Source organism: Poecilia reticulata, linkage group LG5, assembly GCF_000633615.1.
Source record: "Poecilia reticulata strain Guanapo linkage group LG5, Guppy_female_1.0+MT, whole genome shotgun sequence".
NCBI classification, from domain to species: domain Eukaryota; kingdom Metazoa; phylum Chordata; class Actinopteri; order Cyprinodontiformes; family Poeciliidae; genus Poecilia; species Poecilia reticulata.
The window spans coordinates 23,618,178-23,683,491 of record NC_024335.1 but is presented as its reverse complement, the minus strand read 5'-3'; the positions used below and the strand labels follow the sequence as shown (position 1 = coordinate 23,683,491).

Below are 65,314 nucleotides of genomic sequence, written 5' to 3'. Positions count from 1 at the left end.
CAAGATATGTATCACGTTTTAACAAGATAACTATCACGTTTTAACAAGATATGTATCACGTTTTAACAAGATAACTATCACGTTTTAACAAGATATGTATCACGTTTTAACAAGATAGTATCACGTTATAACGTGATATGTATCACGTTTTAACAAGATAGTATCACGTTATAACGTGATATGTATCACGTTTTAACAAGATACGTATCACGTTATAACGTGATAGCGCTCGAATTTTTTTTTTCCTGCGTGATAGCAATGCGCTTCCGTAAAACCACACTTAAGACTCAAGCTCTACTCATCTCCTCTTGACCACTGCCCAAACGCTCTGGCTCTGGTCGCTATGGTAACGTTTACATATCCCTTCAAAATAAGATACAGATGCGCCACAAAAACAAACATTTTACTTTCGTGAAAACTTTAACTCACGATAATGACTAACGGGAGCCCTGAGCTTGTCTCTCTGCAACGAGACGGTCCGATCTGGGAGTGATGGGAGACGATAACACCCGAAGTGTTGCTTATATCCACAGCCTGCTTGGTCTGTGGCGAAGCAGCTTGGAGCTTCATTGCCTCATTAGCAGCCGGTCGCCTCACGTTACACAGAGCGGCTTGTAATGTGGGAGTCACCTACCGGTCCGGGATAAATCCATTCTCCTGTCTCTTCTCTGGGCCCTTTCCCCTTCGCAAAGAAGGGGAAAAGGCCCAAAGACATCTGATCTGTTTCTTACTCATTTTGCTGCTTGTGGCCTCAGTGTTGGCGCGCAAGTAACCGAGAGAATCCGGTTAAAGGATTTTCAAAATAAAAGATACTTCAGACTCAAATAATACATAAAACGGAAATATTTCACTATTTCTTGCGCGGCCCGGTACCAACACTCATATAATGTATGAGTATATATGACTTATATTATGGTAAAAACTGTGAGCTTTGTTGAAGTAATTAAAGACACAAGTTCAAATCCATGCTGAGTGGAGCTCCTTCAATCAGTRCTCCTCCGCAGCACTGATTGGCTAAGCAATGTAACGTGATCCTCTGCAGCAACTGATGGCAAAGCGGGGCGTCATCACGACTTTACACAAGTGTGTCTTTACCTCCGCGGCAGAGYCTCCGCCGAACCCCTGAGACCGATTCATCGGACCCCTGGGGTTCGATCGAACCCAGGTTAAGAACCACTGCTCTAGAGTAATGATGATTGAATCACATGGACAGCAGGCTAAGATACCTCAAGTTCACTTCTGGGTGACATTTCACATTTTTGAAGTACGACATGTCGTTTAATTTAACACTTCAAACAAACAAAGAAACAAACACAAAACGTAATACTTAAGTGAAAACTAAAAGGGTGTGCTAAGTTATTTTTGTTTATTTTTTATTGGTTTGTATATTAAAATAACAATTATTTGTATTTATTTGTAAGGAGAGAAGGATATTTTGTTTATTTTTTCCTCTTCTGAAGTTTTTTTTTCCGTTTCGAAACATGACTTCACTAAATTAGATGAATCCTGACAGTTACTCTAATTTGGGTTTTATTCTTAGGCATTTAGTGAAATTGGACTCTTTTCCTTCAGGTTTTGATCGGAAATCTAATAAATGCAAGCAGAGCTGCTAAATGCAAACAATTAATAATAATAATAATAATAATAATAATAATAAGACATGATTGGAAGAAAATGTAATTTGGAGTTTTAGTGGACCATTTATAAAACTGACATTAATAACACGTCCTCTCCATCTGCAGCGATTCCTCTGGAACATGTTCAGATTGTGATTCTGCTTCGCTTTGCTCTTGCTGGTAAAGACATCACTTTAAAGTCAGCAGAAACTGGTTTAACATTTTAATATATTCTTTTTTTATCTGTGTATATAAATCAGCTCCAGCATGAGTGATGGTTCCTGATATGTTGCTGTCAGAACGATAGATGATCCGAGTTGTCCAGCCTAAACTTGGCCCGCAGCTGTTTACTCACTGAAATTTCCCCAGATTCCCTGAGTTATGTGATGATTTTGTTTTCCATACACGGAGCAGAAATGCAGAACGCCATGACTCTTCGTCATGGACGAAATCTCTAAAACAACCAAATGATCCCAAATTGCTGACAAAAAAAAAAAAAAACCTTCCTCAGAGTAATGTACTCTTTAACTTTTCTCTAAATTGTCCTTACTTAGTTTTGTTGGGAGTACAATAGAATAGTCATTAAAATGTATCAAATTGACACAATGAAAAAAGGGAAATAATAATGATTACACTCAGTTAAATAAATATTTTTAATTAAACTGCCACAGATTTTTCCGTTTCTGTTCTGGTGATGTGTGTTTAACTGTTTTCCAAAACTGAAAAGTATGATTTTGGAGTTGGACATTATGATTGATATTCTTGTAGAGAATCTTTCAATAATAGGAAACATTTGCCAGTCTATTTACTTTTAGAGATTACACACTGATGCCCGTGTGAAAGTATTAATATCCCTTAAAGTTATTAGTTTGTCACTCTACAAAACCACAGAACATAATATATTTGACTGAGATTAAAGGATTACTGTTTTCACAGTTTTTACAACAACAAATCTGAGAAGCAGGCTGAGCAACTTGAGTGTATACTTTGTAGGATCATGTATTTATCTATCTATAGATATACAACACCCTCTAACAAACAGTGTTCAGAATATAGATGACGAGATTAGATATACATAAAAGTTTACTTTTAAAGTTGCTCCTGTGCTTTTGGTCCAGCAGAACAGCACAGGCTGTCAGGCCTGCGTGACTCATTTCTAAACACGGTGCGCATCGGACGACTTGTTGCAAATTAACACATAAATCATTAACAATCAAAGTTGCATGGACGATACAGTAGCAAGAAACACAGCCGACATTTTAAATGTAGCTCCAACTGTGCGCTGTCAATAAAAGTTCAGCGGCATCCCTTCCACCAATTACACTCCATGTGATCGCAGGTCTGAGAGCCCTGGCTGCCGACATCTAATGAAAGATAAGAGCCAGTGCAGTCTCATTTAACCATACTGATACCCATGAACACAGAGACACGCCACTACGTCCCTCTCTGCACAGCTATTTCTGTCTGCCGGCCTCCATGCCCAACCAGCTCCCTCTCTCTCCACGGTCAAGAATAGACGTCTAATTGGCCTGGCACCCAATCACATGAACTCTGATCTCATCCCCCCTCCTCCCACCGCTTCCTCGGCTCCTGGGCAACTGGAAAGAGGAATGGCACGTCACACTATGGAGTCACGCTTCCTGTACTTCTCTTACACCGACTGATTGAGACAGAGAGAGATGTAGCATAGCTGGGAGTTTTTTCCCTGCACCTTTCATAGGGAGTATCTCTGCATCACCTTCCCTCCTGCAATCTTTACTTGGCAGCTGCCTCGCTTGGGTTTGTTTATGTTGCTTGCTGATATGGAATCCAAAGACTGAAAGCAACAACTGCAAAGCCTAATTTAGGCTGTCTGGATTTTATTTAGGAGGAAGATTAGATTTTATTATCAACCCCTGGTTCAAATCAGAGCTTTGAGATGAATTTGAGGGCCAGCTCATGTTATTTGGATGAAGGTAATGTTGTCAAAGCGTCTCACTTTAGTTCTGCCAGAGTTTCTTTAGTGAAGGTTGGTTTTAGTCCCATCCGTGCTGCTTTATAATTAATGGGAAGTTAGAAAAAACTATTTATATACCATTTATGTTTGTCTCATGCCATGTAAGACAAAAACATTTAGAAGAAGAAGAAACTATTTTCAGATGAGACCAAAATTGCAAACATGCAAAGTGTGTCAGGTGAAAAGCTGAGACTCACCCTGAGCACACCATGCTGACTTTGAAACAAGGTGGAGGCCGAATTATGCTGTGGAGATGCTTTTTTTTTCTGCAAATAAGTTGATCAAAACCGGTGGAGAGATGAATGGAAATAAATATAACTCTATGCTGGAAGAGCTTCAGATGGTTCTTGTTTTAGATCGGTCCAGAACAAAGATCAAGATCAAGACCAAACCCTAAGTGAGAATCTGTGGTCGGACTTGAAGATTCACGTTCAGAGACACTCTCCATCCAGTCTGGAATAGGCACAATAAGAGGAATAGGCACAAGTCAGTGTTTATATGTACAAACAAACCATCCGCAGCTGTAACTGGAGAGAAAAACTATCCTAACAAATATTTACTCATGGAGGCTGAATGTGAACAGCCGCCACAATTTCACAATTGTTTCATAAATTGAAAACTATATAATTTTCCTTCCAGTTCACAATTATGGACTACTCGGTGTTGTTCACAAATCTCATGAAAACCCAAAGACATAGATCAAGGGTTCATGAATGTAACGCAACAAATGTGGACATGAAGACACGTCTGACATAAAGCTAAGTAATTAGTAGTTCAAACCTAACTGGAGCCATGTGGGTGTGTTTGTTTGTGCTTTTTTTTCCTGTTGTGGAAGTTAGTACCACTGTGCAAACCCGTCCCAGTTAACCCGACAACTCCGTGTGAAATATGACACAACTCTGGTTCTACTTTAAGGCATTCCTTTTCTCTCAGTGGTGGTAACATGGTGTTTGTGTGAGTGTACAGTTGTATGTGTGTGTGTGTGTGTGTGTGTGTGTGTGTGTGTGTGTGCGTGCGTGCGTGCGTGCGTGCAGGGTGGGGGCTAAGGCCACCATTTCTACCAGGGCACATGCAGCAGCTGTCCTTTGGCATGTCAGCGGGGAGCGTCAGAGACTTGCTACAGAAAAGGTTCAGAACTGAGCCGAGAACTGCTGTGTGCAGTTTCCGAAAAGGTTCTCATCGCTCCTGTCTTTGACCAAACCTGGGACCTGCGCAGCCTCGACCATGGCGGATCAGTACCAGTACAACACCAACGAGGAGAAGATTGTGAAGGACAGCCACACCAAGGAGATCGATCTGATTAACAGAGACCCCAAGCAAATCAATGAGGACGTGGTGAAGGTTTGTGCAGAAAGGGGAGAGAGAAGAAACTGTCATGAGAAAAGGCTATAGGGATCAAACTCAGAGTCTCTAATTGCATGTTTGCAGATTTAGATAAAATTGCAAATAGTAGGTGCTGAGAGTAGAACCAGGCATTGTATTAGCAGAGAAATCCTGAAATAGACCAGGAGCTATTCCTGTTGCTTGAGCAGAGCAAAGATTTATTTTGGGGATGGGCTGGAAGGAGTTGGGAACTGATACACACTGTCGCTCTGATTTTCTGCCACTGTTTATTATTTATTTGTTGCTATGGAAATATCACAAAATATATATGTTGCTGATATTATTAAATAAGTAATCATAAGTATATTTTGTTGGGTGGGTGTAAATGAGGCTGTCAAACAAGCGTTTGGTGACTCCATGACTCACTTTGGAAACATTTACCAACCGGTTTGTGCCAGATTTTAGAAAGCTGAGCACTGCAGCCTTGAAGACAGGACTCATTTATAAGATACTGATCTTATGTTGTAGATCAAATTAACAATTTGAAATTTACAAAAACTATTGTAAAAAATATTCCTACACAACGGTATTAAAATTTACTGGACGGTGCAGCTATATCTAAATAGAGCATGTAGATGTTTCTGCTGTGCAATGTTATCTCTGTTTTTTTTTTTATAGATATAAATTAACGTTTAAAATGATCCAAACTTTAGAGAAACTAGATAATAGAGTTGAGTATTTATTTATTTTTTAATCCAGTGATTTATTCATTCGGAGTTAGATCCCTACATGCTGTTCCCTTTGGAAATCGTCTTATAACTTCCTGTACCTTTCCCATGGAATAATTTGAAGAGCGAGATAAAGCTTCAGATGTGCCGTGTGTGTGTCCGCCTGCAAAAGTTTGATTACTGACGATAGCTGACAGCAGTTCGATGCCGAGCCTCAGCTGAGAATGTAATGGCCTACTTTTTTCCCCCAGGAGGACCAGGTGGCTCGTAATGCAATCCAACAACAGATTGGAGCATTGTGGAGCCACTCTCTTATGAATTTTGCATGAGGCCAGCTTTGATTTAGCAAAAATGAGGCGGAATAAAGCTCTTTGACTTGAACTGGGTGCAGCATTAAAAGCCGACCCACCACTTTGTCTGCGCGTGAAGTGTGTGCAGGTTATTCGCTTCTCTGAGTGTGAGTGCTGCACTCTGGGCTTTTCAAAGGGTCAACTTTACACTCCATGTGAATTTGCAGGAACTGTTTAACGGTGCTCATGGGTATGCTTGGGAGAAAGGCTGTAGAAGTTGTGCTCTCTCAAGGATCTGTGCTAATGACTCCTGTTCAAACTGTCTCGTTAGGTGGAGTTTGAGGACGTAATCGCAGAGCCCGATGGCACGCACAGCCTGGACGGAGTGTGGAGGCTCAGCTACACCACTTTCACCGTGTCCAAATACTGGTGCTACCGCGTCCTGTCTGCTGTCTTTGGCATCCCAGTCGCTCTGCTCTGGGGCTTCCTGTTTGCCTGCATCTCCTTCTGCCACATCTGGGCCGTGGTTCCCTGCATCAAGAGCTGTCTGATTGAGTCGCAGTGCGTCAGCCGCATTTACTCACTCTGCATCCAGACCTTCTGTGATCCTTTCTTTGAAGCTCTGGGCAAGATTTTCAGCAGCGTCCGCGTGGCACTGCGCAAAGAAGTCTAAGAACTCACTCTGCAGTTTGAAATATGACCAGAGAAAGTGTGGTATGTGTGTGTGTGTGTTTTTTTTTTTACCGCGAAAAAATAATCCATCCCTGGCATCTTGCTTTGCAACCGACTCGTCCTCGTCTCACTGTATAGCATGCTGTTCTCCGCCCTCCGAAGTCTGAGCCAGAGATCTAAAGCCTGACATGCCCAGTGTGCATTTAGCCAGCAGAAGTGCTGTGACAGCTGCAGCAGGCAGCCTGGCTCTCTGACAGCTCTGGCAGGTCTAGGTTGACCCAAGCAGAAGAAGGTCCACTGTCATAAGGGGAAGCTCGGTATTCACACCTACAGTGGTTTTAGAAGTTTACACACACACACACTCAAAAACACACAATTTTGTGATGCAAAAAATGAGTTCACGAAGAATCATTTAAAGAATGTTTTTGCTTCTAATGTGGTATATGTCCTGTTAGATCCAGATGAAGAACAAACAAATCTGTTAGGAGAAGAAATGTAAGAAAAATATATCAGAAATGAAGTTCAGGTTTTCTAGGACTTACATGACATTTGTTCATGTATATCCTTTAACAAAAGCCAGAGAGATTACAATTATATTTGCCGAAAGAAAAAGCATCAAAGCTCAAAAACAATAATGACCAACAACAGTGATACTAAATGAACAGTCCCCCCCAGAGAAGATGGAGTCCTGAAAGATCTCAAAACAGCATCAGTCACTTACTCGTCAGGAGTGTGCACCTCTTTACCGTTTGACAGATTTGTTATTTTCAGTTGAACGGGACACATGACATGTCATGAGCATGAAAAATTTGGAAATTATTTATTGCAGATTGATTGTTTTACATGACAAATCCTGACGTTTTTGCACAGAGACGTGTCCATTCTCAAGAGGCACTATTTATGTATCCACCAGAGAAAGCAAGAATTCACAAAGATGCACAAAAAATACATAAGATAGATTGTTTTATTTGTGCATTTAATTTGGTTCCTTTCAAAAGTTTTTGCATTGTTTTGTTACTGATTTCCGTCATGCTGTTCACTATATACCTCAAAGAAATGAAATGAATTTTAAACAACTACTTTGTCCTGTATTTTGGGATTGTTTGTATGTGCTTTATACATGCTTTGTTGTCTGTGTAATTTATAAGGACCCTTTATAATGCAGTACAGAAAAATGATTTTTAAAAAAAATAGAAATAGATTTCCAAGTCTGTTATGTACATCAAGATATGACATCTCTTATAACAGTTTGTGCTAGTTTGGAATAACAAACTCACAGTTAAGTAGAGGTTAGTGCATGCAGTAATTTAATGCATTTGCAAAAAGCTTTAGAAATCATCCCGCAACAAAGTGTTTTTGGAATCTTCTGTCATCCTGGAAGCGCTGACCAGAGAACTGAGACCCACTAGAGGATGCTGTTGTGTGTTTTTCATGCGTTCTTTCATTAGACCATTTCTTAATGGTTCACTGCCACCACACCCTGCTTTGTTCATAACATTGCTGTTTTTCACTCTGCTCACTGCGTTCTGGTCTTTTATTTATTTATTTTTTTCCCTGCAAACCTTTCATGCAATATTTAATTTATTTGCTCTTTGAAGAAAAAAAAAGAGTGTTTGGGATCCAACAAGGTTGGAAAATGTCTGTAGAGATGAGATTCAATTTCTAACGAAGGTTCAAACACTTTCAATCAGCTGAAAAGCCACATTAACAACATAATGGTACATTTTCTTTAATAATAGCGACATATGCAAGTAATCCTTCATGCATGAATTTACATCCTCACTCAGGTAATTTGTGTCTTTAGGCATGAAAAAAATAGCTTTCTTTTTCTTTAATCAGTGTTTCTACATGTACATCCAGGTATTTAGACTAAAATATGTATTTGGCAAGTCAATTAATAATGTCAAAATGTGTGAAAACTATTAAAAACTAATTGTTGTTGTTAAACTTATCCAGTTACATGTTTAACCATCTTCTAACACTGTTCAGCTCAGTGAAAAACTCTTCCTGTGCTCTCTACATATTGTAGTCGCATGCTTCTAAGCTCTTCATTTTCAATTTTGAGACCTTAGTTTCTTTTTTTCAGCTAGTCCAGATAATTTAAAAAATATATTTCCTGTGCCCCAAAACAAAAAAGAAAAAAAGAAAAGAAATGGAAATTCTAACTTTTATTGTTTCATCACAAGTGGAGAACATAAAAACAAGGTTTCTACTTTTAATCGGGTCCATTTTGAGTTTCTGAATAAGTGATATTTCCCTTGCTTTTGTCCTAAAGCTGCACCAGGTTGCAAATACAATCTTCTTCAGCATTATCCAGACTTTTTAGCATTCTCAGCTCCCCTCCACTTCCTTGGCTTAGCCACTGAGCCTTTCCAGTCTCAAGGGCCGTCGTCCTGAATGTTTCAGACGGGCTTCGGATACAACTCATCCGATTTAAATAGCTGATATATATCCTGAGTTTGTTACCAATTCTAGGTGAGTGGCTGGTAATACCTCCACACTCACTTCACTTTGACATTAGCTTCACCATCTTCCCTAGAGAGCTCTCGTTCGTGTCCTGCACAGAACAGACAAAAGCACTAAATGTATGCACCACACAATTCAACTAATCTGCAAAGATGTTGTTTCGGAGAAAACAAGTTACTGATGTTGAAGTATTTTTAAGAATAATAGTCACAGTAACTGTAAAAAATGATTAAGTAAAGACATGCATGATGTCTACTTGAATAAGCAGATGATAAATTGCAATTTCCTCCTAATTCAAAACCAAAATTTCAATAACAATTATATTAATCCTTAGCTTGATACTGACACCTGTATTATTTACTCATGCTATAGAAACTCTGGTCAGATTTATTCAGGTGCACAATATTGTTTACTGTCTGTCGACCATGTTGGTCTGAAGACGGGTTTATGCTCTTGCACTGGTTGACCAGTAAGTGGTGTGGAATGACACAGTGGGGTTGTCCAGTGGAGTGGAATAGAAACACCGTGGCTGGATGAGCGTGAAAAATATACTCTGAATTATATTTATCATTTATTAACATTTTTAAAAGGAAAACTTGAAACTCAAAAGTAAGTAACTTAAACAAAAACAAACTAAGACAAATTGGGATTTATGGAAGAGGGATGTATTAAATCCTCCTGGAATAAATTATATGAACATCCAGTCTGATGACCTTTAGAAAGAAAGTCATATGGACAAATTTGGTAAAAACAACAGAAAATCTTTCTTATCTTCCACACTCATGTTAACAAAACTGAAAACGATCCATAAAATATTGTCTCAAAGTCCTTACATAGTTTAAGGTATTTGGAAAGGAGGATTGTAAAAACGTCTTAGAAAAGTTGGCAGGCTGCATAATTCTCCTCATACAGGTTGTGATACATGGCAAATATAAGAAGAAACTGCTAAATGGTTATAGTGGTCAATTATATCTGCAAAGTAAGTCGTCTCAATATCTAAGACAGTTTATGGAGACACGTACTGTTGGATTTTATACTTTTACAAAAGAGGGAACTCAGTAATCAGCTGAAGACAGAAAAATAAACCTGAAATAGAAAAATAAACCTGAAATAAATAGCGAAAAATTTAAAATTATTATTTATCTGGTGAAATTTCTATGCTGAGAGATGTTTATCTTTCAGCAGGTCTTGCTGTTTGTAATTCCCCTCTTATTAAGAGAATGGCCATCGTTGCACGGTTAGGTATTCACACAACCACGATCTTCAATGTATTTCAATCGGAATTTTATGTGATAGATCAACGCAAAGTGAACCGGAAGGAAGATCATACATAACTTCTCCAAATAAAATTCAGAAATTGTGGCACACATACAGTATGTGTTCAGGAGTCAAAACGGTGGACCTCCAGGGGTTAAGTTACATGAGACATCCTCTAAGGATGCTTATAACTTCCTATTTTAACAGTTTAAACACCAAATATATGTTGACATCCCAATAATCACAATAAAAAAAAAACCCTACCGTATATGATGACATTCATATCAGGCTGATATTCTCCCAGCTGAAGTACATCAGCTGGACACAAACAATAACATAATCAAAACCTGTTGTTACTTTCATTTTCTTTTATTGTTTTTCAACCATTTGTCCAACGTTTAGCAGAGACAGGCATGGCATAATAAACTTAACAAAACCTTGAAGTAACAGTTTATATCTGTGCAAATATTTAACAAGCTGAACAACAGGATACGTATCGTATTTATAACAGAGGAATAAATTCATAATAGCAACACAGACAAACTGGACCCATTAGCTTTGCTGGTGACAAAACCGTAACAATTTACAGCGCATCAACATTCGTCAGATAGTCTTTTTTATTCAGTTTGTGTGCACAATAAACACTAAGATACGCTTTGTACATTTAGATCAAGTATATAGCAATAAAAAAAAAAAACATATAAAAAGTTTCATTCAGTCACTCTTTTTAGTCCGTGATTATCTCATTGAAATTCATGAAAAGAGATTCTGTTGATTAATGTTTTCAGATTCACAGTTAAATAATAAATTTATGCAGAAATGAAAGGACTGTGTGGGTTGTCTTCCCCCTTCTGGGCTTTAACAGGAAGTCTTGCAGAGAGAGGCATTTTGAAAAAAAAAATCGAACCGCTGGAAAATTTATGGGGAGCAGCATGTAGTGAGAGGCTGAGTGGGCAGCTTGGGAGACCGGGGGGAAAAAAAAGGAGGCCAGGGACTTACGTGGTGGATGTCTGTGTGATGCTCCTCTGACTGCTGGTGCTCTTAATGGCAAAGGTTGACGAGTTGCTCTTGTGGCTGGAGTCAAAGTCATGCTCACAGCGGCACTGGGATGACTTAAGGTAGCGAGCGGAACAACACAGAAAGTTCTGCCTCAAGTCGTGGAAGAGATGCCCAGCGAAGCACATATAGATCCAGGGGTTGCAGCAGCTGTTGAGGCTTGCAAGCAGCATGGAGATAATGAAGGGCATGGCTGCAAACGGGGAGACAAGAGAAACGTTACTGCCGTTTGACGGAATGAGAAAGACAAACTGAGTCTGGGTTTTTCTCTAAGACGTTTTGGAGGTGCTGGTGGAAACATCCACCGTCGACACTTGGTTTTGTGTTAGCAAAAAAAAAAAAGATTTACAGAATGCGTTTTTTGTTGTTGTTGTTTAGCACTGACATTTAGAACAGACCATTTCAGGAACAAACAGCCATAATTCAACTTCCCAACTATACGTGTACTTCCTTGCCACACATTTACCTCAAAGGAGCCTTTTTAAAAGCTGATATTTAAACAATTAACTTCATTTCAATCAGCTAGTTTAGTAATGAAGAAAGCATTTTAGATATCAGGTCAATTGATTATAAACGAGTTTGCATCTCTCCTGTGTTTGCAGCTAATAATGTAATAGAAGGTAGATTTTATTTTAGCTTATTAAGACATGACTTTTTAAAAAATACATTTAAAAAGGGGTGGCTACAGTCATAAATAAACCAACACCAGCTGCTGTAGGATTTTCCCTGTATTGATTTTAGACTGGGGGTTAAGGCTAAACTCTTGCATTGTTTATCTGCTCTTATCCTGAGCCCTTTAAATAAAAATGGTCAGAGGGTCCTGTGGAGCCGACTGAATGGCAGCTTCGCTCCTGCTGGTCTCCCCCGGGCAGCTGTGGTCATGCTGTGGTTTACCGTCAGCGTGTGAATTTGTGCGTAAAAGGCTGAATGTAATGTATCGAAGTCCTCTGGACCAGATAAAAACTATACAAGTGCAGACCGTTTACCTCTTAGCAGTGCCAGCCACTTGAACAAGAAGCATGAACTTTTATTAAATAATTGTGCAATCAGAAATAATAACAACTTGCAGAAATCAAATCTCAGTTTTCTTTTTGTCTTGTTTTTAGAAGCACAGCTTTGCAATGTTGCACAGTCAAGTGACCCAATCCTTTAGAAGAAATGTTACGGTTTAGTTGTTTACTATTATTTGTTTTTGCCATAACATCTGGTTATTGCATTGGGTGTTTTTTGGTGGTTTCAACATTTGTGTTTCTGAAGAAATGACTAATAGCTAGCATAGTAAAAATGTCTTCTAGCAATGAGCCATATGCATTCAGCAAGAGACGGCTCTCTACGAGATTCATGCAAAAGCAGATATGTAAATGCATTGCAGAAAAGGAAAACAATACTGTTTCATTCTCACTTTCTGACATTATATCAGATTAAACTTTTCTTCGTTTACTGTAGGTCCTTTGGGTTGGGTTTGAAAAATGTATTTCTTCTTTAGTCAGGTTTATAGGCTTCCACGGTCATAAAGACTTCTTCTACAGTGGCTGACAGGTGCAAATGCACAGCAAACGGTAAAAAAACAAAACAAAACAAAACAAAACAAAACAAAACAAAACAAAACAAAACAAAACAAAACAAAACAAAACAAAACAAAACAAAACAAAACAAAACAAAACAAAACAAGCTTCAAACTGATGAGCGATGCAAACTCCAAAACACACAACACATAAAAAACCAAAGGCAACAGAAAAATGCTGCAATCACAGAAAATAGGAGCAAAAACCTACAACAAAATCAACAGAACAAATGAAGACAGAAACTGCTGCGATCAACAACCAAAATGGTGCAACCACAGGAAATAGAAGCAAGGGGGAAATGCCACTATTATTAAAAACAAACAACAGTAAATATGAAACTCGCTCCACAAAATGGAAGTTCCAACAATTTTTTTTAAACTTATTTATTTTGAATATAAAAACTTGAGATGTCTCATCTCATTTTCAAAGGTGACCAGACTTCCAGCATTTTCCTGCAGCATTTGTGTTTTTGTGTTTTGGAGTTTGCATCACTCGTGTGTTTGCAGCTCATCTTGCCATTTGCTGCACTTGCACATCTGTCAGCCACAGTATTTTCATTCCTTCCCACTTTTTTGAGTGAGAACAGAGCATTTTAAGAGTCACTCCTAAATATTGACTTTATTGTACTTAATCCACTCTCTGTATAACTTGGGGTTTACCTGTTAACACCCAGTGTGCTCATACTGGCATATATACATATTTAGACCGACAATTTTGGCACCTTCGTGATCAGGAAATTGTATTTGAGGATGAGGCAGAAGGGAAGACGCTCACATTTTTCTCCCTGATAACTTTGCTAATTCTTTTTTTTTTTTAGATTGTTCCTCACGATGTCACGTAGGGCTGCAAAGTGTTTAAAGTGTTCCTTAAAACACCTGCACAGGTGTGCGTCCATTTAACTCAAACTATGTTATTTGAACTATCAAAAACTTACATCATCTGGAATTCCCAAGGATTTTTAAAGTCAATCTCAATGTGAGAAATGCCAGATGGAGATTAAGAAAACAAATAAAAGAGGAACATTTTAGCCTGGTGTAAATTCAGACAGCAGGGGAACATTTTATTTATCTTTTCATACAGTGTCTTTTGATATCCGCTTTCAACTATAAATCAAATTCTCCCCGCATGTTTCACCACAACATTTGATGGAAAATGTGCACGTTTGGCTTCAGAATAGTGAAATTGAGCAGACAGGAGGCCAAATAGTCAGGGGCTAAAGAAAATTGGTCGATTTTGCAGGAAAGTTGTTCTCAGTGGGACACGATCTGTATATGCAGAAGATTGCAGGAAATGATTGAACTTTTCTTTTGTAACAGCTGCAATCGTGACTTTGTAGCCCTCAGAAAACACTGAAAGGTTTTTCTTTTTGCACATACTTAGTCATGAATTTTCCTTCTTCCCCCACAGGAATAATGGTCTTGGTGTGCTACTTGGTAAGGGAATTATTAACAGCATGCAAATGCACTGCTTAGGAAAGTGTGCTTAAATTTCTAAATCTTTGAAACTCAGTGCTCTGGGAAATGATGCAGGAAACAGAAATGACTGTTTTCAATCTGAATGTTTTAGTCTTTCAGTTTGGTGTCAACGTTTCAGTACTTCATTGCTGAGTTCATATGCAAAAGGCAAACAGAAAATGCTAGCAAACTAATGAGGGAACAAACAGGTATTTACTCTGTATGCGCTTTTAGAGCAGGTGTGTCAAGGTTTAGTTTTGCTAAACTAAAAGTTGTTTGCTGTTTTTTTACAAGAATGAAATTGGTTCACAGTGTCTGCTTCAATCCTCATCGCTGACCGTCGACACCAATCCGAACTCTGCAGAGACGTTTGTCAGATTCAAAGAGGTGACACTGTTTCCTGCCCAGTGATGCAGCGATAGATTGCAGAAAGCAACCTGAAGTGGTACGCTGGATGACATTTACACTGCTAACTCCGCCGTCCACCTGACATTTGGCAAATGAGTTTCAGATCATGTAATTGGTTTGTATCCTGTATTTAACCTCGTCTCAGTGGTTGCTAATCTTTCTCTCGGTCTGCCTGTGCCCTAGCTAATCTTATTGCTTCTGTCCCCTGGATTCATTAGAAACTGCAGAGTAAAATGCCATCATAGGGGGCATGAAACTCTTACAACACCACACATGATTAAGAAGAGCTGTCCTCTACGGGTCATGCTCACGGATTAAAACGTGACTCTGCCGCGTCAGTCTTAGTTAGCCGTGTCGCAGGTTGTGTCATCTACCTTGGAGTTGCGACCTCTGGAACGTAGTGCAATGGCAGGTGGTGCAAAAAGGACCAACCGGAGTTTATCAGGAATTTATCATCAAAGCAGATGAGAGTGGGGCCAGGATCTAATTTGAATATTATGTGGCTTCACGGAGAAACAAAAAAAAAAGGCCCGTTGCTGAATTGGCTCATGGAGTCTCTCACAGGGGGGATGATAGATCACAAGGCAAATGAAGCGACAGTCTAATCACCCTGCGGGTGGTACATCTGTGTGGCTGTCAGGGCTGATTCTGTCCAGTCCAAAAGACTCCAGAGAAATTCATTTAACTCTGATTGTTGTTCGTGGATGGTAAACATGCATTAGCGGTAACCTCATTTAGATTTTAACACAGAATTAGATTCAATGTTAAAAAGCAAAAAAAAAGCTTTTGAGTTGTGCTTCCTTCCTTGTAAAAGACACGAGAACTGACCTTTACAAAAAAATAAAAAATAAAGAAAGACTTTGGAGATTGAATGGTGGAAATTGTGCCCATTAAAAACCCATAATGCAAATCAATAGTGGGGTGTGAGTCAGCTGCCAAGGGCAGCAACCACTGCAACAAGATGCTTCTGTTCACAATCTTATTCTTTTTTTTTCTTCTGTGGAGTTTGTGTCAGCTCGTCTGAGTCAAGGTTTAACCTTCAGCTGTTTTGTCCACCACATAATGAAATCTGTCTGGCGGCTAAATGTGAAATCACACATGCAGGCGGCTGATTTCCCTCCAACAAACCTCAGAGAGAATCGGGGGATTTTTGTTGTCTTCTGACATTTTCAGAAATGATGCTGATAAGCCCAATCAGGTACTAAAAATGGTAAACCCGTCTGCATATTATATTTACATATTATCCCCTTGTCAGGAAGCTGACTTCTCGTTTCTTGGAGAGGAAACAGATTATGACTTGCATGATCATGTTTTTTTTTTTATTTAATAAAGATGAAGTTATGCTTTTGATGAGGCAGAAAAGTAACTTAAATGTTCACACTTGATCATTATTGCGCACGTTTAACTGCATTACTACTTGTTTTGGTATTACCTACTGAGCCAACAGCTCAAATATTGAGTGTAAAGGTGAAAGTGATCAGTCAGTGGGATCCATCATTTCTCTTTTTTCTTTTTTTTAGAAAAACAAAATAAAATCAACCAATTTTTGTGCATGTTGACATTGTTTTTCAGCAGCTTTGTACCTTTTAAAGTTAACTTGAAGATAAAAGTACAAAAAGACAGCTACCACTTTTTACATTTCCTAACCTATTTCCAGATTGTAAAAATTAAGAGCAACGTTTTATTTTTCATAATGTGTTGTAACACTACGACATGTCAACAAAAGTCATAAAATGAACTAAAAACACATTATTATTTATTGACAACTAGTTACATTGTGCATAAAATGTTTCCCAACTCAGACATAAAGAGCAGAAATCAATAAAGCTGCTTTTTGTTATGACAAAGTCAACGTTCAACGTTCTGAAGTTTTTTTTCTTTTCTGTCTGTACGACTAAACTCAAGTTATGTGTCAGACCTAAAGCCCCATAAGAAATCTATTACAAGTGCCTTGAAAATGTATCCATACCCAATGAATGGTTTTAAGTTTGTTTTTTTTTCATGAATAAAAAGGTGAAATGATTAGCATTCATTTGGATTCAGCTTTCTTTAGTCTGTATTGTAGAACCGCCTTTCACTGCAGGAAATGCAGAAAGGCTTTTGGAGCATGTCTCTACCAGCTTTGTATTTCTAGAATCAGAAATTGTCAGCTGTTCTTCTGTGATAGAATAACTCAAACTCGGTCAGATTGGAAAGAGAGCACCAGAGTTTTTCACCACTCAACACTTTGCATGAGGAAAAAAAAAAGAATATATATATATGGTGCAATTTTTATCAGCTTTAAAATTTCCCTTTCTGATTTCAGATTGTAAAGCGACATATGATTCATTATTATTCTATGTAAAAAGGAACAGATCTCATAGGGACTGGGGGTATTAATGGCTAGATAACAGAGAGTTTCCTGCTGGTTCAGGCTGATAAATCCTCACATTCATGCAGCTCGACATACAGGGGAAAACCAAGGTCAAACAAGCAGGGGTCTGTTTGTCATTAGGCTCAGTTTAGCAAACAGGTGGTATTCACCTTGCATAAAAACAAATCCTCCCATCCACAGTGACCCTGAGAAACAGAATTTATTTCCTTCAATCCAAAGAAATACACCTTTGATTACCTTTAAGGATGTGTATTTACTGCTGGTTTTAATGCAGGATCATGTGACAATGTGGTGTACCATTTATGATTGTTTAAAAAAACTAACCATCATTGATATTTTTCAGTATTTGTAATATGGACATTTTTTCCGCTTGGCTGAGGTTTATTTCCCAAGCTGTCTGTGGCGAGTTTGCTCTTTGCGTCTAATTAACTCTTTATCAGCACACACAGATGACACTCCTGCTCTCCTTTGTACACAAACACTGGCACTTGTCGCAGCCAAACTCTGCCATTACTAAGTGTCGCTGACGTCCAGACGTCAGCCTCCTCCTCTCGCCCTCCCTAACGGGATATGGATTAATCGTTTTCTTCTTTTTCCACACACTGAAGCTTTTTTTGTCCTTTTTCTGGCCACTATTCCTCTAAATATAACAGCGAGGTGCGGCGTCAGAGCCAATTACTTTTTCATCAAGCATGTGTCTTTGCTTGTAATGCATCAAATGGACAGAAATGGAATAGCTGGCCGAGGATTGCAACTGGCCCTTAGCAGAATTTAACAAAGGGGGCTCACAAAATGTTTTAAATGAATTGTCCAAGGTCGGCCATTGTATTTCTTTTATGTAAATCCATTATTTAGTAAATCAAAACAAGTTTGTTTTTCTCCTAGTTTACAAAGTTTCAGTCCGAGTTCAGCAAAAGAACTGATTCTCTTTACTAGCACTGAATTTTTTTCCATCTATTGATGAATTAATTTGCAGCATGAAACATGACTCCAGCAGCAGAAATTATACAACATGCCACTTTAAATAACAAAGCTAATTAATTAACAATCTTAAATAATTTTATGTTTTGTATTCAAATGATTTTTTATGATATTAAAATAGCTATTGATCAACCTTCAAAGTACAGAATAAGATCCTTTAAGAAAAATTTTAATATAGTGCTTGAATCTGTGTGAAAGGAGCTCTTGAGCGCCCCCTACTGACATGGTGGAGGTATAATAAGCAGTTTAGTTTGCTTATGCCTTCGAATGGCTCCGAGTTTCAGAGGTGAAAACAATTACAAACAATTACAATTACAAAAAAAACATGTAGTTCAATTGGAGATATAAAAATTGCTAAATTTGCTAAAAGAATGGTAGGAAATGTGAACTGACTTTGATGTTCTAAAATACGTAAAATGCTCAACGCTACACTGGATTGTTAAGCACTGAAGAGAGTTTACTTAAAACATTGTTTTTGAATGTTTAAATTGTTTACTCTGTTTGTGGAAACAGAGTATTTCTAATGTTTCTTGGGGTTAGAATCACCTGAGTAAAGAACATGCCTCAAACTTATTATTTTTTGCCAAGTGCAAATACCTGAAGTTAAAAATCACACTTTTTTAGTTCTTAGTTAAAATTTCTTGAATCCCAAAGTTTCATCTGCAGAGTGTTTTGTGTGTGCAGAAAAAATGGACACACTCCGAGTACAATTCATGCAAGAACCACCTCGGTTAAAAACACGTCATCTCTGTGCTGCAAGAAAACCTCTCACCATTTCTGTCTTGTGCTATATTTTTTTTTTCTGAGGTTGATAGTTGTCCGGTGCAAATGGTATGGTTCTGTTTTCAACTCTTAGTTCACAAATACCCCTGGGGTTGAACTAGAAAATCATTATTTGTATTTCTTTTTACACCTTTATCTCGTACTCAGGATACAGTGTTTTGAATTGCATTTACTCAAAGAGAAAAAAGAACACATATTTAAGTGTATAACCCAGAGGTGTGGTAGATCACAGTAGATGCATAGACCCCATGCAGTAGGTGGCTGTTAGTGACTTATTGTGGTTAAATGTCAAAGTCCCCCACAGGCACTAAAGCTGCCTGATGCACGCTTGTGCACACTGATTTGATTAATGATTAGCCGTCAATGAGCCTCTGCAGCTCAGGAAGAGTCTGTGGAAAGTTGTACAATTCTGCATGCATCCTTTCCTTTAAAGCAACACCATTGATCCTTTAGTCTTAACTCACACGACACGTCTTAGCAATGTTGCATTCATTAAAATAAGATGACTGTGACATTTTTATCGACATTCGGTACATCAACACGTTTGCATGTCTGCTTTCCAGGAACAGGAAAACATCCTGACAAACCTTCTGGCTCTACTGGGAAACTTGGACCTCAGAAAGAGCATAACTGTTACCATAGGTCAAAAGTGCCACAATTTAATAAATTAAAAATTTGCTAAAATATTGAATATTAAAAACGTAAACTAATATATTGATTGAATAATTAATTTTTTTTTATCTAGTTTTGAACATTAAAACATTTAGAAATCCAGCAATCAAAATATTTTATTAGATTTGATTCCTTTATTTGCTAAGATGTATGATATAATAATTATAGCATTTGTCTATTTTACATTTGTGATGCGCCACATCATGAAATATCTGGATATCCTGCCTTGCAACGTAACTGCTGACCAATCAAGTGGCCTATGGCAGTGTTCGTCCCGCCCCCTGACTTTCATAAATAAAACATAAAATAAAAAAATGTGGTTTGTTGCAACAGAGGACTATAAAATAGTTTAATAAAATAAACTGGAAAAATAACTGTATAAACTTTTAGATGTAAAGAATACATCAATTAATTATTTTTATATTTAATTATTAGAATATTTTATATCTCATTTAATCATTACAAAAAAGGGGGTTTGTATGTTAATTTGTTTTGCTACTAATATTAATAATTATTTATCCAATTATTAATGAGTTGGATTGTGGAACTTTTGGCTCTTGGAAGGTCACATAATCAACACATACATCTTTCAGAGCTTACCTTCCTTGTTTGTGATCAGCTTATGGAATTATATACCGACTTTATCTTTGAGCTGCGTCTGGCTATTTTCTGGTAAAATCGCCAAATGGTACAAACACAAAACCTCCTTTGTAATCTGGGTGTAAATTCTCGGGATTACTGAGTCACACTGTGTAAGTCCTCTGCATTCTGATGAATATTTGAGGAGACTCGAAAAGGTCTAATTTTACTGTAACTGATGAAACCAATGATTTTTGTGCGTAGAAAACGGCACTAATTGTTGAAGTCAAATGAATTAACAATAATAAATTGCATATTTTTACATGACAATTGTTTTTAAAACATATTCAAAGGGGGAGATATCGGTTTCTGTGCTGGCGTTTTGAAGTATTCCAAGTGCGTAACGCACCATGTAGCGCACAGCCACCTTTTTGCGCACAGCGCGCACTCGTTATAACAGCCTTTTTATTCAACCTACCCTCACGGGGCGCAGCTGGATCCCACGCAGACCACATCTGGACCGAGAAAAAGGGGGTCCAGCACACGATGTACGCCACCACAATCACAAAAGTCATTTTCACGGTGGTTATCTTCGCCTTGGAGATGAGCCTCACGCTGCTCACCCGGGCCAGCGTGTTGCTTTTGCAGGTTTTGGGGGTCAGGCTGATGCACTGTTCGCGTCTGGTTTTCAGCTTAAAGTTTTGCCATATCTTAAAGCTGATCAGACCGTAGCAAATGCTCAGTATGGCCACGGGGATGATGTAGATAGTGAGGCTGATCCATGTAATGTAAGCCTTCGCTCCCCAGGGCTTCACGAAGTCGCCCCAGCAGTCGTACACTCCTGAGCCGACCTCTCTGAGGGAAAAGATGAACATCTGCGGGGTGCTGAAGAGCAGGCTGAGGAGCCAGGAAAATATCACATAGAAGCGATCTTTTCTTCTGTGCAGAGAGCGCAGAGGCTGACATATGGCCAGACAGCGGTCTACGGACATCAAAACTAACATGTAAGTGGATGCAAACATCCCGACAACCTGCAGGTATTTTACCAACCTGCACAAAATATCTGGTCCGTAGAAGCGAAATGTGATGTCCCAGATAAGTTGCGGGAGGACCTGGAATATGGCCACGACCAGATCGGCGATGCTCAGGTGCTTCATGAAGTAATACATGCGGGACTGGCTGTGTTTGGTGGTGTGGATGGCCAGCAGGACGCACAGGTTCCCTGCGAGCGCCAGGAAGAGCACCAGAGCGAGCACGGTCACCTCCACCTTCGCCACCTCCTCATTCCTCTTCAGGGGGTTCGTTTGATTCAGCCCGCCGGTCCCGTTCAGGAGGCTGGAGTTCCTCCAAGATTCGTTCAGTTGCCAGATATCACTTTCATTGGAAATAGTTTCCATTGCTGCAGCTCGTCCTCTCTGCAGAAGGACTCGTTAGTGGTTTTGGTCACCAAGAGAGGGGTCGTGAGCGCCCAAGTCTTCCTCGCGTCCTTACAGGTGCCAAGGCATAATCAAGGTCAGTTCATAATTCCCAGATGGCAAAAGGGTTTTACGTTGTCTCGGACGTCACCCATAGTCTGTAAAAAAAAAAAAAAAAGAAAGAAAGAAAAAGAGGATGTCAGGGAAATTTTTTTTTATTATTCTCCAAACAGAAAAAAGAGAAAAAAAATTAGTATGAAGAATTACATCCCGAGAACAAGACTGAACCTGCAAAACACTAAAACAAAATTATGAAGTATATTAACACAGCTCACCTGCCAGTAATCCACCAAGCAACAGAAATGTTTAGAAATGTATAGTTTTAGAAAAAATAAAGAATGCGGCGTTTACAGCCGAAGTCTAAACATAAATGCTAAAACTGTAGATGAAGAAAAGAAACTAGCCTCATCTCTGCTGAGAGTCGTCGGAATGGGCAGCAGCGCAGCGCCTCAGCCCGTGTTATAGGGTCCCCAGTTCGTCAAGAGCAATAAAAGGTCCTACTTATCACCGCCACTTGGTGGCCATGTGCGCTTTCACTGATCGGCTCTGCAGCACGAAGCGTCTTCAGGGAAAGACCCCCACAGCTGCATTATATCAAAAAAAAAAGAAGGAAAAAAGAAGTGCAAAATTTTATATATACACACGAATACATGCATCTAAAAAAATAAAGTATGTTTGAAAAGTAGATTTATGATACTAATGAGATTTAAAAATTGACACATAAATTAGCATTTATTCCAATCAATCTTGCACATTTACTTCAAATAGCCTTCTAATTTGATGTTGTCTTTTTTAATGACTGGTGAGTGTCAAATGTTAGCAGAAAGTTAAGTGGAAGGAAGAAAATGTGGAAAATGTTACACAGGCAACCGTGATAACTGCAACTTTGAACCTTTTCAAGAGATATCATTGTGCTGTATGGTACATGGACATGTTTTTCAGTAATCTGTCATTTCTGTACTCAAAATTCTGCAGCTATAACCTTCATTATGAAGCATAGCAATCACACTTACGTCGTTTCTACCATAGTTCTTTTTTCGTCACAATTTTTATTTAACATGTTTTCACACTTCATCCTTTGAATGCGTCATTTCAGCAAATTGCCATTTTGGCTTAACCTCCTTGCGGAAGGTGTCAGCGACTGTGTGCTGGATAACTCCACACTCCTTCCTATCATTCAGTATTACAAGATGCTTTTCTTTCTTTGTTTAAAGTGAATTTTCCATTGATCAGATGTAATATTCAAATTTTTTGAGAAACCATATGTTGGGTTTTTCAGGAGGTGTGAGCTCTATGTTTGTGTGTATTTACTGTACTGTACTTTATTTCTTTTCTACATTTCTAAAATGTAGAAAAGTTTTGAATCATTTCTAAAATGATTCAAAACAACTGCTCAAATGTTAATTGAGAACATCCGAAAAACCGAGAACCTGTAAGTTCTTGGTGTGTTAGTGGATTAAATCAAACATTATCAGTCATGCTTTGAATGTTAATGGATATTTTGATGTGACATCATCAAGGCAGTCCCTTCTTTTGAAGCCGCGCTGGTAATAAATGGATGGACGCATTTGTCGGCACATAAAATATTTGAGTCATAAGCCTGCTCAGGAGAGGCACTAAAAGCACCGGCTACGTGTTCCTAGAAAATCACCCTCGGCGCTGTAAACATGTGCTTTTTATTACCCATATCGAAAGGCATCTCGGAGCGGATGTGCTCGCCTGTTTTGAAGTCTAAAGTCGTATTGATCTTCTGGGAATGTAAACTGTTTAGCATCATGGGAATAGGACAATGCACTTTGTTATTGATTTTACTTTAATGACGCACGAGGGGGAACAGCTTTCTGTTCAATTAATTTTTTATAATTAATGCGCTCATAACCACTTTATCAGTGTAGAACAAAAATGACTGAGATCCTCTTCACTTGTCCACAGAGGACATTTGCCTACTTAAATTTATTGGCAGTCTTTTCTGATTCCTATCTTTATGTCCATATGTTTCATTCCAGGAAGGGGACGTTTCTCTTCTCGCTTCCCACCGCCATTCAGCCAAGTGCAATTGTGCAAAGCAAAGAGTTCAGTGGTTGTTTCTTCCAACTTTTCAAACAATCAAAATTACTTAAAGTAAGATCAGTGAAATGTAAACTGTCTAAGTCAAGTGTTTCTTTCAATGACACAAAGTCAAATCTTTGAAAGTTCTCATGACGGCAATAAACACTTATTTTCACAATCATTTGAAATCTACAGTTAAATGAGAACAAGACACTGAATATGTATGTTTTACCTTTTTTTCTTTCTTACTGTGTATGTGCCTTTTCCTGTACTACTTTGTTCACAAACTTATTGACAACATAGGAGACACACTTTGGGTAAAGCTCTGAACAACTGTAAACAATCTGTAACATTTGAATCTCACCTGAGAGTAATTGTTCACTTTAAGGAAAGAGTAATAAATAAATTCATAAAATTGACATATTGTGACGAGTTCGAAATGACTCAAACTCAAAACTATTAGTTTTCTAAGATGTGAGTTAACATTTCAAAGTATCGTTCATTTTGACTGACATGACATACATAGTGTTTTAAGTCAGCAGAGAATTGCATGTAAGCAATTGATATAATAATTATATCTTTATTTGCAGGTTTTCAAAATGTTTTTTGAGTTCTTTGCAAAGAGGACTTCTGCTTCAAGTGAATCATCTTAAAGAGATTACGTCTCAAGCTCTTGCTGACAGGTTAAAGAGAGCAGAAAGAGTCAAAGGCTGGATGATTTGAATGCCAAAGGAGACGCAGAGACGAAGGGGAGAAAAATATTTCTATCGCTGTCAATGTGAAGCCAGTTCTTAGTTGTTGCTGCATATTTTATTTTACCAAAACAATCCCGCATAAATTTAGCAAAACAAAACTGCTGTTTATATTGCTCTGTCACGCATAAGTGGAAAAACTCAAAACAGTATTTCAATATTTTATTCAATTTTGTTCTCATTTTTCAGTCAGACTCGAGTTTATAGAAACACTTCAATCTGAGACGTGTGCACCACTTACATATTCTTTCAAATGTCAAATAAAACACTGTTAATTGTCCGGGGACGTGATATGTGTGCCAGAGAGCCCACCCCGCGTTTAGGCTTGATTTTGGAAAACGGGCAGACGTCCCAGGATTTTTAAGCAGTGGCAACGGGGCTGGAGTTAATTTAGAAAGGCCTTGGAAATTAAAAGAATAATGATGCGTTAAATCAAAATATCTGCCTTTAGAATGTGAAATACGTAATGACCTCCCTGGCTGTATCCGCTGAGCCACAAAAGACCAGTCAGCATGTGAGTAATGAAATTCAAAAAAACATGATGATGAGTGAAATTGTCCCAGCATAACAAACGATGCAGAGACCATTTTGCATCGTTAAACATCACTGAGGTTCCACAGAAACTGGTGAATGGATGGATGAGGGTTCAACAGTTTGAAGATGTCACAGATGATGAATGAAGAGATGAAATGGTGCATTTACAGTAAAAAATAAAACAAGAAAGTCAATTCATTTAATTTAAAGCTTAAATAGAAAAAAGTTTCTTGTGACGCAAGAATTTTCTGAAAAACCGAAAAGGTTTTTTTTTCTGAGATCAAAACTGTTCATACGCCAACATGGGAAATTTCCAAATTCATAGGATTTTGGAGTACAATGATATGAAAAAAGTGTTTGGACTCTTTCCTAATTTCATTAAATCGATTTAAATATTAGTCGAAGACAACAAGTAAACAGCAATAAAGATGAGATTTGTGCAGTGAATAACTCTTTCTGCTTCTTCCACATGAGCTCTGGATCTCTACAGCTCCTGCAGAGTTACCAGGAGCCACTGAGCTTCCTCTCTGCTCTCACATCCTGGTCTCTCAGGGCAGAAGAAAGGCCGTATGCAGATTTATTGTTGGGACTCACCTTTTTTTGTTTAGACATAAAGAAGTGAACCGACCCAACAAGGCTTTAAACTTGTTCACTTTTTTGATCCTTGGCCGTTCTCACGTGTCTTTCAGTAACTTTTTGAAACATCATCCTATTTTCCATCCAGTTTAGTTAAAAAAAATTGGAGAATTTGTGGTATGGAAATTGGCATTTGATGCTCTCAACCTCTAAAAGTCTCTCAAAGATGATTAATCGGCTCTTTCAGTTCATTACATGCATGTCTTTTAAAAACCTGTCTTGTCACCAAACTGAGATTACAGGGAAAATTGCTACCATTTGGATGTGCAGCAATTTTACAACATCCACTCCAGACCAGTTTGGACATCCTCTCTCACAAAGGATGTAGCAGTTGTATAGACAGAGATAAAAAAAAGGAATTGTGATGTAATTGCAGTTATTATGCAACATTTGTTTGACAGTGCTGTACAAGAGATGCTTGTCTAAACACAATCATTAATGCTTCTGATCCACAAATGTTTTTGCCTACTTATCTTCATTTTCCCAACGTGAATATTTGTGGTTAAAATCGGAATATTCTGCACCTATGAAGACATATGAATACAATGATGTGACACAGGACTTTTGGAGTTGGATACCCAACTATTAAAGGGGAAAAGAAATACAACATGCTAGTAATACAAAAAAAGTTTTAGGATTGGTCTAGTCAAAGACTGGACTGAAATCCATTTGAAATTAATGCACTAAAACAGGTTCTTCATGCCAGAAAACTCTCCTGTTATTACAAACACTTGAGGTCATTAGATTTAGAGGATGTTACTGTCTCACAAAGTACCAGGTTGATTTGGAGTGATTTTTTTTTTCATAATTAAATAAAATTATCATTCTTTGACCTGAAACGTTTGCAGACAAGCAAAAACAGAATAAATCAAATGGTTTTTCACAGCAGTGCATTATTAAATGAAAGAATAAATTGAATCAATCAGTTATGACCGAATAACTTCATATTCAGTGCTTAACAAAAAACATATAAATAGGGTGGAGGATAAAGGCTGTTTTAAGGTTTTCCATAATTTGGTTTCCCATTAGCTCTGAACATACAATGAGTCTTTAAAGAATCTTGTGTGAAATAGAAAAAATGAGAATGGAAAACAGAATTATTATTTAATTCTTTATTTATAGCATAAAGAATTAAATGTATTAAATATTACTCTAAAGACTTGGCATTTTGAAAAACAGTAGCAGAGTTATTTAATTTACTGACACGTTTCTTTTTTGAATGACTCACATTAGTGCTACATTTTTTAGGTTAAAAGTAATAAAAAAAACACGACTGATAAAACCAGAATAGAATATTGTCAGTGGATTCAACACATTCATTTTAAATAGCATTGAATGTTATTTCTAGTCTTCAGATGGATAATTGGCTACAGGGGACATGATGTGCAATAGAAGCATCAGCAAAGAGTCTCAGTAAAAAAAACAATGGGAGCTGGAAGAGTGAGAACAGGTTGAAGAGTCTTAAGCTCGATCCAATTACTGTAACCAAAACAATGTACATTGATAATTGGCCCTTAAATCTCATCCTTTCTTTAACTACGGTATGTTTCTCAGGACTAAATACACAGCAGCACATTCAAATGTTAAGGTAGAGGAAAAAGTATAAAGGAAGGAGTCAGATTCAGAAGCAAAACCCCCCAAAAAACAAAGAAACTGTAGTAGTTAGCGTGCAGAAACCACAGGAAAGCTAGCAGAAGGGTATTGTTTAAACTGGCTGTAACAACAGCGATTCTGAGTTATTGTGGGGTAATTATATATGCACTGATCAAACAACGTGTAAGCATCATTTTTTTTAAAAGGTTTAAATATTCTGTTAATGTTTTAATTATTTTCTTCATGTTTCTAACGGAAATCACTGGATTTAGGTTTAGTACGTGTAATTAAGTAAAAGTTAGTGATAAAAAAAGAAATGTTGCTTGTGAATATTTGGTATTCTTTCCAAACACGTTGTAATTCAATGTGAAATGATGTTCCACATAGTTTATAATAAATGTTGACAGGAAACGTTGGTCAGTTTTATGTGTAACTTAAATACGAAGAAGTGTTCATTTACAGGAGACAGCTTTAGGACCTAATTTGTTTCTTCTAAAAACTTACAAGTATTACAGCAAAATTCAAATTAAAAGAAAGTTTAAAAGACTCTGCCTCCGGCAGACACAGTGAGTCCAAAAAAACAGAAACCTTTGGAGGATTATAAATTGAAAAGGGCAACAAGGGATGAGCTGAAAGGCTGAGCTTCTGATATCCAAATGGAAAATGTTCAAGTACACATGTATTTTATACAGTTTCCTCAGTTCAGAAAATTGCTCTGAAATGTTTTTCTGTCAAAAAAACAGAATAAAAGAATCATTTCTAAGCTTCAGTGTGTGAAGTGTTGCTTAAGTATTATTTCAGATGATGGGCTAAATGAATGTAAATCTGCATGTGTATTTCTTAGATTGTAGATGTTGGGATAATTCGTCCTGTCAGGGTAAAAGCTGCAAACTCCTAAGCACATAAGGTATGAGTGTTAAACTGGGGGAAAAAAATATATGTAGAGAAGCTTCTGGTTGCCATGACAAGGATAAATCGTGATGACAACACTCTGGGAAGTCCAGGTCCTCCATCTTTGTGGTTAGCATAAGCTATCGTGGAGTGAAACTGAGGAAGAGCGCAGATGGAAAACATTATCCTCCTGGATTTTCTGGCATTAGGAATTCTGAAGGAGAAAATCAGATTTTAAGGGATTTATATACTTCTAAGCCCAGTTCAAGGTGGTGAGAGATGGGAGAAAACTGGACAAAGATCTGCAGACACTTAATATTATGCTTTAAAATGATTCCATGGAAAAGTAAAGCCAGACGTTTGTGGTCAAAAGTGGTTAACAAATAACTGTGATTTACAGTGCCTTCAAAGATATTCACAGTCCTTCAACTTTTTCATAATTCTTATGTGTGAACATCAACTTTCAATGCATCTCCTTTTGATTTCAAGTGACAACAAAACTCATAATGTAAAAGGAAGCTGATACATCGTCAGTCTGTTTATGTGGACGGCCATGTCTTGGTGTGTTTCCAGTTTTGTCTTATTCTTTCCATAATGGGATGATGGATTAAACATCTCGGTTCAAAGCTGGAGTTATTTTTATAACCCAGCCCTGCTTCAAACGTCTTCTCAGCTTTATTCCTAACATCTCTGACTCGTTCCTCTTCATGCTGCTCTCTGTTCGCTGATGTTCTCTAATAAACCTCTGAAGCCTTCAGAGAAAAGCTGAACATATATCGAGATTAGATCACATGTCCATTTACTAATTAACTGTCTTCTAAAGGAGGGTGAGTCAGTTGTACTTGAATTTATTTAGGGGTATTGAAGTGGGAGAGATCAAATATATACCACACTTTATTCTTTTTTTTTGTGTAAAAGGAAAAACATTGAAAAAGCATAAATCCATTTCCTTCCGTTTCTCAAATACATGTTACTTTGTGTTGTTGTATCACATAAAATCAAAATAACATAATTGGAGGCTGGTTGTTGCAAAAACATCAAGTCTTACCAAGAATTTTGGGTCTAATATAAATATTGCACTACATTTAGAGTAAGACAATCTTACAATTATTTTTAAGTATTTGTTTGTTGCTGTTTTATACTAATTGGTTTATTCATTCTACAATCACTTTGATATTTTTTAAAATGTAGATTTCATCATAAATAAAATCCATTATTATTATCATTATTATTATTACATTTCATCAGTGAAATTATCTGTCAATGGAACTAAAACTTTTTAGTTCATCAATATTAAGCATTTATTGACTTAAATTGATCACCATTATCATGCTAAAACATTACTTGTAAGTTATTTTTTCTTCTATTTCAAGTGTTTTTAGGTAGAACCTACACAAAAATAAGATTTTATGTTTTCGCAGCGTGGGATTGTGAATACTTTTCGGCCAAACTGTACCTGCAGCTTTCGTCGCAGCGGCGTGCGTAATTTAATCAACTTGTGTCATTGTTCTGCAGTAGACATGTTGTTTCATTCATCCTTTATCTTTGCCGTTCTAACATGAGAATCTCCCCTTGGGAAATCAATAAAGCTTCATATTTTTAATGTTTGACGTCTTTTGTTAAATTATAAAACAACAAGATAACTTGTTGTCCTGGCAACTAACACGCAGCTTGATGAGAGCGTTTAAGGAGAGTGACAGCGAGAGGCTAGGTGTTTGTTTAGTCACACAGCTGATACGGCACCAAGACGTCAGCCGCAGGATCGATGCCAGGCCCCGGGTTGACGAATAGACGGGGGATATTGCATGTAAACACCAGCGCAGAGATAATCTGGTGTGCTGAATGTTTGCTGGCCGTCATACCCCAGCATTACTATTAAAGCGAGGTTAGTCGGGTCGCCGCTTCTCTTCTCACACCGACAGTAATACTGCATGGATATCCCCCATGATGGATTTCAGCTGCTCAGCAGTTCTCTGTGCCGTTCCCACACATACTGGGCTTTGAGCTGACAGATCTAATTAGAGACAAAGTTCAGGACTGGGTTCTTAATGAAGTGACATGTGAGGGATCTGCACACTAATACTTCTGGCTCATACTGCTTATGTAACGAATTAGCACTTGAGGTTCACAACATGCTTTTTTTTTTTTTTTTTTTTTGTAATGTGGATGATTTGCTGTTATGAGGTGCATTTGGAAATTAAATCAAAATCCACCAAAGGGAAGCTCAACTGGATACAACATGGCAGTGATAGAAATAAATGGTGTTGGTGATTCTCAAAATTATAGCCACATGTTTCAAAGGCTTAAGCAATTAAAGTCAAGTCATTAATCACAGCAGGCCCATGTGCATCTCGCCAAACCATGGAGCTGTAATAATTACAACTCTGATATATGTTAGATAAGATTGCCTGAGGAGTTATACCAGCGGGTCTTGTTTCCAACGATGAAACGGTCCTGATTCTTTATAGTTTGGATTTCAATTGATTAGTTTTAAATCCCAAGATCTTTTCAAGTCCACTTACAAAATAACTAGCTCGTATCATTCGCCATGTATGAGGAAACACCTCACTTATCCTAATTCAAAGGATTAATTACACATTTTCTACATCCCACCCATTGTCTAGCTGCTTGTCCTTGTAGAGTTTCAGGCGGCTTGGTGTCCAGCCAAGTGTTCAATTTTAACATTTAGAAGAATTTTAGATTATTTTTTATTTGTCATTTACACACCAATAAAACAAAAAGTAGGCTATTTCCATGTAGATACCACCAGAAATTCAAAACATTTTGAGATCTGTATTTAATGTCCTGCTGGTCAGGAAAACCCCTGCAGCAGTTTATTTCACCTACGCCTCGGCCGCTCTGGATTCATGAAAAGAAGGTTGAAATATTTAGGTACAGACTTGTAATGTCATTTATCATGCATCTACAATCTAAATTGAGTATCTAGATAATGTTTTTTTTTATCATAATTTTAGATTTTTTTTCCTGTTTGTAGCTAATGAGTTGGTCTGAAAACAAAGTGAGTTTTCTGTTAACATGTGTTTTTTGTGTAAACTCGTCTTTTCCCCTGAATAAATCCTAATTATCCTGAATAATAAGCAGGACCTGAATAAATGTTTGCAGGACCTGAATAAATGTTTGCAGGACCCATCACCAGTCTCACAAATAATCAAACGTTCACATCTGATGTTTTGCAGGAGTTAACTTCTTGAAAGCTTTCAACTTAATGTAACATATCACTTAATTTCTTGAGTTGATTTGGTATCTCATTGTTGAAGTGTGTTAGTTAGGCAATTTTTTTACTATCTATTTTGCCTTTACAAAATATCCAGACTCAGTTTTGCGCGCCCATTTTTAATTTTTCACCAATTATTTCTTTTTTTGTCGCATATTTGGCCAATACGTCTGATGTGCTTTTGCCTTTTTCTTTTAGCTAGTTTATGACATTATTGGTCATATTTACTTTATCATTGTTCAGTATATAACGGGAAGCTTTTGGCAAGTATATCCTGTCTTTGTGTTGACTTTGTGTGCTGACGGTTGTTTGACTGGCAGCTGGTAACTTTACATTCAGGTGTTGGTCCCCTGACTTGTCTTGTTTCTGTCCTTGAGCCCTGGAGTTGGACTCATTAATCCTTCCAAGGCTCTAATGTCAGTCACTTTGTCAGTTTTCTAATAGACTAGCTCTTGTATATCATAAGGACTCAGAGGAGGCAATTACCAACACTTTGTGTGTTAAACAAGAGTGTAGTGGATTTGCATCTAGTTTTCGGCTTCAGTGTAAACTTGTTGAAGTTGTTGAATTTTCTCTATCAAGTAGTAACTGCATACATGCTCTGAAAATCTTTCTACAGCACATGCTCTACTCCCTCTGCTTCCCACAGCGTTGATCCTATGGCCAGGTTATGACTTAACTAAGCAATAGATAATTACTGGTTCAAAGTCTGTCAAGTAAGGCTAATAAAAATCATTTTTACAAAGCCCAGAGTAACGAACTTACTTCAGAGTCTGTTCAGTGACTTTGAATTCAATGTAAATCCAAGGGCAGCTAAGACAGAGGAAAAAAGGGGGGCTTCATGATATCAGCTCATCAGCAGCTGCTTGTTTGGATAGTTGACATGGGGAGGGGGAAGTCAGACAGTCAAGGGCAGCGCTGGTAATGATGTGAGCAGTATATCAGGGTCTCAGAGTGACATTTCTCAGTCTCTTCAGGGAGTCAGGAGCTCGTTAAAAGTTAAATCCCAGACTTTTGACAATTTTTCCTCATGTTCTGGCCACAGATACGTGCGTCACAAATTATTTGTCCCTCCATGCTGTTCTTGAATTAAAAAAAATAAAATAATGTTGCTTTGCTGAAGTCTGCACCCAACTGGATAGAAGCGCTTAGAGAAGCTTTGAGATCCAGTATTTATGTTTACATTATGCTGACTGAGATAACCTGAGTACCACAGCTGTCATCAGGTGAGTAGTCAGGTAAGCACAGAACAAACTGATGTCACATTTGTGAGATCCTGCACAAATATACTTTATTTACAAGTGCATTCATAGGTGGTGTTCAATTTGAGTTAATTACTGTGATCGGTGTAAACAATATTAACTGGGAACTGTTCTGTTTAAAGTCTGTGCTGTACAAAATGTGAAATGCAAGTTTCCCATTTTGTCATTTTAATACTTAGACTGCTGTTTGAATTAAAGTTTCCTTAAGAGCAAAGATATTGTAGAAAACCTTTAAAAGCTGAAAAACATGATGGAATATATTGAGACAGATAGAGATTGCTGTATCTTCACTGCATCTTCTTAATGCCCTTAATTCAGTTTACATTTACAATCCCTTGAGAAAACAGTGAACTTTTTCACAGTTTGTTGGCATGTAGCAGCCAGAAAACTCTCCAAAAACTAGGACTTCCCTTTCACCTTATAAACTCCCATGGGGGTCTGAGGTTTAGCATGAAAAAATAGCATTTTCTTGTTTTGTTTTTTTCTAAGTTCTTACAAATATTTATCTCTGTCTCCTTTACTCTTGATATATCTGAGATCTTTAGCTCTATGCTCTTATGATCGCATGTGTGATTAGTGATAAGTGACTTTAGTGACAATCACTAAAATGAACTTCTGCTCATGGTCCTGCTCAACACCAAAGGCTGCAAAATCAGGGGTTAGTAATCCAATTTAGTTGAAACAAAGCATAATCCTCTTAAACGGCACTTATTACCCTATTAGTCAGTCTTCAAGCACCCCATTAAGAGAAAATCTGAGGATTATGTTCTTTCTGCATTAGCAGATAAATTTCTTTCACGCCTGAATAGCCGGAGGCCCATTGTGCACGACAATTTCACATCACATCGTTTAAAAATATCATCTGTGCAGCCAGAGCGAATTGACGAGGCTTGAAAAAGTTATTTTTCAAAGTTTTACAAAAGTCATAGCTGCATGTAAATGCCCAGGAATAGATATTTATCTGCAGGATACAAAAACCATTAATCCCCCCGTACCCCCCAAATGTTTCAGTTTTTGGTACAAGTCAGTCTTGGCAAGGTTTTCTGCTTACAGAGGAAGATGTAATTCTCTGCAGATGCTGATGAAATGCAGAGTAAATGGTAAAAGCCTAAGGTAAGCCTACCTGATTTATAATACGTGGGCATAACTGTAAAAGATGTCTATACTTGAGACAGAATTACCTGACTCTGCTTTCCCCGTATTACATCTGCCTCTCTGCTTCCTTTGTCCTTATTGTACTTTCAAGTGGACATTCTTCGAAATCTCAGTTATATTTGTTCCCAGCCTGTGTTCCACAGCAAGCGACCTTTTTCTAAAAACCACCCATGGTGCATCACTCAAGTTTGTCAATACTCCAGTTTTAGACAGGATACGTTTAAAGTTTGCAGCAAAGAACAAAAAAAAAATTTGATTTTTTTTTTTTTTTTTTTTTTTACATTGCTTGTTACTTTGCACAGATATTAGAAAACTCTGGTCCTTAAAAGAAAGTTAGTAAGCATTTTTATACAAAGTATCTCAGTTCTTGTAAGTTGTTCATGTTTTTTTGTTTTTTTTTTTCATTTTGAAACCACAAACTTTAACAGTTTGATGTGGTTTTAACGAGACAGTCCGACATGAAGCAGTGAACAACTGTATAATTATGTGCATCTAATACCTCAAAAACTTTTTACAAGAAAAAAAAACACATCTAATTTATCCTCGTTTGCTTTATTACCCCTCAGTAATATCCTTTGCAACCAACTGTTTTCAGCAGTCAACTAATTAGTAAACGGAGTCCACCTGTCTGTAATCTAATATCAGCATAAATCAGTTCTGTGAAGCCATCGCAGATTTGCACATTAGAGAAGAACCGACATGAAGACCAAAGAGCTCAGCAAGGGGAAAGTTATAGAGAAGGGAAAGAAAATGTTTTAAAACAATATAAGCTTTGTTCATGTAATCTATCATCTGAAGGTTGGAAGAGTACAGGTCAACAGAAAACCTACAAAGACGTGAACATCAGCCTAAAGTGACAGGTTGTAGAAGCGAATCACCAATCAAAAAGTAGGATCAGGGCTTTAATGCCTCATTTTGGAGTAAATAATTTAACAGATTTTAATGAGTTAAAAATTTTACTGCAATTAATCACTTTTTTCTTTTATGTACAGAAGTTCAGAGCGGACTCACGTGTTCAGGTAAAAGCTCCCAAACAGTTGAAGTGCAATCACGTGAATTCAGGATGTTGGTATTCACACAGCCGGAAAAGGGTAGAGTGCCTTCTCCGGGTCAGGGGGGTCGTCCTGCCTCAAGTGGAGGAGTTTAAGTATCTGGGGATCTTGTTCACGAATGAGGGAAGAAGGGAGCGGGAGATCGACAGGCGGATTGGGGCAGCGTCTACTGTGAAGCGGGCGCTGTACCGGTCCGTCGTGGTGAAGAGAGAGCTGAGCCAAAAAGCGAAGCTCTCGATTTACCGGTCGATTTACGTTCCCACCCTCATCTATGGTCATGAGCTTTGGGTTATGACCGAAAGAACGAGATCACGGGTACAAGCGGCCGAAATGGGCTTCCTCCGCAGGGTGGCTGGGCTCTCCCTTAGAGATAGGGTGAGAAGCTCGGTCATCCGGGAGGGACTCAGAGTAGAGCCGCTGCTCCTCCACGTCGAGAGGAGCCAGTTGAGGTGGCTCGGGCATCTGGTAAGGATGCCTCCTGGACGCCTCCCTGGTGAGGTGTTCCGGGCACGTCCCACCGGGAGGAGGCCTCGGGGAAGACCCAGGACACGCTGGAGGGATTATGTCTCTCGGCTGGCCTGGGAACGCCTTGGGATTCCCCCGGAGGAGCTGGAAGAAGTGGCTGGGGAGAGGGAAGTCTGGGCCTCTCTTCTGAAGCTGCTGCCCCCGCGACCCGACCCCGGATAAGCGGAAGAAAATGGATGGATGGATGGATGGTATTCACACACACCTTTCACACACAGCGCAAACCACCTGGGAGACGCTCCTCCCGCATCAATACGTGTCACGCCTCTAGTTCTAGCATCCTCTAGTTTTGCTTTTACAAAACGCTCAAGGAGAGTCTCCTTGGACAACAAATCTGCAGTTTCCATTCAGGAGTGCCTAGCCATTTATTAGTCTTTATAGTCATTAGGGAAGAATCGCACAAATGTAGATATTTTCTCTTCATGTCTGATAAATGTTCCTCAACCGTACAAAAACCGAAAGTGGGTGAATTAAAGAAAATTATCAACATTGCTGTCCAAGCGTATTTCTGCATAAAACAGGGCAACAAATTTCTTACCATTGGTCAGAGCTTTTTAGACAGAGCACAGAGGTATCAAGACAGTAAGGCGGATTTCTCTCTGCCAACAAAATAATTTTCATCATGTTTCAATCTGATGACATGTGTACAAGCTTTTAATTGGACACGCAGCTGGCATCTGCAAACAGCAACACCCCACAAATTAATATTTGCATAAAAAAAAAGATCTGATGGGATGGTTGGAAAGATTACCGTTGTGGGAAAAGGAGTTATCCTGTTACCGAAGTTATTCAGATCTAAAGTACCATCTCAACGCAAAACATCAGCAACAAAAAACAACAGCAAGCACAGACGTCCCCAATGCCCCAATACTCTGCTTTTCAAAAGAAGCTATGAATGCTCAGGGGTTCCTGAAACAACACAATGTAAACGCTGCCTGTGGTGAGACAATAACACTACAACACACATTGAGACAATGACCTGAAACAGTCAGTGTGAATCAGTAGCAGATTTGGAAATATGTCATGACAGAAAAGCCATCAAGTGACTATCGGTTTGCCTGGCTCATTCAGCCAAGGGTACATTCAGGTTACAGCCAAAAGCAGCCGGAGCACGGCTCCTTTAACCGCAGGCAAGAACTGTCAGAGCAGAGTTCGTGCTTGTTGTGTGTGTACGCAGCCACAGGATGAAAGAAAATTATCCGAGCGAAGCATTTATAGGCACTGATAAACTTTGGCTTCAGCCCACTCTTTTTATTGGTTGGCTTAAAAGGCGAGACCCCGGACAGGTCGCCAGTCTGTTGCAGGATTATTTAAATTAAACATATAAATTAAACATCCAAGACTAAGTCATTATGGAATTATAAATGTAGTAATAAAATAAGCAATTAAAAAGAAACACAAAATTCAAGAACATCTGACTTATTTCATCAGTAAGTCCTATTGAGATTAAAAACCTCTTTTTCAAGGGACACCTGACCAAGAGGCAGCAACATGATTTTTTTAATGCAGTAAAAAGACAGATGGATGAAAATAATGCATCACTTTAACTCAAGATGCACATGTTTGGTGCATTTACATTAACGGTTATGTTAGGCTGGACTTCAGTGGACTGCTGTCCTTGTCACGTTCAAGAGTACAAGCACAGGAAGAAGAATCAATTTATTGACTGACACATGTCTAACTCTGCTAACACAGGTCAGTGGGTCCCTTGCTGGCTGCTTTGGCCCCTTACCGACTGTTTCTCCGGGACTGTGTGTCCAATTGATGTTAAGTCAAAATCCAAAACAACAGACAAACAATTTGGAGACGGGAGATGATGAGCTGTGTCAGTTCGAGTCCTGTCGACTTGTTGGGAATTTTTGTTATTACTGATTTCTTTTCATTACCATACCTGCTAATTTAATTATTCTTGTTTCAAAAGCATAAATCAGTGGCTCACTTTTTTTAAAATAATGACATTTTATCTATTTTACAGCTTTTCTGTAGAATTCAGCAACACCTACAATTTATTTATTTTTGCAATATTGTTTTGCTCCTGAAAAGAATGTCATTTTCAGAAATGGTTCAATTATATTAAAATTAACACGCATTCGCTGATAAAAGTTAGGTACACGCAAACAGTATTTCGATTTGGAAGTAATTTGGCACACATGCAGAGCAGTGAGGAGTGTGTAAATGGTTCGATTTGCAAGGAGCTGCCTCGCTCCGAATAGGCACCAGAGGGCATGAAGTGAAGTGGGGAGACGGTGTTAGCACAGTGATTGCGCATGGTGTTGTAAAAACCCAAATACCTGTTTTAAGATGGTGCCGGGAGCGAGGCACGGGCTGGTTAAGGTATAACAAGGTTTTTTAAAATTATGATTTTAAAACCCAGCAAACTTCCCATCATACTTTACGAGACGCGAGAAAAAGTGTCGAGATCGACCAGAGTTTTCTCCGGCTCCAAGAAGCAGAATAAAACACTTTCCCTCCCTCACATGTTGCAGAATATTGAGTAGTTGACTGACGCTGCTCTTCAACTTGCTTACAAACAGAGAAGTTTGGCTGTTAGCCAACTAGAAGAAAGCAAATCATCACCTCTGGTTAAGGGTTAGTTTAAAGTTTCTGAAGTGAGTTATTGTCTGTTGTAGTTCACTCCAATGTAGTAGGAAGAGATGGTGGTGGAATAGATGAATGAGATATTTGGCATATGAGCTGAGTGTGAGTCTGCCATACCAGCTGCGCCGTACCCGGAGCACAAAACAGCAAATCTGTGTCGGGGTTTGTTTGCGGTGACTAGAACCAGAGCAACATGTGTGTACCCTCACGTTCCCACGGTTTCCAAAGTGCAGCCTTGATTGCTCAATATCATTCACCCACCTTCATGCAAACATTCACTACAGAGCATGACTGTAAAACAAATTTACATTCGGTTCATAAAAGCTGGCAGCGTCAAAGGGAAGTGAAAGGGGGACAAGTGCCACAGTTAAATAATTAAAACAAAACAAAAAAAACTTTAAAATTTAAGACATTTGAAACTGAAAGGAAGAAAAACTGTTAGCAGAGACTGCTTCAAATGGTTGGGACTTTTGTTTCTACTCCAGACAAAACGAGCATGGTTGCACTCATTTGCTGTTAAGTCTGAACGCAAACGCTAAGCACACTGGAGACTCGAATTACAGGCAGCACTTAAGCATTTTCCACAATTTCCTAATAATGGAAACATTCCCTTCACCTGGAAGGGAACCAGAAGCTTTCCTTCTGCACTCAGGGCATGAACGTCGTGTAGTGTTCACAGATGTGCCGTAAGACCTCCGCTGTCGTTCCAAAGCATATTTTCATCTTGAAAACAAACAAACAAACAAAAAAAAGAGTCTGTTTTTGAAAACCGTTATATTTACAGGACTTTTTTTCAAATAAAGACAAATGCCAAGTACAAGAAAATGAAACTGAGTATCTCTGTGCCACCGCATGCAAAAAGAACTGAATAATAAACAATAAAACCATAAATTGCACCCAGGGTTTTAAGAAAAGTGTAAGACGTATGGATGTCATAATTTCATGCCACATAGTTGTAAATTCCCTTAAAACACAGCAGAGAATAAGATAGACAAATGTTCAGCAATTAAACACTGTAAGCAAAAGTATTACTCAGTATGACGTCATTCATGATTTTGGCCATAATCTTACGTCCCTTTTGGAGTTCATGTTACAATCATCATCTGCTCAGGAAAACCAGTTACAAGTAATTTATTTATATTTCACATATCAAAAACATGAAACATGAAATTAAAATTAAAGTGTCTTTAGTCTGGAATATGCCAGCAACATAGAATATCACTTTAAATGTACAGTTTATTGCACAATTATTCATATTCTTAAATATTTCCGCAGTGTGACGCACTACAACCACAAGCATCAATGTGGTTTATTAGGATTTTTATGTGATTTAAATAAAAGTAGTGGATCACTATGAAGTAAAAGAAAAAAAAATGTCGTTTTAAAAATGTCGTTTTAAAAATGTCGTTTTAAAAATGTCCCTTTATCACAACGGATCAAGTGAAATGTGACGTGTGTTAATATTCAGTCCTTTAGATTGTTAAAGCTATCTGTCCACAACTCCATCTACAACTCTTCTGTGGTACCAGCTCTACAAATGGAGAAATAATTTATTTATTATTCTTTGCAAAGTAGCCGAATGTCAAGGTGAGAACATCCTTCAAGATCATTTTTCCAGTTTTTACCTTCAATTCACCAGTTGGCACAATAGTGTTTCAATGTACGCCGGACCTCAGTCCATTCAAATGTGTTTTTATTTAATACGCCGAATATTAATGCAAACATGTGGAGCCAACTTCTAATAAGAGGAGAGGGTTGGACACCTCTGAGGAAATATTCATCCATGTTTGCTTTGTTCTTTTGTCGTCTCGTCTTTAACTTTAAATCTTTTTGGCAAATCACAAAATAGGTACAATACAAACAGTTTTCACTTCAAAATTGCTATATTTTCCCTCAGAGTTTGATTTCTTCCCTTGGTTGTAGACTGTGCTCTGGTTGTTTTATGCTGACGGACGGATGTCCTCTGGTTCCTCCACTCCCCAGTGGGACATGGAGCAGCAGCTGGATTTAATTCTATATTTTGCATAATTTCCTGTCTGATCCACGCTAAGTGTGATTACAAATGATGCGCAGCGTCTTCCTCGGCTGCACTGAACACGAATCACTGAGCCAATTGAAACTGTTGCCAGTAATTTACAATCAAGTAATTTCCAAGCAACACACGCTGAAAGGAAGATGAAGCTGCAAGGACATCACAGGTGGCAATGAATGTAAAGGCCATGACAAAGAATTTAATCCCCTTCATTTATATGACTAAAGCCTCTTTGCTCTCTCTACAATTTAATAGCTACTTGGTAACATTTCACTTGAACTGTGTCGTCCCATCTTAAGCTTATCTTCTCTTGATAATGGCTTCTTGCTAAAGTGTCTAAATTAATAAGACTTTGAACTAATCAAGTCAAGACCATGTGAAAGAAAGCAAAACAAGTAACTACATTAAATAATGAAATATAATCACAAAAATTAATGGAGAATAAATTAGGGGTTTTGTAAAATTACTACATATTAATAAGTCGGGCAACACAGTTTGTTTCTGCAGTACATCAGCTCTACTGAACATCTCTATACAATATTTTTCTGCTAAAGGTCCTGTTTGGTGCAGATGCTATTCAAACATTTACATCTTGCTACCAGAATATGTCGGTCAGCAGTGAGTTCATTACTACAGGAACCCCGGAATCTGAACACTGTATCTTGCCCTAAGCATTTATTTATAAGTAAAATAAAAACCTACAGTCCAAGACATTTATGTGGCTGTAAAGTTGTCAGGACTTATAGTAATGTAACTCCTGTTGCTTGTGGGACCACCCAAATGAGTCGAAGCAGCTAAGATTACCCACAGGACTTAACATCCTAGTTTCAGACATCAGGAAATTCTCAGTCAGTCAGTGCATTCACATGCATGTATCATCCATTTCTTTGTTGTTTATGTACTTTTCAAAAGAGAACAATCATATATAATGTGTTGTACTAACTGTCCCTTGCTGAAAAACAAAGGCAATTTGGAAGTGCCAAAAAAGCTTTTTCTTGAATCGTCCCCTCAGGTTGGCTCCAAAAACAAGTCGGTCCTCCTGGAATTCCTCAATGTTTTTCTTTCAAACTTCAAACACATTAGATAGTGAGAAATGTCGGGCCTCAACACAAAAAACATTTTTATTAGTTGGTGTTTTATTAGTTGTTTTTATGTCCTTCATTGATCAGATAAAGAGAAAAATATAAAAATCCTTCCCTTCTCTATAAGAATAACAGGAACGCCGGTGGCCAGGACAAAGTTGGGCACGTCTGGAGCTCGATCAGACACCTCTGTCCCTCTCTGTCACCATGCCCACCTTTGAAAGATAATAGATTAGATTAGATATTGAAGGCAGAGGGCACGGTGATGGTGCAGGGGTAAACCGACTACTGTCAAATAAAGGCCACAAAAGCTGGAAAAAACAAAGAACTGAAGACGGATGATTTACGTTCGGTGTGTTTGTTCATGTTCAAGTCGATGAGTAATAATAAAATGTGCACCAGCGCGGTCTGTTTTCGTAGTCTGCAAGCTTTCTGCAAACAGGAAGAGCAGCAAGAGAGAGTCAGAAAGCACGCTTATTTGTACCAGTATATTCATGGATGAATAAAAATCCTAAGGGAATTGTTATTATTAAATATTTGAATATCTGATAGACTTATAAAACAGCTAAAATGCTACTCTTATGAGGCTAATCTTTGTTGTTATAGGTGTATTGGGAATACACCTCCTCTTACGCTATTCTTTTGCTACCAGTTGTTAAATTACAGGCCGATTTCATCTCCAGCCACGTTCAATACAAGTGCAACAAGCACAACAAAGTACTTTTAATTTCCAACTCTCTAAGGAAGTTGAGGAAAACATCATCCTCCTACCGTCAGTAGATGCCTTGCCCAGTGGCACATCACCATTTGACATTAGGAGGCTGGGATCAAACCCACGACCTTCCATTTGAAAGACATTTACTCTACTTCTTATCCACAGTCACCCAATACAAAACCTGTTTAATCTGCTAATCAAAACTACGCTAGTAGGTTTTTCTACGCTGGAATGGCCACATTTTGTCATATTTTGTTTTAAATCTAATACGGTCTGGTCGGCGGTTTAAGAAACTGGAAATGACTGTTGGATCTCAACTTCATATGCCCTGCAGAACCTGCAGCGCTGCTACATCACCTACCTACCACCAAGAATGATTCCCTTATGATGAGCCCAACCCCACCCGTTAGCGCCACTGTGCCAGCGACGCAGCCTTTCACATCGCTCAACTCAGCGTCAGTGACAGCTGCGTAGACCTGAACACAATCAGGATTATAAGCGGATGTAATGAAAATCTTTAATAGATTTGAAACGTTGAATATATTAATTTGCTTTGAGTATTTGATGAAGTGAAATATTTGCACAATGGGAAACAGGTTGATATTCTATTGTTGCCGTTTGTGGTTGGACTTTAACAGCTGGCGCTGATGAAGCCCTGTCCTATCAACAATTAGATAGATAACAGAAAGTAATGCTTGAACTAATATTCTTTGCAACGGTTTATAAAAGATTGGTGTTTCAAAGTGCGTCGTGCAGATGCTTCCTCTGTCTCTTCCTCTGTGATGCATTCAGGCCCAAAGATTCCCCAGGACGGGGACACCTTTTAAAGGTTCTGAAAGATTACATTTGTTAAGTAAGGGGGGACGTAATCATTTATTTTTGAGGCTTAATGTTATAGTTAATGTTATAGACATCAAAATGTGTTATGGCATTACTAATTTGTATCATAACTTGTATAATACAGGGAAACTTTAGTGCAATGCCGTGTCATGTTGGTCACAATCACCTAACGGCATTTCAGTGCAGCTTTTTACAGATTAACATATAGCTGAACATCCTATTAGAAAACACAGAACTTATTTTAAATAAATAAATGAAATAAATAAAAACAATCAATCAGCATAAATATACTGTATTTTCAATTTCACAAAAAAAGTACAAATTTGCCAACCTCTGTCTGTACTGAACAATTGAAAACACTAAGATTCATTCACAAAATTATTTAAGAAAAAAACTCTAAATGTGTTGTGAATATGTATTAGAAATTAATTTTTTATCAAAAGTGCAGCTATAAGAAGGGGCTTTCAGCAGTTTGCTGATCTTTCTCTCATGTGTGACACAGACCTCTAAGCTACAACAGGTTGTTCATTCACTGGAGGGCAGTAAGGTCAAGACATTCCACTTGAGCTCGCAAAGATGGAGAAGGAAAGGTCATTTCTAAGCAATCATTGTGTCTCAGTGCTGCTTGCAGCGTCAAGCTATGTGACAGCGGAGTTGTTGCCATCCATACTCAAAGCGCTAAGCAGCAGGAGCAGCTCTGCACACAGACCTGAACCTAATCTGAAACATTACACCTTGTCAGCTTATTAACAGGGTGACATGAAGATAAACATCTCCGAGACAAAAACAATCAAAACAAAAAAAACAAAACAATCAAGCTTTCAAACCGCAGCCTGTCTTTATGTATAATCTCGATAATAAATGTGCATGAAGCATAGTGGCTGGTTGGAAATTTTCTGACTGCCATTACTCTAAGCATATTTGTCTCGCGGACTTTATTTGGAATAGTTCACACCTGGGAGGGGAAATAATTTGCAGGAAGTGTTATGCTGAGTCCTAATTAGCTCCACGGAGGGAAAGCTGTGCACTGTGGAGAGTTGATGGTGGATTTTATATGAAAGCATAAGTCTGAATTGACAGTAGATATTTTAATTTAAAGGATAGCCTACTCCTGTATCAACCACTGGCCTGTTTTTGTATTAATTGCAATATTTGAATATCGGAAACTTTTTATTGCTTGCTACGACCAATAGCAGTGTGCAAGATTCATAGAAGTCTATTCAGTCTTAATAAATATTTAGAAAAATGCTTGCTGATGGACCACTTGGTGTTGTATTGATCTTTGTTTTAATGGTTGCTACATTTTAAAGTTTTTCACCGCTTGAAAAACATCCACAGTTAAGTTCCTTTGTTGGGATCGTTTGCGTGAGGTGCCTGTTCATTTCCTGTCCATTTTTCCCCCCACTTCTACATTTTAAAACCTTTCTATGGTGTTTTCTGTTCCTCTAATGTTTTCACTGCTGAGATACACTTCAACATCCTCTTCAGCTCTCCTAAGAACAAAGGAGGTAGAGAAAATGGATGTAAAAAAAAAATCAGGTTTTATCCAGTTTACTGTATCTCTCAACTGAACATTTGCTGAACAACTCCTTAAAATTCAAAAGTTTTTGACAAATGCATTGACATGAATGGCTACACTGAACCAGCTGCTCAGAATACAATGTGGCTTTCTAAACAAGGAAATGAAGGAGTGGGAGACTGATGCGTATCTTTGTAAGTGAAGCTTTCAAACACAACTGCAAACCTCCCCGAATAGGTTTGGGGAACGTTTTACTTTCAAGTGTTTACTTCAGAATAAAGCTACTCAAATCTTTAATCTCATTAGCATTCATTGTCTCAAATTCAGCCTGACAAGCATCAAGTTTTAAGATGGTAAATGTTTCCTGAATGGAATGGCAACCAGCTATACCTGCAACCTCATTTTTATTTTCAATGAGCGTCTTGGTTCAGAGGCTCCCCTGAGCTGGGAAAAACTGCAGAGCAGAAGTCAGACAGTAAATTGCCCATGATGTTGATCCAGAAATCCCACAGCCTTGCAACATAATTGAAATGTTACAGTCAATCTGATGTACGTTGAAATGGGTCTGACTAAACTCTGTTCCTCTTTTTTTTTTTTTYTTTTTTTTTTTTTTAATGAAGTGACCCAGAAGTATCCAAGCGACGGCTGCAATGGCCGAAATGTCCTTGGGGAGTTTCTGTTATCTCCTCTCAGGAAATACAGTGGACTACTCTTTGTTGGGAAAATACGATCATGTTCATAGGTTTAATAATAATCTTGTTTCCCACCAATGCAGCTCACTGAAGAAAATACACAAAGAAGCTTCACTCTAACATTGAATAGACAAGGATCTGCTTTTGTGATCTACAGCAATGGCAAAAATAAAGTCCATCTTCTATTGATTACAGGGTTAGTGATCGTGTCTTTATTAGGCTATGCAAAGATTTCAACCAGGTGCTCAATAGCTTTAGAATCTGTTCTTTCTTATTTTAGCATTATTTTGATTTCACCTCTGGCACTGAAAAGATTCTGTCCTTAGAATAATTCATTTAGGTTTCGGGTCAAGGTTCACCTCTGTTCTGGTTTTACGTGCTTTCTTTGAGTAATACTAGAAAAAAAACTAAAACTAATGTTGCCTTAAAGTCAATATGAAACCCTCCTGTGGTAGGTCATTTGATGTATTAAACAGACTTAGGGAGACTTATTTACACCCAATTATCTTTGCAGGATGGCAGGGGCCTGGGGCTGATCCCCAGCAGTCACTGGGTGAGAGGAAAGGTTTATTCTTAGTCCATCACAGGTCAACACAGAGACACAGGACAACTGACTATGCATAAAAATACACACCTGTGGGGAATTTAAACAGGTCAATTATCCAAATGCACATCGTTGCATTGTGAGAGGAAGCCCGAGACTGGAGAGAATCTACAAATGCATGGGAAGACCATGCGAGCTCCATACTGAAATACCCAAGGGCCAAGGCAAGATTTGAAACCAGCACCTTGCTGTGGAGCAGCAGTGATAAGAACTGCAACATATCCAGCCCATCTTCGGTTCAATTCTGTTTAATTCAGATGATTAAACTACTTTTTTTGTGCCAATTTTCAGCAAATGCCATCTTTACATCTGTTAGTAATTAAGTCGTTCTTATCAGTTCATTGTGATACATTAAAACCATTTTTTTTTATTTTTGATTTAGTCCAGTTCAACTAAAATTATTGTACAAGCCAATCAAATTGGGCACATCAGGAACAACTCAAACGATCAAAATCGGGTTGTCTAATCAGCACTGAAAATGAAATTTTGCAGTTTTAGCTGTTAGCTGTTTGAGAATCCCGCAGGTGGTCGGCAGCTGGTTTGCGTTGGTCCTGTTTGTTGTACAATAAACTTCAGTGGACTGAAATAAGAAAAAGTGAAACCTCTTGTAAATACACTTTCCACTTAAAAACAGCACATTGCAAAAACAAAAATGCCTTTAAAAACAAAATCAACTGTGGTCATATTTTTAAATTACTTTCCCCACAGCTGATTTAGTAGCAGAGTTGCAGTCTGGCAGCCACTTCCATCATTACATCAGTTAATTATATCCTCTTCATCCAGCAGAGGCTTACGAGGGGCCCACAGCCAACCCCTGCTTACATTTATTTCCAGTCCATCACAAGCTGACGCATGCAGGGAGCGTGGAGGTTTCACAAATAAAAGCTCAATGGAACAGCAATGGCCACAGCACCACAATGTGTGACCCACAGCTGTGCCAGTGAAAGCAAAACAAGTAAGAACTTTCTTTTTGAAGATCAGTTTATTCCTGCTGTGAAAGCAAGCAGAAAAAAAAGAGGAATGAGAATAGATTCTTGGACGCAGACTTGTTTTTTGGCTTAAGATTTATCATTACGTTCAAAAAGACTAAATGATGAGCAGCAGAAGGCGATACAGCAGTGGTTTCTGCTTCCCACTGGCGTACATTATATATGCTGCTCTAATTTGGTTCTATATTAATGAGGGGAGTTGTGCACTGCTTGCAAACTGCTTTAATATTTTGTCATGTTACATCTAAAATCTATCTTGTCTGGCTTTTAAATGATAGAATAACATGAAATTCGTATATAGTTTATATTTACAGATTTCCAAATTTCCAGTCAAAATCGAAAAAGTGTGGCGTACATTTCTATCCGCTTACTATAATAAACCTAAACAATATTCAGTGCAATTAAATTCCTTCAGATGGTACATGAGATGGTACATGGTACACAAGAATCAAAATATCTGTAATTTAATCTCAATTCAGCTTTTCAGTGAGGATTTGACAGGAAAAACTGAGAACATCGTGAAAAACCCACCATGAAACCTGCAGATAAACCAAACGTATAAAGTGGGTGAAGGCAGCATCACGGTGTGAATGTTTTTCATCAGGAGTAACAGGAAAGCAAGTCAGAGTTATTGGGAAGATTAACTGAGTTACATACAGATCAGCCCTGGAAGAAAATCTGATTGCTGATACTATATGAAAAAAGTTGAAAATGTGTCATTTCCTTCCACTTCACAAATAAATACTTGTATGATGCAACTACGTAAAAAACAACGTGAAAAGATAAAATAATATGAAGGCTTTTGCAAGGAGTTGTATAACAAAGTGTAAACGAGAAAGAGAAAATATTAAAAAGTGTCACATTCAGAAAATTTGAAGCTGAGGCAGGTAACTAAGGACAGCTGTAGACATTATGGGGTGGCTCCCATGTGACCAACCTGCCGCAGGTAATAGATGGACAACATGAACACTGTGTGCTGTCTCCAAGGAAGCATTTAATTTACAAACGATTGGAATAATTAGATGCACTGTTCTGAACATATGAACACAGAGTCCATGTTTTGTTTTGGGTTTTGTTGCACCAATTATATTATCCCTTTTATCGTCCCCTTGACAACTGGAAGTGTTGTGATCTTGGTTCCATTAAAAACATTTCACACTCCATCCATTTCAGGCCCTGCAACAGGTCACTCAGGGACACATCACAGGGAGAGACGGCCGAGGATTTATGGAAATGGCGGCGCACGAGTTAATCAAATCAAACTAGTCAAAATGTCAAAAAGCTGAAAAACACAAGAATTCAGTTGCGACGCCGCTCTCCATGAAACTCATAACCTTTCAGAGCTTTCGTTCGCCACCTGTTGCAAAATGCCTGACAAGCCTTCCTTTATTTTGTTTGTCAAAATCCACCTGGAGTCAAGTTAATGCTCCCTGAAGTTTTATTGCAAGATAAATCTGTCAGCGTCCTGCATGGCCTCTCAAGGACAGATCTATTTTGCTCCCTGCTGAGCATTAAATAAAAAGCAAAAAAATGGCAGAAAAAAAACAAAACACACTTTTGCATGAGGCATTGTGTCAGCTGAGGATAGCGGATAAAATTCAGCCCTCTGGAAGGACAGCTGCATGTCTTTCTACAGTAAAGTTGCTTCTGTGTTGGAAGTAAAGGGGCACATCACAAGGCGCTGCATGCCTCTCCTCAGGTTTATCCCCATAGTAATTCCAGAGACCAGGATTACACTGCAGGCTTAGGGAAAAACAATTAGAGGGACTGACGGAATATAAGAACCTCTAAAAGCAATGGTTTCCAGGTATTTAACAAGACAGGCTATGAAACAAGACAGTTTTAAAATGTGAATATTTTTAAAGATTTTTTTATTTTATTTTTTTTGACAAGTAAACAATACAGACGAGACACTCGTGGTGCTGCAAGGAGTTTCAAACTGTGGCTTAGACACATCTTCTGAACAAATCCTCTGCAAATTAAACAACCCCAAATCCTTCACAACATCGTTAAAAAAATAATTTTTTTTTGGAGATTAGCAACTGATGGCTTTGATATATGTATCTCAATTGGAAATCAATGTGAAAGCCCATTGTTGTGTTTCAAATCGATTTCAGAGATGAGGGGAAAAAAAAAAAAAAGCCTGCAAATTACCTGAGCTGCAGCACCTGCAGTGTTGGACAGTGTGGAGCCTGGTGGTTGGAGAAAGCCATCAAATAACAAAGACTCCACACTGAGCCTCTGTGAAGTGATCTTTGAAAAGGCGATTCTAGGCTTTTTGCTGTGGCTGGCTAACATTTTCTCCTCAGGTGTTGCTTAAGTCCCTGTTATAACACTTCCTATGCTTTGACTGACTGCACACTTGAACTTAGTTTTAAATGAACTACACTAACATGGAAAGTCATGAACATATAGCATTGCTATAAAATCATTTCATTCATTTTTTAGGGTTAATTATTTGTGGATGTTCCTAATTCACCCAGGATCAAAGTTTAACCTACAGGTTCAAATGTATGCATTTACTCACACTAAGTTCTGAGTAAATGTGTGTTATTAAGTAGCAGAGAAAGCATGGGGCTTTTTTGTAGCCGTCAATAAGCTCCGACCATTTCTGGCTTGATATCCGACCGCTCTTCCTGGCCGAGTTCGAAGAGCTCATGTAAGTCCACTGGTTCTCTGGCACAGACCTGCCTTTTAAGCACAGTCCATAATTTTTCAGTAGGGTTGAGGGCCAATCTAGACACTTAATGTCCGCCTGCTCTATCCATTTTAATACACATTTGGAAGCGTGTCTGGGATCACTGTCTCGCAGGAACACTTAGCACTAGCTAAGGTTTCAATCATCTGACCTAAAAAAAAAAGATCATCCTCAGAATAAAGGAAATTGGTTAGGATGATCAAAAACTATCAAGATTTCAGCACATCAAAACTGAAACATGCCGAGGCATGAGTGTGGATAGTGGGGTTTAGCATAAAAATGTCCAGAGACGCTTCTGATCAACCTTGCATTCTGAGCACCCTTGTCCCTCAGTGGGGTCGGGAGGGTTGCTGGTGCCCATCTCCAGCTAACGTTTCGGGCGAGGGGCGGGGTCACCCTGGACAGGTCGCCAGTCTGTCGCAGGGCAACACAGAGACACAGAGGACAAACAACCATGCACACACACACTCACACCTAGGACAATTTGGAGAGGCCAATTAACCTGACAGTCATGTTTTTGGACTGTGGGAGGAAACCGGAGTACCCGGAGAAAACCCACGCATGCACAGGGAGAACATGCAAACTCCATGCAGAAAGACCGGGAATCGAACCCAGAACCTTCTTGCTGCAAGGCAACAGCTCTGCCAACTGCGCCACTGTGCAGCCATGAGCAAAACCATTTTTTACATTTAAAAGTTGCTTTAACACTGAGTTAATTCTCTGAAATAACTTGTCCCTTCATTTTTGTAGTTTTTGTTTGTTTTAATAAGATAACCGCTGTTTGTCTACTTTCTCCTGCCGCGAGTCTGAGGGAGCCGATAAAACAGTTTAACTGTTTTTGTTTTATAACTAAATGTGTGTAAATGTGTTACTACTGTAAAGTACATTTATTTTACTTTAAATTGCAATTCAAGGTAACTTTTGCCAATAAGTTACTTCTGAGGAAAGCCACATGGTAAAAACTTGGGCATACTAAGGAGTTCCAACATCACAACAATCCCAAACACAAATAAAATCTGGTTTCAAGCATGGATAACGTAGAATAACATTAAGCTTCTTGAAGGGTCGTGACCTCCTCCCGATGAAAAAAACAAATGCTGTGCTTTAAAGACAGGTCTGTACCCAGACACCAAGCAATTTAAATTAACCGTTGAGCTACATTTATGCTAATTTATCATTTGTTATCAGGTTTTGTGAATACAAAATACATATAGGAAAGTCAAATTTCAACAGAAAACAGTTTTGTCGACAGTTTTTAGTATATCAAATTCCCTTTAAAAAAAATAAAAAACATGATTGCACATCTCAAAAAGCGGCTTCATTACAATTCTTAGCGGTAAAAAAGCTGAAAACTGGCTAAAACAGTTGCAAATAAATGCGACTTAGTTAAAATAGGTAATCTACAACATTATCAGGCGTTGTTATATCAATGAATGAGTAATTTGTTAAGCTTTCAGCATTAATATTCTACAAACCTAATTTTTTGTAGTCTTCGCTTCGTTTCCTGTGGCTTCTCTTCTCGTACATCTGAAGATGTCACTGTGACGTTGGAAGCTAATCCCATTACCGCCGGCAATGGGGGCTCTGAGAGCATACAGGGCCAGTCTCCTGTGATTTTCAATTTCCTGCTGAGCTCCTCAATATTTACTTTCATCTAACCTCTATTTCAACATAACCTTTGCATAACGCCAGACAAAACACTAAGAAGATGTTCTAACCGTAATAAAAGAAGCAAAACATTTAGGATGAATGACATGAGGGCGACAGAAAGAATGACACAAGGGAAAAACGATCCGTTACGCTCCGAAAAAAACGGCTACAAATATCTCAGGAAATGTCTTTGAAATCAGGAACAGAAAGAAAGAGAAAGCCCACATTTCCAGGGTCATATAAATTCATTTCTGTTTTGCATGCAGTGAGCTGAAGGTGAGTGGTCAGGAAGCACTTTCACCGAGAAGTGCATCCGATGTGATTTGTAATAATGGGATACTGTCTACAGTGAGCAAAGGGAACATTAAACCTTGATTCTCAGAAAAACACTCAGACTAAAATATAGGCTGCAATAGCCATTTCTTTTTAACCACTTGTCAGTCTTTTGAATTTAAATTGCAGTCCAGGCAAGATGTTTTAAGTTGCATTCAAGCAGATTACAATATTCAGAAACCCAGAAGAACAGAACAGATGGCAGATGAAGCTAGTGTAGAGAACACAAGCAATCATTTTGTTTTCTGGGCTTGGTTTTCACAAAACTGTCCAAATGGATTTGTGAGAACTGCTTGTAATTTGGTAAACTGTGTGCGCAGGTTTGTAAACAGACTTTATTTTATTAGAGACCAATGAGCGGAGCAGATTCTTTCTTTCTGGAAAGAAACATAATTACTGTCAGTCAGAAAAGAAGACAAGGAGACATTTACTAATGATTAAAATAAGTTACTTTCTGAAATTTAGAAATCACTTAATTGATGAGTTCCAAGAGGTTTTATTTTGATTGTGTTTGAAAATCAATTTATTCATTTTTTTTGCTGACGTGGCAGATCTGGCCAGGGAAACAGAAGGTGAAACAGCACCAGCTGTAAAATAACAAGCAACTTTACGTGTAAAATCATTACAATGTCACCAAAGTTATCTCAGATATTATTGATCATCTGTTCATGTAACACTGGGTTTTAACAGGGTATCTGATATTTTTTTTCTGTGATTTTGAAGAACTTTTCTTCTCAAGTACCACCCTTGTTTGACAATCCCAAAGCACTTCAAGGCAGCTACGTTTATTTCTGCAGCTCAAAGAGCAACTTGTCCAGAAATTTAGGTTTCATTATGTCATTATCTTTCAGTTTATGCAGTTTCATGAAATCTGTCATATAGGTATGGTTTGTTTTACAACTATTGACCCCAGAACTGAGGATACAGGAGGAGCTCCACTCATCCCATCTCACTCAATCAGAAATGTTCGATTTCTTCAACAGATCAAAACTGAAACTTTTGTATCTAAAATGTTGCATCAAAGGATTGTGTCAAAATAAAATCTCCTGCTTTTACTTTCTGTAACTGCGTCAGCTCTGACTAAATTGATAAATAAGTCGAAGTCAAATTCCAAAGTAGGTAATTATAAATTCGTCTTAAAACGTATAGAAATTCTATTTAAATCAAAAATAACCTTAAAACAGAATAATTCACTGGATTACACTGACAGTAGAAAAACAAAGTAATTCTAATTAAGCAATGTTGAGGTCAAAAATCTATATTTAAACAAAGTAATTGGGAGCTAATAATACATATACAAGCTTCTATATCAACAAGATATCACCACCGACTAGCCATGCAAACTTTACAGAAACAGAAAACAAATAATGGTTCAAGCACAAAAAGACTAAAGATTTTCTTAGCTGATAAATCCACATCTCACAAATAATAAAATCAGCAGGCTGCTGTGAACTGGAGGCCCAGCTCTTCCTCCAGTTAACCTTCTTTAAGGGCTCTTATCTCCTGCTCTGTGAGATAAGACCACAGGAATTTAGCACAACAGACGCAGCGCGCGGCTGATCCGCTGCCTTCTATGGTTACCTTCACACCAACGCCAACATCAGGCTCAACTGGCCTACAAGAGCTTTGGCCTCAGGCAAATGAAATACTACCAGTTCATTTTCCCACCACACATGACAACTGAATGAATCATGAAATCCCTTTTTCACAGCTGATGAATGAGATGGAGGACTCCAGCATCCGTTCCTCGTGACATCACGGTGTTGCTAAGAAACACCTCTGACTATAGGTAAAATAAGCATCATATCGAAAACTGCAGATTTTAAATCACTTACGAAGTACTGTAGGAAAAAAAATGAATATATATATATAGTGCGTGTGTAGGTAGGTGTAGTGCACAAAGAAACAAATTTTTATTGTCAGAGTTTGTGCACTGTCATAATGCTGAAATTAGTTTACCTTGGCATAATAGCTGGAATTAAAATAAAAGAGGAACCAGGGAAAACGGTGTACTAATCAACAGAGAATGAAATTATGAGGCTGCTGGAGATCACCAGCTGTGGTACAAATTGCAAATTTGTCATGTTCCCCCGCAGGCGTTGGAGACGGAAAGAGTATATTTTGTTTATTTCATTTTCAATGCCAATTCAAATTTGTGTTGTGCAAGTCTCACTATTATCTTATTTCCCACTCGCTCACAGCCAAGGCAAAGTGTCCTTTAATATATTCTATAAAGTTTAATGTCAACTAAACCAACACTGTTACAAATATCCCATCCAAATGTATCGATGTTTAGGTTTTTTAGGGGTTTTTTTGTTTCAGTCACAAACTTACTCTGTCTTATATGGAGAGGACTTGTGGTGGAATGAAAATGGTTTATGGTTGAAATATCTTTTATCTTTTATCTAGCAGCTGCAGGTCTTTAGACATGCTATACATCCTTCCCTTTTGCTATACAAAACAGACCAATCTTTGTAAGATTGACTAAATATCTGGACAAATGTCTGTCTTGTTTGCTCGGTTTATAGTCTGTCTGATGTGCTGTTGAAATCTTCACTGAAAAGTTGCATTTATATTCAGATAAAATTGTATATACATGTGGATTATCAGGTGACTTCTACAAGTCTTCTACTGGTTCCATAAAAGCAAATTCACAACACAACATATATTATCTCTCATTTTCTTTTAAGATTATTGCTCAGCATAAATTCATATTCTAATAAGGAAGCTGCATTTCTAGAATATCTCTTTTAGTTTACTCTAGTTTTTGCTCTGAGGCTGTAGTCTTGAAGGACAGAAGGAGCGATGCAGAGGCATTTAACTTATCTGTGCAACGTGGGCTGAAAGACATTTGTTTTTAATTTTCCAGACAAAAGGTCTCTCGAGTCATTACAGCGAGCTCTTCAAGGACCTATTCTCAATTCTTCAAGCTAAAGAGGCTATTAAAAAGAATTTGGCTTAGTAATTCAGTTTTAAAATCTGAATTAGATGCAGGGCACTTCGTGAGAAGACTCGAATATCCTACAATCAATCAATGGAGGTGCGACGCCGTCGCCCAGAAAAAAGAACAGATGTTTTACTTGCCTGGGAAATGCAATTCTGTGATGTCAGTGTTCACAAAAAACAACAATAGTTTGTGAAATAGCATTTAGGAGTTTGAATTTGGCATACAGTATAGTTCTGCTCCAACTGCTGCGCTTTCAGCAAGAAGACAATCATTTAAAATATAATCACGCACCATGTTAAACAAATGTGCGTCACTCCTCGAGTCAACACAGCTGTCTAACAATTTCATTCAAAGCGACAAAGCACAACCTTTGCTTATTTCTTGTTGTGCATCATGTAAAGCACCTTGAAATGCCTTGCTGCTGAAATGTGCTATACAAATAACATTTGATTGATTGATTGATCAACAAATGCACATCAAAACCTAAAAGTTCCTAATTATTTCAGCAGGATGGATTCTGAGCATTAACTTGGCTGTAAATGCAGAAAGGTAATGAGTTCATCTGTTCAAACCTGCACACACAAGCTGGCATATTAAACGTCTCCATGCTGGTAAAGTGTCTCCACTTGGTTTTGTGTCACCTAAATAGCAGGTTTTAATTACTTTGGGTTGTTGGGTTAATGGGGAATATTTAACAAAAGAAGAAATCTGTCGCCTCTCAAACCTGCAGCAGCAGACTAACAGTCTGATGAGCAAACTGCATATTTGAATCCAGCATCTGTCGGTTGGCACCGGATCCACGTAAACAAACGGATGTCCTTCTTCTCTTACCTAAAATGAAATTATACAAGCTTTTTATTTTTTTCCCATGCGGGATTGTAACTTGTACAGACTTTTATACAAAGTTGAAAAGAATTATATCATTGCATTTTTTTTAAAGGGATCAAAAGTTTTATCTTTTGAGCATAACAGCTCTTGCAGCGGTGTGAATGTAAATTAGGTACAGAGTTATGGTATGGTACCTTGTCACCTATCATGTCATTAGGTGACAAGGTGTTTCTAAACTCAGAGTTGGAAAACTTTTAGACAGAAATTATTACTCAGTGTTACCTTCAGAATCCATAAAACTTTTTTTGGCAAAAGTCGAATTTCTCTTGTCAAATAATTTAAAAAAGCATAAACCAATAATATCTGTACAAGTCATATATTTGGAAAATGGGATATTTTCCAAATACTCCTGATGATCCAACAGTTGATTTACTACAGGAAAATGTTATTGAAAACAGCACCTTACAAAAACATTAAGGATCCTTTTCCCCATTTTACAGCTATTTTTATGTACTCAGTTTATCTTTGCCTGCTACTAACAAGGGGTTGATCTGAAACATTTAAGTGTGACAAATAAATAAAAAAACCTTTAAGGGAGCAAATGCTTTCTCACAGCACTACATCAATTCCTAAGGAATACCAACAAAGACATTCACCTGATCTGAACCTTTTGCATCTAATTCATCATTTGTTTCACGCAATCTACTGAGCGTCAGGGAATCACTGGAAAACCACAGAGGGTGGGTTTTCACTGTGCTTGCCAACTTACTGGAAGTCCTGATTCATTCTGTATTATTGCATCCAATAAATCATCCTGCCAGTTGAACCCAGAGAACCAAAGCTTGGTTATTGCTCATACTTTGTGGCTTTTGTAGAAAATAACAATAGCACTTGAAAAATCTTTTGTGGTTTATCTATGCGGGGGTTTTTTATGTTGAGTTACATGTCCCTGATTTTTGAGAAAATGAAAATAGCAATCTAATCCTTTAAATGGCTGCAATTCAATCTGTGCTATTTCACCCTTTTCTTTTTACCTGCAAAAGTTGACCAATTTAGAAGATAAATGTGTGAACAGACTGATAAATCTTTCTAAAACATTAGACAAACTCCTTAGAAGAAGGTTCCTTCATTTGTTTTATTTCCTTTTAGCATAATCCAATTTCAGTTTAACTAAATATTTAAATTCAATATGACCAGTAACTATTTTATGATGTGGAAGGCAGGCAAAATTATGAGAATTAAAATTAAGTTATGAGAAACATTAATATTAGTGCTCCAGGTAAGAATATATTATTTACCTATTTAGTGATTGTGACTCATTTGAGTGAAACGTTTATTTTCTGTCTGCTTCATGTCTTTGTCTTGGCTGCTGGGATTTCACCAGAACATTTGACTGCCTTGATTTGAAAGAGATCTTAATGGTTTCCTTTTTTTTTCCTTTTTTTACTGTAAGGATGAAAATTAATGCAGCTCAGTTGCTGAAATCTTCTGCTTCATCTGAGCAGAGCAAATTAAACTGTTATTCATACTGAAAAGGAGGCTGATTATATAACCAAAGTTCAGTGAAGTTCAGAAAAAAAAAAAAAAACGGATCCAAAGAAAAATGTCGCTTTTCATGTTGATCCGATTTGGTCCGTCTAAAAGGCCTGAACAGCTGACGTAACCAATAAACTGGAGGGAAACGGAAAATAAATATTGCATCATTTCTGTGGATTTCAGATGTGGATGCTTGAGAACTGTTTTCACGTTGACATCAGATCAGAGTAGTTTCAAAATGTCTCATTTGCATTCACGGCTCAGCGTATAGATATGATGGTTCGGCATTTGTGTTTATGCATATTCTATCAACAGTATTCACTAAATTAACCACTGTATGCAAAATGTGCACATTGCAGCAATATACTGAGCAAAATAAAAATGAAATCATCATTTGAAAACAAGCTTGTCGCTCACAAGTTTAGCTGTACATGATGGTCGATTTTGATTTTATTGCTGGGCTGCACTGGCAGCTAGTTGCACTGCTGGCTGATATCAAGAAGGTCCTCGGTTTGAATCCTAGTTTGGGGTCTTTGTGCATGGCGTTTCATGCTCTCTCAAGGATTGGAGCTGGTAAATGGCTTCCTCCCATAGTCCAAAAACATGACTATTAACAGGTCTCTCTAAATTGTTCTTGGGTATGAGTGTGTACATAATTATTTGTTCTGTTTGTATTGTCCTATGATGGACTGGTGTCTTGCTCTTGTCCATGGAGACAGGCAACCTCGCCGCTACCCTGAAGTGAATACAGATGATGGAGGGAGTTGTGATTACAACTTTCAATCAAACTTGCAATCAACCTACAATGTCTGATTGCAGTTTCATTTGCACATGATAAATTAACCTACAGAAGCTTCAGTTTTTGTGACAGATCAACGCAAAGTACTGCTCAACTGTGAATTGCTATGTACAAAACTTGGTTCTTCAACTTTTTTACAAATAAAAATCTGATAAGAAAATTAATTTGTAATCATCCTCTTTCAGTTGTTTATTCTTAAATAAAACCCAGTGCAAAAAAGTCACCTAATTCCCTGTGCGTGTAATTTGATCCCAATATCCAAATGTGCTATGAAGACCTCAGAGGTTTGTTGGAGAACATTAGAGAACAAACAGCATCATGAAGACACAGCAGAAAAGTCTAATTAGATATCACAGATAATCTCTCAAATTCAGTTCATTTTTGGATTTTTTTTTATTTAGTGTGCTTTCCCATAGACAAAATCTCTACATACTGCATAATGAACAGTACACTATCAATTAATTTTTCTTCTCAAACAGATACTAATAATAGAGCATGTGGTTTACAGGTATAAAATTTTCTTGAGCCAATGTTGGGCTGTGTAGCGGCCACAGAAAATACAAAGGAAAATGTTTTGGTCTTTTTAACTTTTGTAAAAAAAAAAAAAAAAAGGCAAAAAACTAACATGTTAAATAATACACTAAAGAATTTATATTCCAAAAGAGTGGCAGCTGTAATTGCTGTGAAAAGCCTTTTCACAAACAAATCAGGAGGCTGATTTTGATTTTTTTCATCAAAATTTTAGATTTTTGTTTGTTAAAAACTTTTGTTAAAATGTTTTCTTTCAACTTCAGCAATATGCAGTGTTTGTGTTGGTCTATCAGAATAAAACAGATCTAAGGTTATTGCTAAGTGCTAAGCTCATGGGTTGTAAGTGATGTTGCCAGACTGACAGATTAACCACCATGCTGCAGCTCTTTTCATGTGTTCATTTGTGCTCAGCTGCACATCCCTCGGATCATGAACACAATATTTCAAACCTAATAACTGCACATTAATTTTTCTATTAAAATCATAGTATGTAGCATTGTTAATATAGTTAATCTTGCTTTTTATATTTAGTTTTTTTACATTTTGGAACCTTAGTGTGTACTTAAATATATCTGGTGTTGCTGTTGCACCTGAATTTTCCCTCTGTGGGACAATAAAGCCCCTTTCTATTCCATCTTTATTGAAAGGTTCTGCTTCAGCTTGTGTCTCTTAATGGATGGACAAACAGCATGTAATTATGGGATGCCTTTGTGACCAAGATACAGCCATCAAATGATGGCCTTTGATTGCATTGTGAGTGAAGTTCAAAGGATGCTGCAGCATTATTGTAAGTAAATGGGATCTGCATCGTGCAGACTGCTGGTACCATCCATGTCTACCAGACAACAAACATATAGGAAGTAAGAAGTGGTCCACTGACCAATCAGTGCAGCACTTGTACTCTTGTGGAAAAAAGTAAAAGGAATAACAAATAAAACCAAAAACATTAGAATGATCAGAAAACAAGAAAATTGAAATGCTTTGTTAAAAATGAAAATACTTCAAGAAATTATAGGCAGCAAGAAAAAACACCAAATAGCAGATTGTCATAATCAAACATTATAGATACAAAGTGTTTTGCTTGTGTTTACAGAGTTTTCGTCGTGGTCTGCAAAAAAGGCCCAAACTGCACTTCATAGATTACAAGTCTGCGCTGATTATTCAGCTGATTGGTTTGAAATGGAATTTGAGACAGATGCTCAGTCTTGTTTTGAGATAAGCCAAATATGCTACAAGGCAAACATGATGCAAATGTGTTGATGGTGATGTAGATAAATTAGAGACCAAGCCTGCACAATGAACAAGTCCTACAGTTTTTCTTTCCCAGACAGAAAATATCTCTCTTCAGGTTGGACTTTGGGTCTTAACTATGCTTAGAAGTTCAGTGTACAACACATAAAATACTAAGACAAATTTAAGGTTAGCTTTTTATTTTTACACTATTTTAAGAAATGTAATTTTTTTTATTTGCATTTGCATATGCTTTTATTTTTATGCGAACTTAGCTCTTTGCACTCCTGAGATTTCCCCAAAAGTAAAATTATTTACCGTTAAAAATTAATATTGTCCCATTACCAATAAAGTTTTTTTTCTTCTCTCATTTACCAGGCAGCCCTGTGGACATTTGGGATTTTATTTCTATTACTATACATAATCTGACTGAACATTTATTCCATGCTATATTAAAAGCTTGGAAATAATTTTACTTTTGAGAAAAGAAAATGAAAAGTCCTAATTTCGCATTTATTGTGGTTTTTATGACCTTTAAAATCTTGACCCAGGGCAAGTTACGCTCATACAGTTACGCTGTTTAAATCTGTATGTTTATATTTATAAATGAATTACTTAATGTCATATTTTGGAGTTTGGAGTGTTAGCTTTTTGCCATCTTTAAATATTAATTTAAACCGTGTGGACTATTTTAAAAACAAGGCTCATTTTATCATGAACATCTTTAAAAAGGGACTTTCACTAAGGTGAAACGTGGACATCTTAACGTGGCTCCCGCTCGTAATACGTACACAGCCAGACCCATACAAATAATTCAAATTGCTGACAGGTAACAGTAAATGAAAAATAAAATAAAAATCATGGGCCATAAATTTTCAACAAAAGTTGTGGTCAAGCAAAGCTGTCCAACAAATCAACTGTGATGTGCGTTTTGCATCACTGTGCAGCTGGAACAACCAGTTGTGCCAATACTTTCACTGGTGATTTGAGGTGTAGTTAAATATTTCTGAGGTACCACTAATTATTCTATTCACGGGTTAATACCAGTGGCAACGGCAGTGAAACAGTGCCACATCGCTTCACTACTGTACTGAACAAGTGGAACATTGTTTTTAGGTTTTGTCACTTCCTGCGATTTGGTTTGCAACTATAAATTTCAGTTTAGCTTGAAGGATAAAACTAACACGTTAAACAAAACATCCCCCGGGTTGCCCCCCGAACCGGGCCGGATGGGGGCCTGGGTCTGGAGGTGCCAGGGAGGGAGGAATGGTTTCAAGTCGCTTAAATGACTGATTATAGACGGAAAGAGTGCGCCCTCACCTGTTGAGAAAGGTGTATTTAATGTTAAAGTCAACAGTTTCAGGCTGTTATAACAGGACAGTTATCAAAAACACAAATCCAATGGTTTTGGACTGGATAAAGCAGGTAAACATTATGCTTTAGAACAGCTAAAGCATAATGAACCATACCGAAGATTTATGGACTTTGCTTTAAACTCTGGCTCAGGCCTGGAAACCAACCAGTTTCACAAATTCTGCCAATTATTGTGATTAAAAAAAGGCAGCCAAGATTTTGCCAGACACTTGCTTTTTGAATTCTTGTTTTTAGCTTTTTTTAAAGAAAAGTTGTGTAATTGTTCCAAATTGGAAAAAAAAGTTAAATTAAATAATTAAAAAATCCTTAAATGATAATATTTATGCCCTTAATGAATGGATTTAAACTTTTCTGCAGTAAGAATTCACACAGAGGGGTTCATCAGGGTCATCATAAGAAATATTTTTCTTTTCCAAACATTTTTGCTAGAGGGTGAAAGCAGAAATTCCTGTTTTGCTTCAAGCTGTCAAAACGTATGTATATACAGATTTGAACAGTGTGCAATTTGTTGTTTCCAACTATGACATAAAATGATATCTTGGAGGTTTAATTTCAAATTTCAAGCCAAAGTAAACAGTGCAAAAGAGAATAGTCAGCACAACAAAGAAAACATCTACCTCATTCCTAATTCCAGAGGGAAAACATATTCATGTCCAACTCAAGGAAAAAAAAGCAACAGTGTCTTTCCTTTTTTCTTAGCTCGAGGAAATTATAAACCCGTAAACCAGGTTTACTGTGTGCAGAAAGCAGCTGTTTTCTATGAAGATGGGTGGGTTAAAAATGCTGAAAAAGATTCATTGATCAGTTATCACCGAGTTCCTTTAAATCAAGATTAAAAACCCATCTGTTTAGTTACTTTTGGACCATAATAAATGGAACATTGACCAACATATTTGATGTGTATTGACTATTTTAGCAATGGCACTTGACAAAATGTCTGTTACTGGTTTTCACTGTTGAAGGTATGATGCGCTTTTGTTTTTATGTTTTCATGATGTAAAACACTTTTAACTTCCTTTTTGCTGAAACGTGCAATAAAAATTAACTTGACTGACTGATTATCTCAAAGACTTGACTGCGGTTGTTACTTTAAGGTGTGGCTAAACCAGTTCCCAGGTTACGGGCAATTGCTTTTTCCAGTCAGTTCCATATAGATTTGGATTTTACCTCCTCCATAATAAACACCTTAATTTAAACAATGGATTTTGTATGAACTTACATCATCTTTGTCTGGCGTTTACACTTGCTTGAGGATCTTATACCCTTAGGTGTGGCAAACAAATAAAAAAAAGAAATCACAAATGTGGCATACTCTTATTCTCAGCCCTGTTTACAGTCTGAGCTTAAAGAAAGATCTTGCAGATGAGTGAAAGAACTCTGCTCTGAGGATTATTGATCTCCCGACTCATACTGAATCCTCACCAAGACAAAGATTGGTCACCCTTTCTTTGAAAGCAACGAAGGGGGGGTCAAGGTTCTCACGAAAAGCTGAAGTTTGAGTGTATATAATGCGTGTTTAGACACTGTAGACCAGAGATTTATGAGACTTATGTTGGACGAGTGATAAGATGTCCTCTTCACCAATACCACCCAGACGCAGACAGATAAGGTGACTTTGACACAGATGCACTCTATGGATCTCTCCCAAGCAGTGAGCCATGTTGGATTGATGAGATCTCCTCCTGCTTCACAGCTGGTCAAATCGAACCTTTATCAAAAGCAATTTAGTCTCGACTTGTGGATTTCACTGAAGAGTTAGTGCGTCTTAAAACAGCAAAGACAAAATGTACAACAGTGCAGGAAGAAACGACTCACTAGCAATAGGAATGAGGACTGTGGGGTTTGTTCCTTGTTCATATTAAGAGCCCACAGATATTTTCGTGTCTGCTTTATCTGAGGAGAATCACAGCAGTCTGATCGGCCATATGCCTGACTGCAGGCTAGCTCTGTTTTCAATCAGGGTCGGCTCCCAGAGGATTTCCTGCCAAATCTCCAGTGCACGCACTCATAAACACTCCCTCCGCTTCTTAAGTGTTTACACTCTGCCTTGTCCTAACTTGGGGTTTCCACAAGCGTGGCGTTTATTGAATTAAACCAACCCTAGTTTCTTCCCGTTCAATAAAAACAATCAATTTCAAAAGGTGCAGATTTGCTGTAAACTTTCAAATTGCAGATGGCACTGAAACTGCGTTCGGCGCAGCTCCTCTGTGGAGTTTTAAAAACATGTGGGAGACCTAGAAGATGGAGGTCAAAGATTAGCAAACAGACTGACATTCAGCAATTCAATGCAAGAAAGAAAAAAAAATGGAAATGTGCCTTTTGGAAAAATACTTAGTGTTCCTTCAGTTTTATTTGGGTTTAGGCTGCAATTTACAGTGGTATAAACTATGGATTAAATGGGGGAAGAAAAAAACTACTTCAGTGGAATAAAACTTCACCAGAAATCTTTTATTTCCAGAGGAAAAAACAGCTGGGACCAGAGACGTCTTAAATTTGCATGAGTCTAATCTTTAACCAGCGTTGCGTCGATTTGAAGCAACAAACTAAACCTGCAGCACTTAAAAAGTATTTCCACTTCAAGTGTGTTTCCACAGCTCCCGTTTTGAATAAACAGTGAAATACAAATATTACCTCAATACTAAACACATGACAACAAAATATGATAAAATGCGATAGAATTTATTTCAAAGTAATTACAAAGTAAACCATAACATATGAACAGGAAGGAAATCTTTGAAAAGTGCTAATACTTTCAAATGAATGAGAACTTCACTAACACTGCGTCTTGGCCCGACCCTTCATGTTTTACGCTGCCGTTTTCCCGTGTCGGGTGACATTTCTGTGTTGCTGGACGGTCGCTTCTTTGCTGAAGACGTCACCATGTCTCTGTGAAAGAACACAATCCAAGAGGGACAGGTTGTTTTATTTAGAAAAAAGACATAAGTGAAATGATATAGAGCAGCACAAACTTTAATGTGTTTCATTTGGGGTTCAGGGTAAATAACCAACGCAAAGTAGTTTAGAAATGTGAAGAAAATAAAAATTATAAAAATGATAGTTTTCAAAATGTTTAATGAAAGAAAGAAAACCTTAAAGTATTGCTATTTGTACTTTGTCTTTGAGTAAATATTTTGGAGGAACCCTTTTGGCTGCTATTACAGCTGCGAGTTTTTTTGGGCATCTTTGTTTTCAAGACAATTAAATTTCTCCCCATTTTTCTTTGTAAAATAGCTCAAGCTCATTCAGATTGGAGAAAGAATCAGTTTTGAAAAATCAGTTCTCAAGCCACAGATTATCAAGCGGTTTTGTCACCATTGTGGACAACATTTTCAATGCATCTGCATCTAGATCTTTGAACCACTGCATAAAAGCCACATTAGTTTCACAATTCCCAACCCGACCTTAGCTTGATTAAAATAATTCTTCAAAATGAACTATGTTTTGCAGCTTTAGCACCAACATTTCATTGATGCAGACCAAATAAATGTACAGAAAAGTACATTTTTGATGTGACTTTTGACATTTTAAAATAAATTGTAGAATATTAGACAGCCTAAACAAGAAACATTTTTTCTATCTTTATAGTGTGGCACGTTTCCTGTTCACTAACTGTGCACCTCAATGAACACTTGCCTCTTAGCCTTTGAACACAATCAGTACCACAAAAGATCAAGGCAATAGATTTCCTGGTAGCCCTTCTTATCAGTTGTCAGGGTTCAGAAGTGTCCTACAGCCTTAATGGTTGTGATTTAAGTTAGCTCAATAAAAAATGCAGTAAGAGACTTTCTAAATCTGTCACTTGCTTTTCTTGCGTTTTAATCACTTCAGAGAATCAGTTTTTCTCTGCAGACCATTGCCTTTTCAATAGTTTAGGTTTAACAAGCGTATCAACGTAATTAGGATGCAAAGCGGATGGACAAGTGTAAGACAAATAAAGGTTCTGCCTTCAGTCTCCCCATGTTCATTTAGTTAATTAACGCTAAAAGCTCATTTACTTTGATTAAATATAGTACAGATTCTGCAGACTGTTTGACTACAGGAGAAACAAAGGAATATGGAAAACCTGTTCGACAAATCACTCGGCCGCAAAAGACATAAACACTAAGTTTTCTTCAGCAACTGACAATTCTCCGCTATGTTTCCTCACCTTTTTTGAACTGCTTCACATGCTTGGCATGGGCCAAACCCTGAACGTATTTAGCATGTTTTGTGGATTATGATGTCATGTAACGTATGTGGTAATTGTCTTTGGCTTTTGATGCACCACTGTTGCTTGTAGTGCATTTATTTTTGGCAGAAAGTTTAAGCGTTACCACGTTACTTCATTTAGGTGGAGCAAGTACATTCTTGGCATGAGCCACAGTTTCATTTATTTTAATCAACAGGTAATGATTGCCCAATCGTTTAGGGCTGAGGTTCAACATTCTCGCACCCAAGAAGCAAAGGGATAACGACTGGATGGGAGCCCGCTTTCAAAACAATACGAAAACTGGCAATTCGCCAAGCAACAACAGAGTCAGCTGGGGGGAATCATGTGAGTGTGTGTTGAAATTCATAGAGATAAACCAGTCTCAGTTCAGGTGACTGAAGTAAAAAAACAATACTCTTCAGCAAGACATGATGGCGGCTCCTGAGATCAAAACCACTGCTCTAGGCAGCACACCTGAGTGATGAAATAATTAGCCAAATTAATCATATAGTGATCCGACTATCCTTCCATTGGACCCATTTCAAGCATTCCTCATACAATAGTGAGTGAACCTTCATCCCTGTAGAAGGAGTGTCTGCATGGTAAGTGATGAAGAAATGTTATAATAAACTCTGCAGCGATATTATAGTAGACCTTAGCTAATTTTATCATGTTATCAGGCATAACATGATAACACATCTTAATGAGTTTCAGATATTAAGTAGCAAGTGAACATTATGTCCCTAATG

The 65,314-nt window shown here is 37.9% G+C and overlaps 3 protein-coding genes across 3 annotated transcripts in view; 1 reads left to right on the top strand and 2 right to left on the bottom strand.

Moving 5' to 3' along the window:
- The first annotated feature begins 4,675 nt into the window (after positions 1 to 4,675).
- cav3 (caveolin 3) lies at positions 4,676 to 8,140 on the top strand. Its single transcript, XM_008409850.2, has 2 exons — positions 4,676 to 4,953; positions 6,285 to 8,140. Exons 1-2 carry the CDS (start codon positions 4,837 to 4,839, stop codon positions 6,624 to 6,626), a joined length of 459 nt encoding a protein of 152 aa, XP_008408072.1. The 5' UTR covers positions 4,676 to 4,836; the 3' UTR covers positions 6,627 to 8,140.
- A 2,161-nt stretch (positions 8,141 to 10,301) lies between these two features.
- On the bottom strand, positions 10,302 to 22,155 carry oxtra (oxytocin receptor a). Its single transcript, XM_008409849.2, has 3 exons — positions 21,971 to 22,155; positions 20,699 to 21,793; positions 10,302 to 11,597 (listed from the first exon to the last, which is right to left on the bottom strand). The coding sequence occupies exons 2-3, from the start codon at positions 21,615 to 21,617 to the stop codon at positions 11,344 to 11,346; spliced, it is 1,173 nt and encodes a 390-aa protein (XP_008408071.1). The 5' UTR covers positions 21,618 to 21,793; positions 21,971 to 22,155; the 3' UTR covers positions 10,302 to 11,343.
- Positions 22,156 to 63,034: 40,879 nt separating this feature from the next.
- rad18 (RAD18 E3 ubiquitin protein ligase) overlaps positions 63,035 to 65,314 on the bottom strand; it is a 34,879-nt gene continuing 32,599 nt past the window's right edge. Inside the window, exon 13 of the mRNA XM_008409848.1 lies at positions 63,035 to 63,262. Within this exon, the coding sequence (XP_008408070.1) occupies positions 63,175 to 63,262 (88 nt within the window). The 3' untranslated portion in view covers positions 63,035 to 63,174. The remainder of the gene's footprint in view (positions 63,263 to 65,314) is intronic.

What these genes read in the sequence shown, in the direction of transcription:
- cav3 (XM_008409850.2), top strand. Translation starts at nt 4,837, where the DNA reads ATGGCGGATCAGTACCAGTACAACACCAACGAGGAGAAGATTGTGAAG. An exon ending in TCAATGAGGACGTGGTGAAG is followed by an intron (nt 4,954 to 6,284) that starts GTTTGTGCAGAA and finishes CTGTCTCGTTAG; the next exon opens with GTGGAGTTTGAGGACGTAAT.
- oxtra (XM_008409849.2), bottom strand. Translation starts at nt 21,617, where the DNA reads ATGGAAACTATTTCCAATGAAAGTGATATCTGGCAACTGAACGAATCT. An exon ending in TCCAGCTGCGCCCCGTGAGG is followed by an intron (nt 11,598 to 20,698) that starts GTAGGTTGAATA and finishes CCCCGTTTGCAG; the next exon opens with CCATGCCCTTCATTATCTCC.